The 71,698-nt window shown below is 42.5% G+C and overlaps 4 protein-coding genes and 1 long non-coding RNA gene across 11 annotated transcripts in view; 3 read left to right on the top strand and 2 right to left on the bottom strand.

The window, feature by feature from the left end:
- Window positions 1-15,215, top strand: part of LOC106587908 (ADP-ribosylation factor GTPase-activating protein 2) — a 24,050-nt gene extending 8,835 nt beyond the window's left edge. Inside the window, exons 5-16 of one of the 4 annotated variants that reach the window (XM_045689603.1) lie at window positions 863-946; window positions 1,087-1,195; window positions 1,366-1,428; window positions 1,778-1,822; window positions 3,821-3,873; window positions 4,193-4,329; window positions 4,747-4,878; window positions 5,659-5,787; window positions 9,052-9,328; window positions 13,982-14,072; window positions 14,327-14,448; window positions 14,843-15,215. In XM_045689603.1, coding sequence (XP_045545559.1) covers window positions 863-946; window positions 1,087-1,195; window positions 1,366-1,428; window positions 1,778-1,822; window positions 3,821-3,873; window positions 4,193-4,329; window positions 4,747-4,878; window positions 5,659-5,787; window positions 9,052-9,328; window positions 13,982-14,072; window positions 14,327-14,448; window positions 14,843-14,863 — 1,263 coding nt within the window. In that variant the 3' untranslated portion in view covers window positions 14,864-15,215. Of the gene's footprint in view, window positions 1-862; window positions 947-1,086; window positions 1,196-1,365; window positions 1,429-1,777; window positions 1,823-3,820; window positions 3,874-4,192; window positions 4,330-4,746; window positions 4,879-5,658; window positions 5,788-9,051; window positions 9,329-13,981; window positions 14,073-14,192; window positions 14,264-14,326; window positions 14,449-14,842 lie in introns of those variants that run through there. The other 3 variants (XM_045689604.1, XM_045689605.1, XM_045689606.1) reach the window with 3 other exon arrangements.
- Window positions 15,216-19,278: 4,063 nt separating this feature from the next.
- LOC106593118 (peroxisomal membrane protein PEX16) lies at window positions 19,279-26,127 on the bottom strand. The gene is made up of 11 exons (XM_045689602.1): window positions 25,895-26,127; window positions 25,196-25,231; window positions 24,997-25,073; window positions 24,196-24,329; window positions 23,681-23,778; window positions 23,277-23,357; window positions 23,032-23,178; window positions 22,594-22,666; window positions 22,248-22,367; window positions 21,772-21,836; window positions 19,279-21,576 (listed from the first exon to the last, which is right to left on the bottom strand). Exons 1-11 carry the CDS (start codon window positions 26,019-26,021, stop codon window positions 21,518-21,520), a joined length of 1,017 nt encoding a protein of 338 aa, XP_045545558.1. The 5' UTR covers window positions 26,022-26,127; the 3' UTR covers window positions 19,279-21,517.
- Window positions 26,128-32,877: 6,750 nt separating this feature from the next.
- Window positions 32,878-42,064, top strand: s22ai (Solute carrier family 22 member 18). 2 transcript variants are annotated; one of them, NM_001173968.1, is given in 11 exon segments: window positions 32,878-32,931; window positions 33,032-33,241; window positions 35,117-35,214; window positions 35,504-35,649; window positions 37,704-37,836; window positions 37,956-38,068; window positions 38,267-38,377; window positions 38,881-38,981; window positions 39,874-39,975; window positions 40,178-40,298; window positions 40,516-42,046. In NM_001173968.1, coding segments are annotated over 10 exon segments (1,254 nt in total). In that variant the 5' UTR covers window positions 32,878-32,931; window positions 33,032-33,100; the 3' UTR covers window positions 40,704-42,046.
- Window positions 42,065-42,242: 178 nt separating this feature from the next.
- sycc (Cysteinyl-tRNA synthetase, cytoplasmic) lies at window positions 42,243-59,398 on the bottom strand. 3 transcript variants are annotated; one of them, XM_045688804.1, is made up of 21 exons: window positions 59,251-59,380; window positions 56,688-56,918; window positions 53,960-54,051; window positions 53,480-53,568; window positions 51,143-51,239; window positions 50,961-51,059; window positions 50,560-50,709; window positions 49,951-50,091; window positions 49,388-49,476; window positions 49,169-49,290; window positions 48,837-49,078; window positions 48,474-48,603; window positions 48,256-48,359; window positions 47,229-47,326; window positions 46,479-46,668; window positions 45,956-46,024; window positions 45,482-45,563; window positions 45,287-45,367; window positions 45,048-45,175; window positions 44,123-44,206; window positions 42,243-44,021 (listed from the first exon to the last, which is right to left on the bottom strand). In XM_045688804.1, exons 1-21 carry the CDS (start codon window positions 59,270-59,272, stop codon window positions 43,893-43,895), a joined length of 2,469 nt encoding a protein of 822 aa, XP_045544760.1. In that variant the 5' UTR covers window positions 59,273-59,380; the 3' UTR covers window positions 42,243-43,892.
- A 7,355-nt stretch (window positions 59,399-66,753) lies between these two features.
- LOC106593470 (uncharacterized) lies at window positions 66,754-70,515 on the top strand. Its single transcript, XR_001325890.2, has 3 exons — window positions 66,754-67,123; window positions 68,456-68,685; window positions 69,642-70,515. It is a non-coding gene; the product is annotated as an uncharacterized lncRNA (long non-coding RNA).
- The last annotated feature ends 1,183 nt before the right edge of the window (window positions 70,516-71,698 follow it).

Here is a 71,698-nt window from a genome sequence, read left to right as displayed (position 1 = left end):
TCTCGTCCCTCTCACAGCTACCCATATCAGCTACACATTGGCCTGTTGAGTCACCAGCGAGTGGGCAAACTCCACGTGTGATGTCACCAGCAACATTAATTAATGTCTTGTGGATAGACCACACGATACATAATTACCCACAAACACCATATCTGTTCTTATTGGTGCAGCTGCATGCTGCACTTCCAGGTCCTCACAAGGCTTTTGCAGATACCAATTCAGATTTGAATGTGCTGTGAGTGTGTAGAGGTGTTTCATATTTTAACTCACTAGTTTCAAATCATCAACTATGGTCTTCAGTTTGGGCCAAACTGTTTAAGCAGGTGTTATAGAGCTGAGCTATATTTAAAATGGGAAATCAAAACGTCCCCTATGACCAGCATATTCCTTTCCCAAAACTAGTGGGTATAGACTTATGATGTTTATATCTATAGAGGCCAGGGGTTGATTTGGCTCTGGGCCATCTAAATCAAATGTATTTATAAAGCCCTTCTTACATCATCAGATGTCACAAAGTGCTATACAGAAACCCAGCCTAAAACCCCAAACAGCAAGCAATGCAGATGTAGAAGCACGGTGGCTAGGAAAAACTCCCTAGAAAGGCAGCAACCTAGGAAGAAACCTAGAGAGGAACCAGGCTCTGGTGGCCAGTCCTCTTCTGGCTGTGCCGGGTGGAGGTTATAAGAGTACATGGCCATTAAGGCCAAATTGTTCTTCAAGATGTTAAAACGTTCATATTTGACCAGCAGGGTCAAATAATAATCACAGTGGTTGTAGAGGGTGCAGCAGGTCAGTACCTCAGGAGTAAATGTCAGTTGGCTGTGTGAATGGCGTCCGTTAACCCTTCCTCTTTCTCTCTCAGCTGTGGATTGACCCATCCAGTGTGAGTAGCCAGCCTGCAGCCCCAGAGAAGAGACAGACAGACTTCTTTGCTGAGCATACTCAGGTAGGCCTGAGGTCTACTGTTCAAATCACACCAATCACACAAGTGTTTTGTGCTTCTGTGTTCATTCTGTGTGTGCAGTAGTGTTGGTTCTGTGTGTATGTGTTGTGTTATTTAATGTGACTGAATTTGTATGTTTGCAGCCTTCAATCAGCTGGGACGTGACGGCTACTTCCCTGACAGAACACAATGGAACCCTCACTCCTCAACTATTGGAGGACACACCTAAAGTCCCCCACACCGCCAGCACTCGTGAGTCTCACACTCACACACACACACACACACACACACACACACACACACACACACACACACACACACACACACAGTCCCCCCTCTCCTATCCTTTGGTCTGGAGCTTTCCCATATGTTTCTGAGGTTGAATTATACAGTTGATCTGTGATTGTATTTGACATTCTCAGAGCTGGAGGAAGGGCCAAGCATTGAGGGACTGAGCACTGAGCAATCTCCCAAAGTCACTATAGGTAAGTCATCAGCCAACATCCTGTTCCTCCTCTGCCTCCTTTCACATGACAACGGCTCCTCCCCTCACCTCTCAATGATCTTTGCTGACCTTAAAAACAAGGAATAGGTGATGGTCACAGCCATTTACAGACCTCAACATCCACAGTAACCCCCCCCGATATTCTGGCAAGCATGCCCTAATTGGCTCTTCCCAGAATTGGAGACCCCTCCCCCTTATTTAGACGTTTGGACCAGGAACCAAATTGTCCCTACCCCTCCCATACACAGCCCACCATGTAATACAGTCACTGGAGGTTTTCCATATGACCATGGAGTCCTCAGTAACACCTGTGTCTGCTTTGTCCGTAGAGGACTCCATGCGTTTGTCATCAGATCAACCACAGCTACCCAAAGGTGATTGGAACACCTTTTTAAAAGCTGCCGTCAGCCCATTGGCTGGCCAGATTTTCAGGAAGCATGGTTGGTTCTGTGCTTGACTGATACCTCACCTGATTGTGACACGCAAGCTTAAGCCCCTCCCTCCCAGCTCTAAGTAAAATGTGTGACTGCAAAGGCTTTTTTCCTTCTTCCAGTCTCCTAACATTAATACAACAGTCAGACAACCCCTATTCAACATGTAGCCTCGGTCACAGACCTAGCAGGCTTCCAGTGCCTTTCATTCAACACGTAGCCTCGGTCACAGACCTAGCAGGCTTCCAGTGCCTTTCATTCAACACGTAGCCTCGGTCACAGACCTAGCAGGCTTCCAGGGCCTTTCATTCAACACGTAGCCTCGGTCACAGACCTAGCAGGCTTCCAGGGCCTTTCATTCAACACGTAGCCTCGGTCACAGACCTAGCAGGCTTACAGGGCCTTTCATTCAACACGTAGCCTCGGTCACAGACCTAGCAGGCTTACAGGGCCTTTCATTCAACACGTAGCCTCGGTCACAGACCTAGCAGGCTTCCAGTGCCTTTCATTCAACACGTAGCCTCGGTCACAGACCTAGCAGGCTTACAGGGCTTTTCATTCAACACGTAGCCTCGGTCACAGACCTAGCCGACTCAGTGTCATAAGTTTTCACTCCCATTGGACTTCTTCATGTTGTATTGTGTTATAAAATAAAAAATATTACATTTAAATACATCACTGATCTACACAAAATAGTCTCATGTCAAAGTGAGGGATAAATTCTGTACAGACTTCCTTCGACTGTCATTTAGATCAGTATTGTGGAGTGTTGTTGAGCCATCCTTAGTAGAGTAGATCAGTATTGTGGAGTGATTACAATGTGGTTGAGCCATCCTTAGTAAATCAGTATTGTGGAGTGACTACAATGTGGTTGAGCCATCCTTAGTTTTGTCCCATCACAGCCGTTAAACCCTGTAGCTGTTTTAAAGTCACAGTAGGACTCATGATGACATCACTGCACGGTTCCCTTCCCGTCCAGCAGCTCAGTTAGAAAGGCAGTCTGTATCTTTGTTGTGTCTGGGTGGTTTGATAAACCAGCCAAAGCTTAATTAATAACCTGATCATGCTTAAAGGGATATTCAGTGCCTGCCATTTTTTTTTACCCATCTACCAATCGCTGCCCTTCTTTATGAGGCATTTGAAAAGCTCCCGTTGGTTGAATCTCTGCTTGAGATGCAGTACTTCAACCTAGTCAGTGGTACAACTGAATGTATTCGACTTAAATGTGTCTGACCTTACAGAGGTTGTATGTTTGGGGTACCAAGAAAGGGTCATTCAAATCATGTTGACCCCTATTATTTCACACACTGATGCCATGCAACTTATTGTGTGATTTGCTAGACAAATGTTTTCTGCTCAACAATCAATATATTTTAGTTATTAATTTTTCTTAATTTGTGAACATTTTATATAATTTTATTTTCAGTTTGACATGGAGTATTTGGTATGGATCAATGATTTGGTGCGTATCATTTCACTTCTGCTTCGTATCAAAATGTGAAAGTCCAATGGGGTGAATCCTTATTGTAGTATCTGTATGTCCCATAACTTTAGAATAACGTAAACAAATGAAACTATTTCTGTCAGGTGTATGACAATGGTGCTGTCCTTCAGCTGCAGTGATATAACACTGCTGATTGTAGCACATTGCTTGTCTTGAAACTGCTCTGACTGGATAAAAGGACTGTTGGAATGCTATTTCTCACCTGAGTGTGTTGACATGTTCTTTGTGTAGCGTCTGCTAAGGGTACTGAATGTTTGCACCTTTTAACAGAGGGGAAACGTACAACGGTTTGTGCATTCACATGTATGGGGGCACGGCTATGCATTGGTGTGTGCGACTTGCAATTCTTTTTCAAAGTTATGCAGAGCGATTACAACTCGTGAGTCCATGGCCTGTCGCTGTCCACCAGTGTTCTAATGATGATCTTTGTGTTACAGATGTGAAGCAATCCATCATTGGGAAAAAGAAGCCCAGCACTACTAAGAAAGGGGTAGGTTACAACCCCTTCAGCATTCAGACAGGGGGCTCCGCATGAGGAGCAGGGTTTAGGCTGGTCACGTGATCTGACTAGGAAACACGTGGAGCCCTAGATCTGGCATGTAGTTAGGGCTCGGTGTTGTTCCTGGATAAGTCACGTTGACCAGAAAAACAAATGTCCCAAATCAGAACCACCAAACCTGGCTAATGAATCAAGTGCGTTGATCAAACCATGAATGTAATACTACCACTTGTCCACTGGGGGGGCAGTCATTTCCTCTATCTGTCCCCAGCTGTGTGTAACCATCTCCTCTGTGCTCCTCTCCCTCCAGCTGGGTGCTAAGAAGGGCCTGGGGGCCCAGAAGGTGAGCAGTAAGAGCTTCTCGGAGGTGGAGAAACAGGCCCAGGTAGCTGAGAAGCTGAGAGAGGAGCAAGCAGCGGATGCTAAGAAACAGGCAGAGGAGTCTATGTGAGTGAACCAAAGTTTGACAGTCAGAGAGCATGGAAACACCTCCGCCCCACATTCTGCTGTTTAGTGTTTACACTATATTAATATTTGCTGTCTTCTCATGGTCAGACTGTTCAGAGGTTGGTTAAATCAGGCTGCAAATAATGCAGCCTACTTCTGCGTACAGAAAGTGAAAAGAGGTGATCCTTGAGGACAGCAAGTAGTGACATCGGCTGGCGCAATAATTGTATTATCGTGTAACCGACAATTATGGACCATATAAAAATTGTCTTAATATATTTAACACACTGAGGGTAATGTTGGTAATCATTTTACGAGGAGAACGACATGGTCGGGAGGAGAATTTCCGAAAAATTCCAAGTGGGCAAAATTGTTGCAAATTAATGTAGAACAATTGACAAATGTCTCTTTTTGCAGTGTGGCCTCCATGCGCCTGGCCTACAAGGAGCTGGAGATTGACAGGAAGATGGACAACAAGAAGATGCAGAACATGGAGGGTAAGAAGAGAGAGCAGGCTGAGAGACTGGGCATGGGCTTCGGCAACCGCAGGTAATCAAGTTATCAGTGTTCAAACCATGTTTTCAAAGAACAGTAATGTTTCTCTCATGGAATAAGCGTTCCTTGAGCACTACAAATAGCAAATGAGTGCTGCCTGTTTGCATGTGCTACTGTAGGCTATAGTATTCCTGCTTAAACGATACTTCAGGATGTTGGCAATGAGGCCCTTTATCTACTTCCCCAGAGTCAGATGGACTCGTGGATACCATTTTTATAGTCCGTGTCAAATTTGAAGGACGTTAGAGAGAGTTTTGTGAGCCAATGCTAACTAGCGTTAGCGCAATGACTGGAAGATACCATTGACTTCCAATCATTATGCTAATGCTAGTAAGAAATTGCGCAAGGGCTAGTTAGCAACTTCCTTCAAACTGCACGCAGAGACATAAAAATGATATCCAGGAGTTGATCTGACTCTGGGGAAGTAGATAAAGGAGTTGATCTGACTCTGGGGAAGTAGATAAAGGAGTTGATCTGACTCTGGGGAAGTAGATAAAGGAGTTGATCTGACTCTGGGGAAGTAGATAAAGGAGTTGATCTGACTCTGGGGAAGTAGATAAAGGTCTTAATTGCCAAAAATCCCAAAGTATTCCTTTTAATTATTTACGCTTTTGGTTGGTGTCCTACTCTTTGATGGGATGCCATGTTACAGAGTGTGGCTTTAACTTCAGTGGTGTTTGTGTGTTTACGGTGTCTGTGTGTGTGTAGATTGTGTTGCAGTACATTATTGTGTGTGGACATGACTTAAGTGTGTGTGTATTCTGCGTATTCCAGCACCATATCTCACTCAGTGATGTCAGAGATGCAGGTGATTGAGCAGGAGACGCCCTTGGGGGCCAAGTCCTCGCCTCGCTCCAAACTGGACATGTTGGATGAGCCGGGCTTCTCCTCCGGACCCCCTAAGTACGTCACACCCCAAACAGATCAGAATGTCTTCTCCTAAGGAGTAGTAGTTTTTTCCCAAGATGGCGTAGCAGTTCAGACGTCCTCTACCCTCCTCTTGTCGTGTCCCGTGTATATATATATTTACATATTATTATTATTTTTTTTTTCTTCACTTATCTTTTTTATATATATTTTTTTAATTCTAAAAACTCAACCTCAAAGCACTCTCCTGCAACCCGCCTCACCAATTTAAAAAAGAAAGTATTATTTACCTCATCTGAATTCCACAACAGAAGCTAGCAAGAGGTTAGCCATTTTCACTGGCTAACGTTGAAGTTCAGCTAGCCATGGTTAGCTGTCCTCAGCTATCCATTAGCTCGAAAAGCTATCGCCAGTTTTTGTACAGCGCGACTCAGACCAGAGCATACCGGACCTTACCAACGCATACCAACGCCTTTCTAAGGTCTTCGAAAGCCAAGTCAACAAACAGATTACCGACCATTTCGAATCCCACCGCACCCTCTCCGCTTATGCAATCTGGTTTCAGAGCTGGTCATGGGTGCACCTCAGCCACACTCAAGGTCCTAAACGACATCGTAACCGCCATCGATAAGAAACAATACTGTGCTGCCGTATTCATTGACCTGGCCAAAGCTTTTGACTCTGTTAATCACCACATCCTCATCGGCAGACTCAGTAGCCTTGGTTTCTCAAACGATTGCGTCGCCTGGTTCACCAACTACTTATCTGACAGAGTTCAGTGTGTCAAATCGGAGGGCCTACTGTCTGGACCTCTGGCAGTCTCTATGGGGGTACCACAGGGTTCAATTCTTGGGCCAACTCTTTTCTCTGTATACATAAATGATGTCGCTCTTGCTGCTGGTGAATCTCTGATCCACCTCTACGCAGACGACACCATTCTGTACACTTCTGGCCCTTCTTTGGACACTGTGTTAACAACCCTCCAGACGAGCTTCAATGCCATTTAACTCTCCTTCCGTGGTCTCCAACTGCTCCTAAACACAAGTAAAACTAAATGCATGCTCTTCAACCGATCGCTGCCTGCACCTGCCCGCCTGTCCAGCATCACTTCTCTGGACGGTTCTAACTTAGAATTTGTGGACAACTACAATTACCTAGGTGTCTGGTTAGACTGTAAACTCTCCTTCCAGACTCACATCAATCATCTCCAATCCAAAGTGAAATCTCGAATTGGCTTCCTATTTCACAACAAAGCATCCTTCACTCATGCTGCCAAACATACCCTCGTAAAACTGACCATCCTACCAATCCTCGACTTCGGCGATGTCATTTACAAAATAGCTTCCATTACCCTACTCAACAAGCTGGATGCAGTCTATCACAGTGCCATCCGTTTTGTCACCAAAGCCCCATATACTACCCACCACTGCGACCTGTACGCTCTCGTTGGCTGGCCTTCGCTTCATAATCGTCGCCAAACACATTGGCTCCAGGTCATCTACAAGACCCTGCGAGGTAAAGTCCCCCCTTATCTCCGCTCACTGGTCACCATAGCAGCACCCACCTGTAGCACGCGCTCCAGCAGGTATATCTCTCTGGTCACCCCTAAAGCCAAACTCCTCCTTTGGTCGTCTCTCCTTCCAGTTCTCTGCTGCCAATGACTGGAACGAACTACAAAAATCTCTGAAACTGGAAACACTTATCTCCCTCACTAGCTTTAAGCACCAGCTGTCAGAGCAGCTCACAGATCACTGCACCTGTACATAGCCCATCTATAATTTAGCCCAAACAACTACCTCTTCCCCTACTGTATTTATTTATTTTATTTATTTTGCTCCTTTGCACCATATTATTTATATTTTATCTCTGAACTTTCTTCAAACTACAAATCTACCATTCCAGTGTTTTTCTTGCTATACTTTATTTACTTTGCCACCATGGCATTTTTTTTGCCTTTACCTCCCTTATCTCACATCATTTGCTCACATTGTATATAGTCTTATTTTTTTTTCTACTGCATCATTGATTGTATCTTGTTTTACTCCATGTGTAACTCTGTGTTTTTGTATGTTGTCGAACTGCTTTGCTTTATCTTGGCCAGGTCGCAATTGTAAATGAGAACTTGTTCTCAACTTGCCTACCTGGTTAAATAAAGGTGAAATAAAAAAAAAAAAAAAAAAGTAGTGGAAAAACGGGTTTCTGTCCGATTCCAAATGGACTTCCAACCCCAAGCTAGCTACCTCCCAGGCACTGGTGTTAGTGTATACAGCTGAAAGGATTGGATTGGTATTAACAATATGGTAATGGATCCAACTTGCCTTCAGATAGGCTTGATATACTTGTCTTCATCTTGCTAAGACACCTATCCAATCATTTCAGAATTATCTAAGAGCCTTGGGTCTATGGGTTAAGGGTAGAGCCTTGGGTCTATGGGTTAGGGGTAGAGCCTTGGGTCTATGGGTTAGGGGGTAGAGCCTTGGGTCTATGGGTTAGGGGTAGAGCCTTGGGTCTATGGGTTAGGGGGTAGAGCCTTGGGTCTATGGGTTAGGGGGTAGAGCCTTGGGTCTATGGGTTAGGGGTAGAGCCTTGGGTCTATGGGTTAGGGGGTAGAGCCTTGGGTCTATGGGTTAGGGGTAGAGACTTGGGTCTATGGGTTAGGGGTAGAGCCTTGGGTCTATGGGTTAGGGGTAGAGCCTTGGGTCTATGGGTTAGGGGTAGAGCCTTGGGTCTATGGGTTAGGGGGTAGAGACTTGGGTCTATGGGTTAGGGGGTAGAGCCTTGGGTCTATGGGTTAGGGGGTAGAGCCTTGGGTCTATGGGTTAGGGGGTAGAGCCTTGGGTCTATGGGTTAGGGGTAGAGCCTTGGGTCTGTGGGTTAGGGGTAGAGCCTTGGGTCTGTGGGTTAGGGGTAGAGCCTTGGGTCTGTGGGTTAGGGGTAGAGCCTTGGGTCTGTGGGTTAGGGGGTAGAGCCTTGGGTCTATGGGTTAGGGGTAGAGCCTTGGGTCTATGGGTTAGGGGGTAGAGCCTTGGGTCTATGGGTTAGGGGGTAGAGCCTTGGGTCTATGGGTTAGGGGTAGAGCCTTGGGTCTATGGGTTAGGGGGTAGAGCCTTGGGTCTATGGGTTAGGGGTAGAGCCTTGGGTCTATGGGTTAGAGACTTGGGTCTATGGGTTAGGGGGTAGAGACTTCATCAACCTCTGTTTCCTCAGATCTAATCCATTATGAATGTGTCCTTGTGTATCCCTACCTGACCAACATTGGATCTATCCCTGCCTCTGTGTGTGTGTGTTTTGTTGGGACAGGTACAAGGACAACCCGTTCACGGCGGGCGACGGCTTCGGCTCGCGGTGGGACTCTGATGGGGGCGTGGCCTCCTTCACCTCCTCCTGGGCCCTGGAGAAGGAGGAGCCTAAAGAGGAAGTGACCATCTCCAGCATCCAGCCTATCGGAGAACGGCCCAGTCGGCGGAAGGCAGAGGAGGCGGCGCCCGTGTCCGAGTCGAGCGAGGCCCGGCAGAAGTTTGCCAACGCCAAGGCCATCTCTTCCGACATGTTCTTCGGCCGCGAGAGCTATGCCGAGGTAAAGTTACACCGCTGTATTACCAACAAATACCAGCCACCTGTCAACTGAATGGAAACCTGTAGAGCAAGGCAGGCCGCATTTAATAACACAACCGCTGCTCTGGTCTAGTATGGTGTTGTTTAATATTGTGTTGACTAGTATGGTGTTGTTTAATATTGTGTTGACCAGTATGGTGTTGTTTAATATTGTGTTGACTAGTATGGTGGTGTTTAATATTGTGTTGACTAGTATGGTGGTGTTTAATATTGTGTTGACTAGTATGATGTTGACTAGTATGGTGTTGTTTAATATTGTGTTAACCAGTATGGTGTTGTTTAATATTGTGTTGACTAGTATGGTGTTGTTTAATATTGTGTTGACTAGTATGGTGTTGACTAGTATGGTGTTGTTTAATATTGTGTTGACTAGTATGGTGTTGTTTAATATTGTGTTGACTAGTATGGTGGTGTTTAATATTGTGTTGACTAGTATGGTGGTGTTTAATATTGTGTTGACTAGTATGGTGGTGTTTAATATTGTGTTGACTAGTATGATGTTGACCAGTATGGTGTTGTTTAATATTGTGTTGACTAGTATGGTGTTGTTTAATATTGTGTTGACCAGTATGGTGTTGTTTAATATTGTGTTGACTAGTATGGTGTTGTTTAATATTGTGTTGACTAGTATGGTGGTGTTTAATATTGTGTTGACTAGTATGATGTTGACTAGTATGGTGTTGTTTAATATTGTGTTGACCAGTATGGTGTTGTTTAATATTGTGTTGACTAGTATGGTGGTGTTTAATATTGTGTTGACTAGTATGGTGTTGTTTAATATTGTGTTGACTAGTATGGTGGTGTTTAATATTGTGTTGACTAGTATGGTGGTGTTTAATATTGTGTTGACTAGTATGGTGTTGTTTAATATTGTGTTGACTAGTATGGTGGTGTTTAATATTGTGTTGACTAGTATGGTGGTGTTTAATATTGTGTTGACTAGTATGGTGGTGTTTAATATTGTGTTGACTAGTATGGTGGTGTTTAATATTGTGTTGACTAGTATGATGTTGACTAGTATGGTGTTGTTTAATATTGTGTTGACCAGTATGGTGTTGTTTAATATTGTGTTGACTAGTATGGTGGTGTTTAATATTGTGTTGACTAGTATGGTGGTGTTTAATATTGTGTTGACTAGTATGGTGGTGTTTAATATTGTGTTGACTAGTATGATGTTGACCAGTATGGTGTTGTTTAATGATTGTGTTGACTAGTATGGTGGTGTTTAAGATTGTGTTGACTAGTATGGTGTTGTTTAATATTGTGTTGACTAGTATGGTGGTGTTTAATATTGTGTTGACTAGTATGGTGGTGTTTAATATTGTGTTGACTAGTATGGTGGTGTTTAATATTGTGTTGACTAGTATGGTGTTGTTTAATATTGTGTTGACTAGTATGGTGTTGTTTAATATTGTGTTGACTAGTATGGTGTTGTTTAAGATGGTGTTGACTAGTCATGGTGTTGACTAGTTAATGGTGTTGACTAGTGGATGGTGTTGACTAGTCTAGTGAGATGGTGTTGTCTAGTATGGTGTTTAGTAGGAGATGGTGTTGACTAGTCTAGTGAGATGGTGTTGACTAGTCTAGTATGGTGTTGACTAGTCTAGTAGATGGTGTTGACTAGTCTAGTGGATGGTGTTGTTTAATATTGTGTTGACCAGTGAGATGGTGTTGACTAGTCTAGTATGGTGTTTAATATTGTGTTGACTAGTCTAGTGAGATGGTGTTGACTAGTCTAGTGAGATGGTGTTGACTAGTCTAGTGAGATGGTGTTGACTAGTCTAATGAGATGGTGTTGACTAGTCTAGTGAGATGGTGTTGACTAGTCTAGTGAGATGGTGTTGACTAGTCTAGTGAGATGGTGTTGACTAGTCTAGTGAGATGGTGTTGACTAGTCTAGTGAGATGGTGTTGACTAGTCTAGTGAGATGGTGTTGACTAGTCTAGTGAGATGGTGTTGACTAAGTCTAGTGAGATGGTGTTGACTAGTCTAGTGAGATGGTGTTGACTAGTCTAGTGAGATGGTGTTGACTAGTCTAATGAGATGGTGTTGACTAGTCTAGTGAGATGGTGTTGTCTAGTGAGATGGTGTTGACTAGTGAGATGGTGTTGACTAGTCTAGTGAGATGGTGTTGACTAGTGAGATGGTGTTGACTAGTCTAGTGAGATGGTGTTGACTAGTCTAGTGAGATGGTGTTGTTGGTGTTGACTAGTCTAGTGAGATGGTGTTGTCTAGTGAGATGGTGTTGACTAGTCTAGTGAGATGGTGTTGACTAGTCTAGTGAGATGGTGTTGACTAGTCTAGTGAGATGGTGTTGACTAGTCTAGTGAGATGGTGTTGACTAGTCTAGTGAGATGGTGTTGACTAGTCTAGTGAGATGGTGTTGACTAGTCTAGTGAGATGGTGTTGACTAGTCTAGTGAGATGGTGTTGACTAGTCTAGTGAGATGGTGTTGACTAGTCTAGTGAGATGGTGTTGACTAGTCTAGTGAGATGGTGTTGACTAGTCTAGTGAGATGGTGTTGACTAGTCTAGTGAGATGGTGTTGACTAGTCTAGTGAGATGGTGTTGTCTAGTGAGATGGTGTTGACTAGTCTAGTGAGATGGTGTTGACTAGTCTAGTGAGATGGTGTTGACTAGTCTAGTGAGATGGTGTTGACTAGTCTAATGAGATGCTGTTGACTAGTCTAGTGAGATGGTGTTGACTAGTGAGATGGTGTTGACTAGTCTAGTGAGATGGTGTTGACTAGTCTAGTGAGATGGTGGTGTTGGTGTTGACTAGTCTAGTGAGATGGTGTTGACTAGTCTAGTGAGATGGTGTTGTTGGTGTTGACTAGTCTAGTGAGATGGTGTTGACTAGTCTAGTGAGATGGTGTTGACTAGTCTAGTGAGATGGTGTTGTCTAGTCTAGTGAGATGGTGTTGTCTAGTGAGATGGTGGTGTTGGTGTTGACTAGTCTAGCTAATGTAGGGCTGTCCCCGTAAAATAAATACAAATATTGGTCGACCGAGAGTCGTCTGTTCTTTCTACCAGAAGATACTTTTTTTTTTAAGTAGAGGAGTGGATCAGGAAACCAGTCAGTATCTGGTGTGACCACCATTTGCCTCATGCAGCACCACACATCTCCTTCACATAGAGTTGATCAGGCTGTTGATTGTGGTCTGTGGGAAGTTTCTGGATATTGGCGGGAACTGGAACACGCTGTCGTACACGTCGATCCATAGCATCCCAAACATGCTCAATGGGCAACATGGAAGAAGTGGGAAAATATCAGCTTCCAGGAATTGTGTGCAGATCCTTGCAACATGGGGCCGTGCATTATCATGCTGAAACATGAGGTGATGGCAGCGGATGAATGGCACGACATTGGGCCACAGGGTCTCGTCACGGTGTCTCTGTGCATTCAAATTGCCATTGATAAAATGAAATTGTGTTCGTTGTCCGTAGCTTATGCCTGCCCATACCATCCCCCCACTACATGTGTGGGGCACTCAGTTCTCAACATTGACATCAGTAAACCGCTCGCCCACAAGACGCCACACACGTGGTCTTCGGTTGTGAGGCAGGTTGGACGTACTGCCAAATTCTCTAAAACGACGTTGGAGGCGGCTTATGGTAGAGAAATGAACATTCAATTCTCTGGCAACAGCTCTGGTGGACATTCCTGCAGTCAGCATGCCAATCGCACGCTCCCTCAACTTGAGACCTCTGTGGCATTGTGTTGAGTGACAAAACTGCACATTTTAGAGTGGCCTTTTATTATCCCTAGTACAAGGTGCACCTGTGTAATGATCATGCTGTTTAATCAGCTTCTTGATATGCCACACCTGTCATGTGGATGGATTATCTTGGCAAATGAGAAAGGCTCACTAACAGGGATGTCTACAGATTTGTGCACAAAATTTGAGAGACATTTCTGGGACCTTTCTTGTTTTGTCCAGTGTAATACCAGAGGCTCTTCTAATGAAACTGATTCTAAATCCTTTATTAAAGCATAGCAAAGTTTTATTTTTTTAATTTTTTATTGCCTAATTTGTACAATTGCTGTATCCGACATTTTGTGATTAGACAATTAAGGCAAGGGCTGTTTCCTCGTCTCCTCACTCCACTGCTGTCTCCGCCGCATTGTTCTCAACACCACTATGCTGGTTAACTCTGCTATTATCCACATAGCAACATGGTTTAGGAAAAGGCGCCAATTCAACAGCGCACTGATGTTTCAGAACCGCGGACAGCGACCGCTATCCAAGCACATTATTTATAAAATAATATTTTTATTAGTGTTGCACCATTGTTCTTATGTAACCATATAGAATTTCAGTAGCACATGTCTTAGAAATGGACTGTTCCATCCCCACGGCCTCTACAATGGATCAGTCCAATCAGACAGGCGCCAATCAGACAGGTGTCTTGTGCACCATTTCATTTTTTAAATAATATTGTGACTGACTGCTCAACTAAAGAAATATCGGTCGACCAACAGCATATCGACCAAACAATGGAGCAGTCTAAATGGGTTCAACCCTAAACTAATGAGATTGTGTCGTTGGTGTTGACTAGTCAAGCGAATGCGATGGTGTTGTCTAATGAGATGGTGTTGTTCTGTCATTCCCCAGTATGAGGCCAAGACACGTCTGGAGGGCCTGTCTGGCAACACGTCCATCAGCTCTGCTGACCTGTTTGGGGACGGGAGTGACCGTGACACAGGTAAGGGTTCATGTTGTGTGTTTGAGTATTTGTTAGTGTGTGTGTGTTTGATCTCTCTCTCTCTCTCTCTCTCTCTGTCTCTCTCTGTCTCTCTCTGTCTGTCTCTCTCTGTCTCTGTAGGGGCAGCAGGTTATGAGAGTGTGTTTGAGTATTTGTTAATGTGTGTGTGTTTGTGATCTCTCTGTAGGGGCAGCAGGTTATGAGAGTGTGTTTGAGTATTTGTTAATGTGTGTGTGTTTGTGATCTCTCTGTAGGGGCAGCAGGTTATGAGAGTGTGCTGCCGACGGGGCCAGACATTGCTCAGTTCAAACAGGGGGTGAAGACTGTGGCGGGCAAGATGGCCGTGCTGGCCAACGGCGTCATGAACACCATACAGGTGACAGGACCAGACACCTCAACACAATACAATTACACATACAGAGAAACTCTATTGTCCTGTCTACTGTCTAGTAGGACACACAACTGAAAACATAAATTGAGCATTTGTATTGAACAAGTCCAGGTGGTCTCTCCCTGTTTGTCAGTTTTCTTCAGTTTGGTTCCTAATGATCACCACTCTGTTCTCTAGTATTGGTAGGAAAACATACCGCTCTGTTCTCTAGTATTGGTAGGAAAACATACCGCTCTGTTCTCTAGTATTGGTAGGAAAACATACCGCTCTGTTCTCTAGTATTGGTAGGAAAACATACCGCTCTGTTCTCTAGTATTGGTAGGAAAACATTACTAGATGGATGTTAATGTGCTGACCCAGCTTGTTGTGTTTGTGTTAGGATCGCTATGGAGCTTACTGAAGAGACCAGGACGACCAACACACAGCTGCAGGGGAGAGGGAGCCATGACGTCATACTGACAGAGAGCGGAGGAGGGGGGGCAGAGAAAATCACTACTGACTGGTATCTGTAGTGAGAGAAGGGAAGAGAGATTGCATGAATGGAGGGGGACCCAAACCCCCCCCTAACCCCGTTTCTGTCCATCCACTTTTTAGAGTGAGACAAAGTTTTATTTTCAGCAAAGAAAGCTCTGAAAGGTGTAAAGTATTTTTTGTTCTGTTCTAACTAGTCTTGTTTTCTATAATGTTTTGGTCTCTGATTTCAACAAATATTAATGATATAAAGTATTCTCTAAGAATGATATGATAACCAATCCTCTCTGTTGATCTATGCTTTTTGACATTGTTTTTACTGTGTGTTTTCAACCGTCTCTCACTATTTTAACAGACAGAGCCGCATATGTTTAACCATTCAGCATTAACATCATCAAAGGGAAGCAGTAGTCCAGTACAGTTGATTTATCCGTTACCATGACAATGGACCACAACATTCTCTGGTCGAATGGAGTGGAGTTAATCACACCAAGTTAAATTGTAAGAATGTTTTAACTGAACTCCACACAGTCGGAATCAAACACAACACCTCCACTCTGAGTGATGCCATCTACCAAGGTCAGGAGATGGACGGGGAACAGAGGAGGTGTACTTTAGGAACATAATGACCTAGTCCATCTACCAAGGTCAGGAGATGGATGGGGAACAGAGGGGGCATACTTTAGGAACATAATGACCTAGCCCATCTACCAAGGTCAGGAGATGGATGGGGAACAGAGGGAGGGTATACTTTAGGAACATAATGACCTAGCCCATCTTGCAGTGCAATATGAGTTCTTCACCAGGGTCTGAAAGGTTTTCAGTCGGGTCAGAAGGTTGGCTTTCAGCCTTTTTCAGCAGAAAGAGTTCAGTGTGTGTTTATTAGGAATGATCGGGTGCTTCGACTGAATGGCGATACTGGTAAGAATGTGGATGGTGGTCTCCTTCAGTCTATGCTTGTCCAGTCACTGGGTTTACACAATCACACCACACAAACTTTGGGAAGCCATATTAACCTCTGATGTTGAGAAACACACTTGTATAGAATTCATGAAGACCTGGATCTGAGTTCACACCTACGGTCTTTTGTTTCTACCCTAAGATAAGTTACTTAGACATGGGGGGAGAACGCAACTCAGCTGTGTTTCTGCATAATGCTCTTTTCTATTGAGTTTCTGTTCTAAATGGGACTTTGATCCCTCATTCTGTACTAAATGGGAGTTTGATCCCTCATTCTGTACTAAATGGGAGTTTGATCCCTCATTCTGTTCTAAATGGGACTTTGATCCCTCATTCTGTACTAAATGGGACTTTGATCCCTCATTCTGTACTAAATGGGACTTTGATCCCTCATTCTGTACTAAATGGGACTTTGATCCCTCATTCTGTACTAAATGGGACTTTGATCCCTCATTCTGTACTAAATGGGACTTTGATCCCTCATTCTGTTCTAAATGGGACTTTGATCCCTCATTCTGTACTAAATGGGACTTTGATCCCTCATTCTGTACTAAATGGGACTTTGATCCCTCATTCTGTACTAAATGGGACTTTGATCCCTCATTCTGTACTAAATGGGACTTTGATCCCTCATTCTGTACTAAATGGGACTTTGATCCCTCATTCTGTACTAAATGGGACTTTGATCCCTCATTCTGTACTAAATGGGACTTTGATCCCTCATTCTGTTCTAAATGGGACTTTGATCCCTCATTCTGTTCTAAATGGGACTTTGATCCCTCATTCTGTACTAAATGGGACTTTGATCCCTCATTCTGTACTAAATGGGACTTTGATCCCTCATTCTTTTCTAAATGGGACTTTGATCCCTCATTCTGTACCGTCTTGTTGAATGGCAGGAGTAATGACTAATGGAAGGCATGCTAATCAGATTGTTGTAAAACCTGTGACTGGACAGAGCCTGGCTGCCACTCAGTCCCTCGTCGTTTTATGTTCATTTCTGGTGACCTGCCTATCAAAACGAGAGAACGGGTAAGAGGAGCCTACCACCCTTGGTCAAATGGAACCCGGGGGGTAAATTCAGTGAAGTGTAACGTCTAGAACAGGGGTACCTCAGTACTATTTGAGACAGTCCGGTCACTAATGTCTTATGTGGCAAAGAAAATGTATGAATGGATGTAACAGGTAGAAATGCTATATAATACATATAGAGGTGACGTGATTACCTCTTGTTCCTGACTAGTGTATGTTCTACACAATACATTTCTATCTGATATCTCATCATGAACAGACAGGGTGTCTGGTATTAGAGCCTGGAAGGTGGAATTGCATTATACCAACGGTTGGTGTTCCAGGATGTCTGTTTTGCAGTTGCGCTGTGCATCTCAGAAGATTGATATATAGATTGAGATATATATATCTCAATCACTTGTTCTCCGACTACAAAAAAAAGATGACCTTGAATGTCTCCATTGGCAGGAGTAGCAGGGGTTGATCTAGCACCTTCCATAGCACTAGATATGCACTTGGTTCAAAGTCATTTCACGCAATTGTCTGTTTTGTATGGAGGTCCCCTTTCCATTTCATGGTTTCTGTCTATTTTATTGGTGCTTGCTGAGATTAAATACAGAGTTGAGGCTCTCATTCCTGGGATGCATCGCGGCAGCAGTAATAGACTGGAGAAGGTTACACCCTCCTGGACAGTCCCCTGATGGCAGCAGTAATAGACTGGAGAAGGTTACACCCTCCTGGACAGTCCCCTGATGGCAGCAGTAATAGACTGGAGAAGGTTACACCCTCCTGGACAGTCCCCTGATGGCAGCAGTAATAGACTGGAGAAGGTTACACCCTCCTGGACAGTCCCCTGATGGCAGTAGTAATGGACTGGAGAAGGTTACACCCTCCTGGACAGTCCCCTGATGGCAGCAGTAATAGACTGGAGAAGGTTACACCCTCCTGGACAGTCCCCTGATGGCAGTAGTAATGGACTGGAGAAGGTTACACCCTCCTGGACAGTCCCCTGATGGCAGTAGTAATGGACTGGAGAAGGTTACACCCTCCTGGACAGTCCCCTGATGGCAGCAGTAATAGACTGGAGAAGGTTACACCCTCCTGGACAGTCCCCTGATGGCAGCAGTAATAGACTGGAGAAGGTTACACCCTCCTGGACAGTCCCCTGATGGCAGCAGTAATGGACTGGAGAAGGTTACACCCTCCTGGACAGTCCCCTTAGTTTGATATACACCACAGGAGGTTGGTGGCACCTTAATCAGGGAGGACAGGCTCATGGTAATGACTGCAGCGGCATCAGTGGAATGGTATCAAATACATCAAACGCATGGTTTCCAGGTGGTTGAGGCCATTCCATTTGCTCCGATCATTATGAGCCGTCCTCCCTCGGCAGCCTCCACTGATGGACATGTTAGATGGTTGTCTATTGACATGGGAAGGACATTGAAAAGGCACCTGCTTCTCTAACAGGTTGTCATTAGTGCTCTGTAACAGCCGTGTGTTAGTTGGGGTCAGTGTTTACGGTATTTAACAGGTAGTTGGGGTAGTGTTTCGGTAGTAAGAGTGGGGTATAAGCTTGTAACAGCCGTTGGCAGAACCCGGAAGTCGGTAAGCTTCTCTCTAACAGGTTTCTAAAGCCTAGTTGGGGTCAGTGTTTTACGGTAAGCTCCAAACTTGATCCTGGGGCCCCGTTGTGGTTTTTGCCCTAACACTACACAGCTGTTTTAAAAAATATTCAAAGCTTAACAAGTTTTTTATTTTTATTTTAATCAGCTGTGTAGTGCTAGGGCAAAAACCAAAATGTGCACGGCGCAGCCCAGGACTGAGTTTGGGGGAAATCTCTGGACTATACCACCACTGACCTGTTGACATTTTGTCATTATTTTTAAGGCATGACTGTCACTATGGGTTTGAGTGTGTTCACCCATGACTGTCACCATGGGTATGGGTTTGAGTGTATTCACCCATGCCCTCATGTGGCCCGGTCTGTCCCCCTGGATGTCCCACTAGTGATGAATAAAGCCTGAAGAATGGCTATCCCAATGACCCATGAAAACAAAAGTTATTTATTGTAGGCTACAAAAAGAGTTAGATTTGTGTCAATAAAGATTTAAATCCATCAATATGGTTGCCCACTTAAGTTCATGGACTGAATCCTAATGCATGACAAGGGCTGTGTTTACACAAGCTGCCCAATTCTGATCTTTTTCCCACTAATTGGCCTATCACAGATCTTTTGCAGAGCTGATCTCATTGGTCCAAAAAAAATCTGATTTGTACTGTGTGTGTAAACGCAGCCGTAGTAGCACATTACATAACAGCAAATGAATGGTAGTTATGAAAACCTACCTAAAACAAACAATGACTGGGTGGTACCAGATTATTACTCTGATTTATTCAACACATTTATAGGATTCATAAATAAAAAAAACATTTGCACAATTTCAAATAAGTACATTAGACCTTTCCTTTTTCCTCTGGTAAGTCAACTTTTGAAAGGCACTCAGAGCCACAACATTCCACTTCCCCCAATCATCAACACTTTTTTTCACACAGGGAAAACCTGGTTTCAATGTATTTCCAGATGGTTGTTTTCAAGTAGTCTGGATAAACTACGAAAATCGATTCTTAATTCTCAACCCCAATTAAGTAACAATTAGATGGAACGGCAGGTAGCCTAGTGGTTGGAGCGTTGGGCCAGTAACCGAAAGGTTGCTGGATCTAATCCCTGAGCTGACGAGGTAAAAATCTGTCGTTCTGCCCCTGACCAAGGCAGTTAACCCACTGTTCCTAGGCTATCATTGTAAGTAAGAATTTGTTCTTAACTGACTTGCCTGGTTAAATAAAGTACCTCTACTAGAACAGCACAATTAGGTAGTTAATACCAATAATTGAGAATACAGCATATTTAATATACAAATGTTAGATTCCATATCATGGTCACATACATTGTTAATTTGTTTTTCTACCCAATCTGACAAACATAAGGGGTAGGTTATGGCCCAATTCTCTCCTTCCTCCAATTAACGTCCCTTCACAGATTTGAAAGGAATTGACTAGTATATGAAATATGGTGGAAACTCCCACTAACCCATGCCAATCTAGATTTGTGGGAAGGAGTGAACAAGTGCACACTTTGGGAGAAATTTGATATTGGGACAGCCCCATAGAGAGAACTTCAACCAGCCTCAAGTCATTTGATGTAATGCTGTAGGACCAACTGCACAGAACCCATCAGGGCTAGCTGTAGTGGGTTGTTTAACTGGAGACATTTAGGAGGGATTGTTCCCAGTGACAGACAGCAAAACTGACTGACAAGATGGTGATCTTCACCAGCGGTGCCAAAGAGATCTCATACCACTCGGTCAATAACACCACTGGGTAATGTATAGTTTACAAAAGGAGAACGAAATCACACAATCAGAATCAATTCATCATATACTGGTTCAAGATCAGTCTGATGGAAGATATGACAGAAATCACTCAGATTACAAAAATAAAGAACAAGGAGGGAATGCAAAAGGCAAGGATCCGTAAGATACTATGGCATGCCCTAGCAACAGACTGGAAGGATCCGTAAGGTACTCTGGCATGCCCTAGCAACAGAACGGAAGGATCCGTAAGGTACTCTTGAATGCCCTAGCAACAGAACGGAAGGATCCGTAAGATACTATGGCATGCCCTAGCAACAGAACGGAAGGATCCGTAAGATACTCTGGCATGCCCTAGCAACAGAACGGAAGGATCCGTAAGGTACTCTGGCATGCCCTAGCAACAGAACGGAAGGATCCGTAAGGTACTCTTGAATGCCCTAGCAACAGAACGGAAGGATCCGTAAGGTACTCTTGAATGCCCTAGCAACAGAACGGAAGGATCCGTAAGATACTATGGCATGCCCTAGCAACAGAACGGAAGGATCCGTAAGATACTATGGCATGCCCTAGCAACAGAACGGAAGGATCCGTAAGATACTCTGGCATGCCCTAGCAACAGAACGGAAGGATCCGTAAGATACTCTGGCATGCCCTAGCAACAGAACGGAAGGATCCGTAAGATACTCTGGCATGCCCTAGCAACAGAACGGAAGGATCCGTAAGGTACTCTGGCATGCCCTAGCAACAGAACGGAAGGATCCGTAAGATACTATGGCATGCCCTAGCAATAGAACGGAAGGATCCGTAAGGTACTCTGGCATGCCCTAGCAATAGAACGGAAGGATCCGTAAGGTACTCTGGCATGCCCTAGCAATAGAACGGAAGGATCCGTAAGGTACTCTGGCATGCCCTAGCAATAGAACGGAAGGATCCGTAAGGTACTCTGGCATGCCCTAGCAATAGAACGGAAGGATCCGTAAGGTACTCTGGCATGCCCTAGCAACAGAACGGAAGGGTCCGTAAGGTACTCTTGAATGCCCTAGCAACATAACTGCATGTTGGATCTTATTTGAGGGTCCCAGTTGAAATAGAGCAGATTAACCAGCACAGGTTTTCCAGTGAGTCTGTGGGGGACTAGAGTCCCGGTGTGTCTCTGGCTCTGTATTTTACTGAGGGTCTCCCTCTTTAGTGTCGATCCCTATCCAGCTGGCCAGGTGACCTTCAACCACCTCTTGCCCTCAGCCCCAGTTATAGAAGTAGATCTTCTGCCAGACAGGTAGGTAATCCATTAGAGGGCCTGGAAGGACAAGTGGAGGATAAGGTTAAGCCAATCAGGACAATGAACACATTAACTGACAAGATGCAGACTGGCAGAACTTGGAAGCCACAATGCATGTCAGCAGACAGTGGACCACCAAAAAGGTAAACAACGGAACAAATGCATCCCATGCCATTTTCAGATACTTGGTTTCTATAAAAAGTAAACACTTACGAGCAACCAACCCGACGCCGGGAACGTTGTCTGCCAGAAATCGGAGTAGGAACAGGATCTTTGTCCTACGTGAAACAAAATGGAAAGGTTTAAAAAGCAGCACACATGATAGAAAACATGCCATGTTCCAATGGTCATTATGGTAAAGAACTTCTCTAACGCAGAGAATCTGTTGTAGTTCTGATTCTACTAACACAGAGAATCTGTTGTAGTTCTGATTCTACTAACACAGAGAATCTGTTGTAGTTCTGATTCTACTAACACAGAGAATCTGTTGTAGTTCTGATTCTACTAACACAGAGAATCTGTTGTAGTTCTGATTCTACTAACACAGAGAATCTGTGTATTTAACAGAGAATCTGTTGTAGTTCTGATTCTACTAACACAGAGAATCTGTTGTGTTCTGATACAGAGAATCTGTTGTAGTTCTGATTCTACTAACACAGAGAATCTGTTGTAGTTCTGATTCTACTTACTCAGAGAATCTGTTGTAGAAAGGGGAGCGGAGCAGGTAGTACAGAAGCAGAAAGGCTCTCCTCCTCACCTCCGCCCTCTCCCGCCGGTTCAGAGATTTAGTGTCACTCATCAAACCAAAACTGTGGAGAGAACAGACCAGGGGATACTTCTTTATCCCACTCATGTTTCAGTGCCTCCTTCATGACACTGCTTTTAAATGGCCTGTATAGAAGAGTATGTCTATGGCTATTTTGATTTAATAGTGGAACACATATCATGCATATATCATGTGCCCAGTCAGTGTGTGCATTTATTTTGTGATTACTCTTAGCACATGTCAGTGTAAAGAGAAGAGATCATGGTTACCTGGTCATTTCCATGGCTCCAGATACGAGCCACGGTTTCCAGGAGCCTCTCCCACACATTCCCAGGCAGAGCACTGCGTTTGGGAGCAGCGTTGAGGAAAACATACATACCCTCTGAAGTAACACATTCCAAAGTATAGACTGACTGGAGTTAGAATGAGAAATCCTTGGTTTCATTTACCACTGATTAGGTCAAATACTAGTATACTGTATATACAGTGCAGTGATGTATTCCACTAGTAAGGGATGTGCTGTTAAGATGAACAGAATGCTTCCAGACCATACAGAGCTATGATATGGAATCATGCAACCATTTCAGCCAATGTACTTTATAGCTGCTGTACCGGACCAGAATCTATAGAGGCAGTAATCATGTGATGACATTGTGCACGTTTAATTCTCTAGTGTCTCTGGCAGAGTCCCAGAGTAGGAAGGATACAGTGTACCAGCGGGCGTCCGATGTACATGGACTCTGCTATGGTCTCCTGGACCCCCAGGGCAGTGGGACTAGAGGTCAGATCCTCCTCCACAGCACACCTCTTCTCCCTACTGGGGGCTGCCCACAGACGGGCCTGCAGAGAGGGAGCTGAGAGAGAGAGAGGGGTAAGGGATAGTCCATCCCTGATAAATAGTATTGGCACAGTCCTGAATACAAACATTGCACTGGAACATGTGTAGTCTTACCATTGCCCAACGGCCTCATCACCCTCCCTGACCGCTGGCCCACGAAGGAGCTGTCATCCTGGTGGTCATCATGGTCCTCATCTGTAAGGAGGGAGAGGTACAGAAATATATTTATGTCCAGGTAGTAGTTCCAGGTTGTCTAGATTGTAAACTCTGCAGTATATGGTCCGGTCCTGGTGCAACCCAGGACATTGGCACATTGGTTATAGCCAATGAGATAGCAGAACAAGAAGAGGACACAAAACTGCCCCAAAGTTGTTTTGAATCAAATTAACAAAGAGTGTCATGTTTAAGTAATATTGTTTGGATACAGCGGTATCTGCCAGACACCCTGCATTATAAAAAATAAAAAAAAGAGTTCAACATAAAATATGTCCGACGTGCAAACTGTTGACTTCTGTTACCGTTGCCGAGCTGTGCCTCCCTGTCCAGTGGGGTAATAGGAGGGGAAGTCTGCATGCCAGATCTGTACCAGAAGAGCAGTAGGAAGCGCAAGACGGCTCTGGAGAAATGTTGGACAGAGAGAAAAAGAACAGAGAGGGAAGTGAGGTGGAAGGAGAGAAATGGAATGGAACACCATGCAACATAACATCCCAGTAACCATGACGTTTTCCAACAATCAGAGACAATCTAAAGAAAAGCACAGTTTATAATATTAGACCTACAGGCTGACATTGTCTTTACTAATCCACGTATCACTGAATATCTCATTGTCTTTACTAATCCATGTATCACTGAATATCTCATTGTCTTTACTAATCCACGTATCACTGAATATCTCATTGTCTTTACTAATCCACGTATCACTGCATATTTGTTTTACTTTGCACACTATACAGCATGTTGTAGATCGATGAAAAGGGATCCAGTTAAAGCGTTGGTTAGATATTGCTCCACGAGGGGCTCCTTCATTCCTTACTTAGTGATCTGGATGAGCACTATGACCAGCCAGCGACCTCCCTCCCCCCACAGCTTGGTGGCCCCCATCTCCAGGAACACCTCCAAGTACTCCACCACTGACAGCCAGGTGAGAAGCCTCTGCTGAGAGAGAGACTGAACAAACACAACCGCGCGCGCGCACGCACACACACACACACACACACACACACACACACACACACACACACACACACACACACACACACACACACACACACAGTTCTGATAGCACTTCCCTGTTTCAGAGTGTTTTCTTCCATTTTGTGCCCAATGAACACAACCCTGCACATATTTAGACTATTGTGGTTGACCTGGTGGAGGTGGACCTCACCATGGGTAAGGTTAGACTATTGTAATTGACCTGGTGGAGGTGGACCTCACCATGGGTAAGGTTAGACTATTGTAATTGACCTGGTGGAGGTGGACCTCACCATGGGTAAGGTTAGACTATTGTGGTTGACCTGGTGGAGGTGGACCTCACCATGGGTAAGGTTAGACTATTGTGATTGACCTGGTGGAGGTGGACCTCACCATGGGTAAGGTTAGACTATTGTGATTGACCTGGTGGAGGTGGACCTCACCATGGGTAAGGTTAGACTATTGTGATTGACCTGGTGGAGGTGGACCTCACCATGGGTAAGGTTAGACTATTGTGATTGACCTGGTGGAGGTGGATCTCACCATGGGTAAGGTTAGACTATTGTGATTGACCTGGTGGAGGTGGACCTCACCATGGGTAAGGTTAGACTATTGTGATTGACCTGGTGGAGGTGGACCTCACCATGGGTAGGGTTCGACACAGCCCTTTGCGCAGAATGCCATCATTAAGCAGCACCAGCAGGTTGGAGGCAGAGTACACTGCAAAAACACACACAACAACAAACTGATCCACCAGTTGAAGTTCCTGAATGCTTCTGGTTTATGGTTATACTGCAGTCAATAAAACTTTAACTGTGAAATAAAGTGGGGTCCTAACCTACCCAATTCAGAGATTTCGTGGGAGTCAGTGAAACGCCCTGTGAAATAGACACAAAAACACTTGAGGACTGATGGTATGTCAAACTAATATAATGCTGTTTCAACAGAGAACCAATCAAAGAACTTGGCTAAATATTTCAGATAATAACTACATTTCATAAAGGTAGAGTTATGCCTGCCATGGGCCATGCCAGACTCTACACAGGACTACTGACAACACGATGTAACAAAGATGTATATTTAACGATTGAATCATGCACCAGACGCATGGCTGTGACTGTTTTTCATATGCTGAATTAGAGAATAACATTCCTTTGTTTTCATGATCAAATACGAGATTATAGTGTTGAGAGGAACATCAGGCGATACATGGTCAATGTTTTGGGAAGAGGTGTAGGCAATTAGCTTGGCAACTTGGATACATTTTAGAGGATGCTGCGTTCAAAATAAATGGGAACTCAAATCTCCCACTTCGACTTCAGTGCGTTCAAAACAAATGGGACCTCGGAAAAAAATCGAGTTCCGACTTGGAAAAACTTTTTTGAACGGTCATCCAACACGGGAATTCGTGCCTCTTTCTGCAGCTCTGACTTTCCGACCAAAATATCACTGACGTCATGATTTGACCTCGTATTTTTCCGAGTTCCCAGTTGTTTTTGAACGCAGCAAGCCATCCGCTTGGCTTTCACTTTTAAACTCACCTGAAATGAGGTACGACAGCGTTCTTACGGTGCTCTCCAGTTGTCCAGTCGCTGCAGGGTTCTTCGTAACGTACTCCCGATACCGCTCGTAGAGCCGGGTCAGTTTCTCTGTGTACAGTTTAGACATTGCACTAAACTGCTAAATCAAAACATATACTGAAACGATCACCTACACATTATACTTCCGCAACTGAAGTATGCTTCCTGTGACGATAAAACACCGGAAGTAACTTTTTTTTAACGTTAGAATAAACGTAGCAGGTTATGAGACTATGGTTAATGTTTGGAAAAGGGTTAGGGCACATATCTGTATAAGATTGTTATATCTGTGGTTAGGGTTGGCGAAAACACTCTAATAACCCGCTACGATAATCACTTCCGGTCGAAGCTTTATCGAAGGGGCGTGAAAATATTATGTCCCTTCTTTTGACAGGGAGAAAACTGACTGCAGAGGGCGCCGAAAGCAAAGGTTTTGAGTGTGTTCGAGCAGTAAGCCAGGCGAAGCCGACTGTAGACAAGTCGGCGAGTGGAGTCAGGGAGGTGCGTCTCCGACAAGCAACAGTCTGACAACATAGCTGCTATTGTTTATAAACGTTTTTCTGCATACATGTCAAAATAAACTTTTGTATACCTCCATATCACACACTACAATGAATTGGTTAGAGAGATGTCTCAAATATAACTTTATTTTGTATCCCCCGTAGCTTTAGAAAGCAGTAAGGTTGTTTCCTGTTTCTTTCAAGTCTTTGGCAACATTCGCGTGGATCAAACAAAACACAAAATGATTGGTTTGCACATAGTGCCTCCCACAATGCAGGTGGCTGCATGGTGCAGTTGGTGAGAAGCAACTTCATAAATAAAAACGGCATGACCTTTGATCATATTATTTTTGTAAAGTTCATGCAGTCCACATGTAGGTGCAATTTGGTAATATTTGTATACACATAATGCAACACACTGAAAGTTGGTCATCAACATAGGTCAACATCTTGACAAAGGTGATCTACTCATGTGCTGAAGATATGTTTTAAAGAGACAGGCACAGGGGTATATTAAAGACAGGCTGTGGTCTCATGGAATTTAAAATTGAATGATGGGAAGTTATTTTCAGAAGTCTGACATTTTGGCTTATGCTACAATTCCCATGTCTATTTGGAGCCCTAGAAACGTTCCTCCCAGGCAGTCTTGGAAAAAGTACCCAATTGTCATACTTGAGTAAAAGTATAGATACGTTAATAGGAAGTTACTCAAGTAAAGGTGAAAGTCACCCAGTAAAATAGTACTTGAGTAAAAGTCTAAAAGTATTTGGTTTTAAATATACTTAAGTATCAAAAGTACATGTAATTGCTCAAATATACTTAAGTATCAAAAGTACATGTAATTGCTAAAATATACTTAAGTATCAAAAGTAGAAGTAAAAGTATAAATAATTTCAAATTCCTTATATTAAGCAAAGCAGATGGCACCATTTTATTGTTTTTAAAATGTACGGATAGCTGGGGGCACACTCCAACACTCAGACATTATTTATAAGTGATGCATTTGTGTTTAGTGAGTCCGCCAGACCATAGGCAGTAGGGATGGCCACCTGTTATTTTGATAAGTGTGTGAATTTCACAATTTTCCTGTCCTGCTAAACATTAAAAATGTAACACGGACTTTGGGTTGTCAGGGAAAATGTAGGCAGTAGAAAGTTTAATATTTTCTTTAGTAATGTAGTGAAGTAAAAGTAAAAGTTGTCAAGAATATAAATAGTAAGTTACAGATACCCCAAAAAACTACTTAAGTAGTACTTTAAAGTATTTTTACTTAAGTACTTTACACCACTGCTCCCAGGTGGGCTTCAAGTCATTAAGAGAGTGTGGAAGTAACATGTCGTATATATGTTAGCCTTATGGCTTAATTCTAATAAAGCTGATAAAATAGGTTATGTTTTGGTGTATCAACATATCAACTGATTTAAATGGTCGGTATTTAGTGAGGCCCCCAAAAGGCTCTGACTGCATGTGTGGGTATGGATTTGGGTATACAGCCCCGCGAGACATTGCGCTCCTCATGATGAGTTCAGATTTTTTTGTGACCCCCATCCCTGGTCTAGCTCGTCCCCACACACATCCTGACAGACCAGCAGGCCTTTACACCCGGCCCAGAACCCCGGTAATAATTCATTGTAACAATTCACAGAAGTAAATGAATGTTCCCTTTTAAAGCAGAGCATGTTTTGTTGTGACAGAATACATTTAGAAAATCTTTACTGACTGAGGTTGTATATCCTGAGAGGTATTTGTTAGATTGTCAGAGTAACCATGTTTGGGAAGAAGCAATATCGTTAACTTAGCCTACAATATGAACAGTGGCGATTTTAGCATGTACATCTTGGTGTGGCAAAAAAAAAGTGTGATGCATACCTGCAAAGCCACTACACAACACAACACTAAACAATACATTAATTGCACTATAACGGTGGCAAACGGTGCCCACAAACTGTTAGGGCCTACATAAATCTGTCCCAACAGCAGAGTCCCAACAGCAGTCCCAACACCTTACCACTGCTACAACTGGCTATCAGCGGAGCCTTGTCTGGCAGCGAAACTGTTCATTCAGCCTCATTTACTGCCTTTAAAAAAACATAGCTGATATGGCTGACTTGTTTAAACAAATGTGGTTTCTACTGACAATTGAGATGTACAACTATGTCATAAAGAAACGACAAGCAGATAAGAGGCAATCCGTAATTTCGATGAAGACATTAATGAGCGAGCTAGGACGGACGTAGTCAATATAACAATTTGTTCAGTACTTTTGAAATGTACAGCAACAGAATTCAGAACATGGGCCATTCTTACAGTGTTCTCTCTGTACACCAAGTCAGAATCGTAGGATAAATAAAGGGGGCATATAAGCAGACAATGAAAGCTCTTACAATATTCAATGATAACAGTTCTCAAAAACAGGTTATACAGTAGGCTACATGTGCACCACCAAGTCAGAACAGTAGGAGAAATTAAGAGGTGAAAATAGACTAAATTATTAGGGTGAGGCACATAGGCTACTAACAGCTTACTACACAACATACACTTAGAAATACTTTCTTAGCTACAGTTGAAGTCGGAAGTTTACATACACCTTAGCCAAATACATTTTAACTCCGTTTTTCACAATTCTTGTCATTGAATCCTAGTAAAAATTCCCTGTCTTAGGTCAGTTGGGATCACCACTTTATTTTAAGAATGTGAAATGTCAGAATAATAGTAGAGAGAATGATTTATTTCATATTTTATTTCTTTCATCACATTCCCAATGGGTCAGAAGTTTACATACACTCAATTAGTATTTGGTAGCATTGCCTTTAAATTGTTTAACTTGGGTCAAACATTTCGGGTAGCCATCCACAAGCTTCCCAAGTTGGGTGAATTGGGTGAATTTTGGGTAAGTTGGGTGAATTTTGGCCCATTCCTCCTGACAGAGCTGGTGTAACTGAGTCAGGTTTGTAGGCCTCCTTGCTCGCACACGCTTTCTCAGTTCTGTCCACAAATGTTCTATAGGATTGAGATCAGGGCTTTGTGATGGCCACTCCAAAACCTTGACTTTGTTGTACTTAAGTCATTTTGCCACAACTTTGGAAGTATGCTTGGAGTCATTGTCCATTTGGAAGACCCATTTGCGACCAAGCTTTAACTTCCTGACTGATGTCTTGAGATGTTGCTTCAATATATCCTCAGAATTTTCCTTTCTCATCTATTTTGTGAAGTGCACCAGTCCCTCCTGCAGCAAAGCACACCCACAACATGATGCTGCCACCCCAGTGCTTCACGGTCAGGATGGTGTTCTTCAGCTTGCAAGCTTCCCCCTTTTTACCTCCAAACATAACGATGGTCATTATGGCCAAACAGTTCTATTTTTGTTTCATCAGACCAGAGGACATTTCTCCAAAAAGTACAATCTTTGTCCCCATGTGCAGTTGCAAACCGTAGTCTGGCTTTTTTATGGCAGTTTTGGAGCAGTGGCTTCTTCCTTTCTGAGCAGCCTTTCAGGTTATGTCGATATAGGACTCTGTGGATATAGATACTTTTGTACCTGTTTCCTCCAGCATCTTCAGAAGGTCCTTTGCTGTTGTTCTGGGACTGATTTGCACTTTTCGCACCAAAGTACGCTCGCTCATCTCTAGGAGACAGAACGCGTCTCGTTCCTGAGCGGTATGACTGCTGCGTGGTCCCATGGTGTTTATACTTGAGTACTATTGTTTGTACAGATGAACATGGTACCTTCAGGCATTTGGAAATTGCTCCCAAGGATGAATCAGACTTGTGGAGGTCTACAATTTTTTTCTGAGGTCTTGGCTGATTTCTTTTGATTTTCCCATGATGTCAAGCAAAGAGGCACTGAGTTTGAAGGTAGGCCTTGAAATACATCCACAGGTACACCTCCAATTGACTCAAATGATGTCAATTAGCCTATCAGAAGCTTCTAAAGCCATGACATGATTTTCTGGAATTTTCCAAGCTGTTTAAAGGCACAGTCAACTTAGTGTATGTAAACATCTGACCCACTGGAATTGTGATACAGTGAATTATGCGTGAAATAATAATTTTGGGAAAAATGACTTGTGTCATGCACACAGTAGATGTCCTAACCGACTTGCCAAAACAATAGTTTGTTAACAAGAAATTTGTGGAGTGGTTAAAAAACAAGTTTTAATGACTCCAACCTAAGTATATGTAAACTTCCGACTTCAATTGTATCTCCCTGGCACTTGAACAGGAAGATGGCACGGCTGTCCTCCGAGGGCACATTTTGTCTTTAAACTTTGTCAGCAAAGTCTGGCATTCTCTGGATTTATGGTGCTTTCAAAACAACTGGAAACTCAAGAAATGATCAGTGATCTTCTGGTCGTAGCTCTAGAAAGAGGCCCGAGTTCCCGATTTACAAGTTGTATGAAAGTTCTAAACGTATTTTCCCAGTCGTAGCTCGTTTATCCGAGGTCCCAGTTGTCTTGAACTCACTAAAGTCAGATTTTGCAGTTCTGAGTTAACAGTTGTTTTGAGCACGGCACAAATCATGCTTCATTGACAGCATGGCCAATGTGGAATGTTTATAATTTGAAACTAGGAAAATAGACCCTTAATCTTAGACTTGGGACCACACAGCCACTCTACTGAATAGTAGGCTAATGATTGCTTTGCAATGCTTGCAGTTAGCCACACTGATTCCTTCCAAACAACTCATTGTTGAATTTGCGATTTCCAACTTGTTGTGTAATGTTTATGTCCAATGGCCGATGAGCACCGATATGTTTTATCTATCATTTCTCTTCATTATTTCTCTTCATATGACAAGGGTTAAAAAGGATTTGCCAGTAGATTGTCAACTTGATTCATGATGTCATCATCTAGCTAAGATTTTGACATTATGATGTTGACATGATCAATCGAATCAAAGCTACTGTTGATATGTCATTTGACATTTTATCTGTGGCCAATGACCTTGAGGCTTCTTGGATGGGCACTTCTAATGTAACTCTATGGCAGCACCCAAGGGGCTTGAATTTCTGAGCTCTAACCTTAGACTTGGCGGTGACATAGTGTCCCCATGAGTGACAGAGCACTGATACAATCACGGTGCAACACCAGCTATTTTCTGCTGGCTTGCCCCACCACCACAGAAAGCACTGAGCTAGGCAGTAACACCTGCATTTTGGAGCTCCCTTACTCAAGAAAACTAAAAAGAGACTATGTTTGTATGCGGCTTTATTAACTCAATTATATATATATTTTTTTACATTGTTAGTAAACTGATATGTGCCACGTATTAATGCCAAAATAACATAACAATAACAATATATATTTTTTGCTAAAAATGTGGGGCTCAAAACAGGTGAGGCTCTGCCCCACCTGTCCTGAATGACGAGTCGCCATTGAATATGAACATAGTCATTCTCAACAATGATGAACTTTAACCAACTCAACACTTGTCACATGTAAGCCTACCGGTATATGACGACCTAATAGGAAACTGAGATTTAGTAGTCACGCCACTTGCGGTTGTGTAAAGTGGGAGGACTCTCATGTGAAGAGTTAGCTGTGTTTCACCAATGGGTGGGTTAGCTGGGTTTCACCAATGGGTGGGTTAGCTGGGTTTCACCAATGGGTGGGTTAGCTGTGTTTCACCAATGGGTGGGTTAGCTGGGTTTCACCAATGGGTGGGTTAGCTGTGTTTCACCAATGGGTGGGTTAGCTGTGTTTCACCAATGGGTGGATTAGCTGGGTTTCACCAATGGGTGGGTTAGCTGGGTTTCACCAATGGGTGGGTTAGCTGGGTTTCACCAATGCACTTCTGGTTGAGAAGTCAGAATAAAAGTCCACTACTGAAACTAGAGGAAAATCAACAAATTAATAAAAAATACAGAGCCAGGTCACCTACTGAAAAAATTGGTTATTTGAAGAATTTAATATATTTGAACAATATGGCAATTAATTAAATTTCAATGAGTTCATCATGAATAAGAAGGTCTATTATCTATGGTCTTTATCCTATATCCCACCACACACACACACACACACACACACACACACACACACACACACACACACACACACACACACACACACACACACACACACACACACACACACACACACACACACAGGGAGTTTGGAGGAATAGCACAGGGTCAGCGCCCCTGGAGCATTTAAAAGGTTAAGTGCCTTGCTCAAGGGCACAACAGCATGAGTTCACGAGAGCTTTTATTTTGAAGCCTGACAACAGGAAGTTCCGTTTTTGTGCTGCCGGCAAACATATAACATCCTCTAAAGATCAAAGTACAAGAACATAGGAAAATATTATGCGTGAGAAATCATTCCTAAAGTTAATCCTTAGGAATTGCTTTATTGAATGAACGATGGAGTTTGAGCGTCACCTTTCTTTTCCGGTGGGGCGCTCATAGTGTGAAATCAACATCTGCATTGGTAGTAACGGCAGGAACACTTTTGACGGATCTATTATGTATGTATAAGAACTTCGTCTTCAGATAAACAAAGGTAAGTGTATTTAATCTCAATACTTGACAGCCACAGTGTCGGCATTATATTGTCTTATGCCGTTGTTTGTTATTTCATCATTTATTTATCCTTGTTCCAGGTTTTCCAGGAGGCTATTCTATGCAAGAGGGTGGACCGAATTGGGTTTAGGTTTAACGTTACAGTAAGAATGTCACGAGTTAAATCAGACTCACCCACCGCCGTTAAAGATGTACATACAGGCTCAAAGATGCAGAGAGTAATTTACGTTACTTACCTCATAGCTGTCCTGGATATCACATGGATGTTTTTACAGTTTTCCATCACTCCTGTAAGTATTTGTGTTTTAATGTCTATTCTATTCTAGTACCCACGTTACAAAAGTGGTTGTTTTTGTTGTTATATGATTAGCCTATATTGATAGAGAGGAGAAAGAAAACAATGCAGTTTATTTCAATACTTTCGATATCAGAATGGCTACAAAAAGTATACTACGTGTGCTATGCATTCATTTGCTGTTATTCAAATGTATTGTAAATATTTGCCATTTGCTAATAGGTTTGAACAGTTATAAATGGCCTTGGGATTGTTGACATATTTGACATAGGCCTACACCTAAAACTATATAGACAATGGCCTTACCTGGGCCTTCTTTGAAGTCACCATCGTTTTTGATAGAGGATTGTGACTATGCGCTTTGAAAGCAGTTTAACTATGACAATCTACTATTAATTAATTATAGTGGCGATTTTATCATGTAAATCTTGGTGGGGACAAAAAAAAAGAATGTTGGATGCATGCCAGCAAAGCCACTACACAACACTAAACAATACATTAATTGCACTATAACGGTGACAAACGATGCCCACAAACTGTTAGGGCCTACATAAAGCTGTTCCAACAGCAGAGACCCAACAGCAGTCCCAACACCTTACCACCGCTACACCTGGCTATCAGCGGAGCCTTGTCTGGCAGCGAAACAGTTAGCTGATGTCTCCCTGGAAAATCCAGGCTGACTTGCTTAAACAAATGTGGTTTCTACTGACAATTGAGATGTACAAACTATGTCATAAGGGGACGACCAGCGGATAAGAGGCAATCCGTAATTTCGATGAAGACATTAATGAGCGAGCTAGGACGGACTTAGTCAATATAACTATTTGTTCAGCACTTTTGAAATGTACAATGACAGAATTCAGAACATGGCCTGCTTACAATGTTCTCCCTATACAGCAAGTCAGAACCGTAGGATAAATAAAGGGGGCACATAAGCAGACAATGAAAGCTCTTACAGTGTTCGATGATTACATTTCTCAAAAACAGGTTGTAGGCTACATGTGCACCACCAAGTCAGAACAGTAGGTGGAATTAAGAGGTGAAAATAGACCAAATAATTAGGGTGAGGCACATGGGCTACTAACAGCTTACTACACAACATACACGTCATATTATTTTCTTAGCTACAGTATAGATATCTCACTGGCATATTACATCATTTATGCAGCAGCATACAAGACATTTTTGGAATCACCTTGTTGTGCTGTGCTCACTTGAACAGGAAGGTGGCGCGGCGGTCCTTCATGGGAAAATTTTGTCATCAAACTTTGGCATTTTCTGGATTTATGGTGCTTTCAAGACAATTGGGAACTCAAGAAAAAAAAGTTTGAATCATGATTGAATCAATCATTTTAAACTAGGAAAAGAGACCCTTAATCTTAAACTTGGGACCACACAGCCACTGCACTGAATAGCAGGCTAATGATTGCTTTGCAATGCTTGCAGTTAGCCACTGATTCCTTCCAAACAACTCATTGTTGAATTTGCAGCAATCACGGCTCAACGCTCCGTATTTTCCGCTGGCTGCCCCACCACCACAGAAAGCACTGAGCTAGGCTGAAACACCTGCATTTTGGAGCTGCCTCACTCAAGAAAACAAAAAGAGACTATGTTTGTATGCGGCTTTATTAACTCAATAATGTATATATATTTTTTCACATTGTTTGCAAACTGATATGTTCCACGTATTAATGCCAAAATAACATGCAAAACAGGCAATATATATATATAAATATATATATTTTTTTATTATTATATTTTGCAAAAAATATGGGGCTCAAAACAGCCCTGAATGACGGGTTACCACTGATTAATTATTATAATAATAAAAATATGTATATGAATTTAAGTTTGACCTCTCACCATTCAGTATTTGGCGAAGAAGCTGGGATTTGACACCCTATGGATTGGCTATTTGCAAACCATGGTTGGTGTCGTCCAATTGTTGGGAGGCCCGATATTTGGCAGGTGAGCAAAACTCTGTTGAATGAAATACATAATCTGTTACATAACCACAGTCTGTATCTTTATTCTCCAACCCTGGTCAAAGACGCACAATCTGCTGCTGGCAAATTGAGCTTTAAAGTGCTGTCACTTAAATCTAATTGAGTTATGGTTCAATGACTTAGGGCAACGAACCATACATAGAGGGCTTATCAGACCTGAATCCAGACACAAGATCGCAGCTGTTATGTGTTGGTGGCCATATGTAGGCAAATGTCAATATAGATCACTGTTATTTTTCTGTTGTCGGTAGGTTTGCAGACCTTTTCGGGGCCAGGGCAGCAATGTGTCTATCCTGCGCTGCCTCTGTAGTCTACTATGGGTTACTAGCGATAGCTGACAGTCCTCTCATGCTCTTCATCCACAAACTCCCCGCTGTCTTGATGCATAGCTTGCCTGGTAAGTGCTACTCTGCCTGTTGTTTATTTAACCTTTATTTTAGCAGGGAGTCCCATTGAGACCAAGGTCTCTTTTTCAAGGGAGCCCTGCATGACATGATCAGCAGCAATTACACAATCACAGTTAGAGACAAATATACTAACTGTTGTTCCCGTCATACTCAAACTCCCAGATAAGTCCCAAGCATATGTACCTTGCCTAGGACGTACTATACTAGACAGCTCTCTAACAGATCCTATAGGATCTACTGTACTAGACAGCTCTCTAACAGATCCTATAGGATCTACTGTACTAGACAGCCCTCTAACAGATCCTATAGGACCTACTGTACTAGACAGCTCTCTAACAGATCCTATAGGACCCACTGTACTAGACAGCTCTCTAACAGATCCTATAGGACCCACTGTACTAGACAGCTCTCTAACAGATCCTATAGGACCTACTGTACTAGACAGCTCTAACAGATCCTATAGGACCTACTGTACTAGACAGCTCTCTAACAGATCCTATAGGACCTACTGTACTAGACAGCTCTCTAACAGATCCTATAGGACCTACTGTACTAGACAGCCCTCTAACAGATCCTATATGACCTACTGTACTAGACAGCTCTCTAACAGATCCTATAGGACCTACTGTACTACACAGCCCTCTAACAGATCCTATAGGACCTACTGTACTAGACAGCCCTCTAACAGATCCTATAGGACCTACTGTACTAGACAGCTCTCTAACAGATCCTATAGGACCTACTGTACTAGACAGCCCTCTAACAGATCCTATAGGACCTACTGTACTAGACAGCTCTCTAACAGATCCTATAGGACCTACTGTACTAGACAGCTCTCTAACAGATCCTATAGGACCTACTGTACTAGACAGCCCTCTAACAGATCCTATAGGACCTACTGTACTAGACAGCTCTAACAGATCCTATAGGACCTACTGTACTAGACAGCTCTAACAGATCCTATAGGACCTACTGTACTAGACAGCTCTCTAACAGATCCTATAGGACCTACTGTACTAGACAGCTCTCTAACAGATCCTATAGGACCTACTGTACTAGACAGCTCTAACAGATCCTATAGGACCTACTGTACTAGACAGCTCTCTAACAGATCCTATATGACCTACTGTACTAGACAGCTCTCTAACAGATCCTATAGGACCTAATGTACTAGACAGCTCTCTAACAGATCCTATAGGACCTACTGTACTACACAGCTCTCTAACAGATCCTATAGGACCTACTGTACTAAACAGCTCTAACAGATCCTATAGGATCTACTGTACTAGACAGCCCTCTAACAGATCCTATAGGACCTACTGTACTAGACAGCTCTCTAACAGATCCTATAGGACCTACTGTACTAGACAGCCCTCTAACAGATCCTATATGACCTACTGTACTAGACAGCTCTCTAACAGATCCTATAGGACCTACTGTACTAGACAGCTCTCTAACAGATCCTATAGGACCTACTGTACTAGACAGCTCTAACAGATCCTATAGGACCTAATGTACTAGACAGCTCTCTAACAGATCCTATAGGACCTACTGTACTACACAGCTCTCTAACAGATCCTATAGGACCTACTGTACTAAACAGCTCTAACAGATCCTATAGGATCTACTGTACTAGACAGCCCTCTAACAGATCCTATAGGACCTAATGTACTAGACAGCCCTCTAACAGATCCTATAGGACCTACTGTACTAGACAGCTCTCTAACAGATCCTATAGGACCTACTGTAATAGACAGCCCTCTAACAGATCCTATAGGACCTAATGTACTAGACAGCTCTCTAACAGATCCTATAGGACCTACTGTAATAGACAGCCCTCTAACAGATCCTATAGGACCTACTGTACTAGACAGCTCTCTAACAGATCCTATAGGACCTACTGTACTAGACAGCTCTCTAACAGATCCTATAGGACCTCCTCTACTAGGATCTATGTGTATAAGTCTGACTTGTTGTGCTCCTCTCTCCTCCTCTCCCCAGGATAAGTCTGACTTGTTGTGCTCCTCTCTCTGCCTCTCACCAGGAGCCCAGATGGTAGTGACTGACCTGACAGAACCTGACAAGCGGGCAGATGCCCTTGGCAAGCTGGGCCTATGTTTTGGCATTGGCATGGTTGCCGGCTCCACCTTGGGTGGTACTCTCAGCACACGCTATGGGTGAGTGAAGCACCTCAATGCTCACCGATTCTAGTCCAATCCAAGAGCTGGAATCCAATTCTAGTCCAATCCGAGAGCTGGAATTCAGCCGTGTGACATCCCTGCTCTGGCTTTTCCAGGGAGACATTTGCTGCTTGTGTAGCTGCTGGAGGGAGCTTTATCAGCTTCCTGTTGGTTTGGACGTTTATCCCTAAACACACTAAGATACAAGCTCCACAGGACAACACAGACAGTAAGACTCTACACCTACCTCACAACACACTATTCACTCTCTAAAGGGTTTGTGTGTGCGTGTGGTGCAAAAAATAACATTTGTGTTTTATCTGACACTTACTGTGGCCTGTGTGAAGTGGGGACATCCATGATGTGTGGTATTTGACACGTGACTTCATATGTGAGTTGCTTGTGACATATTTTCCTGGTCCTGCAGAGAAGAGCAATGCCAAGTCAGTCTTTGACCTGGGTGAGATCACCAGACTGATGAAGTTCCCTGGTGTGGCCAAAACCTTCACGGTCAAGATCATCTCAGGTCTGCCATCAGGTGGGTGTCTTCCACTGTTACCTATAAGAGTTGTTTATTCTCCACCTGTGAGGATGTCTTAGTTTAGACTCATCTGAGGGAGAACTAATCACTTAGCAGGAATGTGTTGCTGTAGAAGTGGAATTAGTGATGTAGTGAAAGGGTAAAAGCACGTAACACAGTTTACCTACAGATTTTATTTGGAGAATAGCATTTATGCACACTTAACGCAAACCAATGTTCAGCGTTTAACAATCTTAATAAAAACTACAACACCCCATCTCAACCAATGTTCAGCGTTTAACAATCTTAATAAAAACTACAACACCCATCTCAACCAATGTTCAGCGTTTAACAATCTTAATAAAAACTACAACACCCATCTCAACCAATGTTCAGTGTTTAATGACCTTTTTATTTGTATATATAATCTATATTTGTTTTTACAGGTTATTGTGTTTTTAGTGTGTCTGTCTGTGTTTGCATGGAGTCCTTTTTAACAACCTCAAGGGATTCTGTGTCAGGTATCTTTCAGGTCATGTTTTCTGTTATCGCCATGAACTTCTTCCAGCTGGCGCCAGAGCAGAATGGCTACCTTATGGCCTACTTTGGGATCGTGTCAATGGTATGGAGCAAGGATGCTCACGACATATACATTTAGTCATTTAGCAGACACTCTTATCCAGAGACACATTATATTTAGTCATTTAGCAGACACTCTTATCCAGAGACACATTATATTTAGTCATTTAGAAGACGCTCTTATCCAGAGACACATTATATTTAGTCATTTAACAGACACTCTTATCAGGGACACTTCCATTATATTTAGTCATTTAGCAGACACTCTTATCCAGAGACACTTCCATTATATTTAGTAATTTAACAGACACTCTTATCCAGAGACACTTCCATTATATTTAGTCATTTAACAGACACTCTTATCCAGAGACACTTCCATTTAGTCATTTAACAGACACTCTTATCAGGGACACTTCCATTATATTTAGTCATTTAGCAGACACTCCTATCCAGAGACACTTCCATTTAGTCATTTAGCAGACACTCTTATCCAGAGTGACTTACAGTTAGTGCAGTCATCTTAATATATATGTGGTTGTCCCACCTAGCTCAGTCATAGTAAGTACATTTTTCCTTAGTAAAGTAGTTCATCAGCTGTTAGTGTTAGTAGGAAAAGACAAGTATGAGTGTTAGTTTGTTTCTTTTATACGCTCATTGTGGCCCTAGCCTCTTTTTATTTTGTGGTATTTTGCACCTGTGATGCTAAATTAGCGATGACGTTGTTTGCGCGTCAGCTCGACTGGCAATCAGTGTTCACCATGTTATTTGACCACTACATTCCTGGTTAGGACAACACAATGTATTTACAGTAATTAAAAGTTTAGATGGCTAAATTCTCCTGAAATCTCCAGGATATCAAATCCCCACCCTCGTGGGAACAGGATTTAATAGAGCAACTTGGTGAGAAATGAACTTTTTTGGTCCAATCTTTCCAGGTAATCCAAGGGGGAGTGATTGGCCGGCTGACCTCAAAGTACTCTGAGAACTCACTGCTTCTCCTCTCCATCGGCATGTCAAGTCTGGTGGGCCTGGCTCAGGTACAGAGGATTCATTTCATCTTGTGATAAATGCAGGGTTGTATAAATTCACCGTAGCAAAATGTTCAGCAAAAAAAAGCACTTGGACAGTTTCAATCCCTCCTCGTTTCAGTGGTTTTATTCCCGTTTGGTGCCTAATGAATATGACCCTTTTGTAAAACCTTTGATCTTAAAGGTTAACGTTTCGTTCTCTCCTTGGCAGGTCTTCATGGCTAACGTGTTCCAGTTCTGCTTCATCGTTCTCCCCATGATGTTCTCTCTCAGCGTGTTCAACGTCATCACTGACAGCATGCTGACAAAGACTGTGCCTTCCTCCGATACCGGTGAGACAATTAAGCGTTTCAAACACTTATGTTGAGAAATGTGAAGGGGGGCATCAGTTAAACAGTAAATCATTGGCTAACCTAACAAAACAAAAAAACTTCAGAGAAAGAATCACACTTGGTGTCGTAACATTCTGAAAGAAACAGTTTACCATTGAAGTGCAACTTCTGTCTGTTCTGGACATTTTTCTGATTGGTTCTCTTCACTCTTCTGCAGGCACGATGCTGGGGCTGTGTGCCTCTGTGCAGTCTCTACTCCGCACCATCGGCCCCACGATTGGAGGCTTCTTGTATCACAACTACGGAGTGGCCTCTTTTGGGTTCATCCAGTTTGTCGTGAACATGGTCGTGTTTGTGTTTATGCTTAGAAACATGGTCAACAGCAAAGATGAGCACAGAGAATGACATTCCACAGACTTAAATACATAGGGCATTTTAAAAGTGACCTAAATATAATTTTATATTATCAGATAATTTAATTATATTTCTATAATGGACAAAAATATAAAATGCAACATGCAACAATTTCCTAGATTTTACTTAGTTAGTTCATATAAGGAAATCAGTTGATTGAAATATATTCATTAGGCACTAATCAATGGATTTCACATGACTAGGAATACAGATATGCATCTCTTGGTCAAAGATGCCTTAGCCTTAAAAAAAAAGGTAGTGACGTGGATCAGAAAACCAGTCAGTATCTGGTGTGACCACTATTTGCCTCATGCTGATTGTGGTCTGTGGAATTTTGTCCCACACCTCATCAATGGCTGTGTGAAGTTTCTGGATATTGGCTGGAAACTGGAACACTGTCGTACACGTCGATCCAGAGCATCCCAAATATGCTCAATGGGTGACATGTCTGGTGAGTATGCAGGCCATGGAAGAACTGGGACAATTTCAGCTTCCAGGAATTGTGTACAGATCCTTGCAACATGCATTATCATGCTGAAACATGAGGTGATGGCGGTGAATGAATGGCATGACAATGGGCCTCAGGATCTCATTACAGGTATCTTTGTGCATTCAAATTACCATCGATAAAATGCAATTGTGTTCATTGTCCGTAACTTAAGCCTGCCCATACCATAGCACCACGGGGCACTCTGTTCACGTCAGCAGACCGCTCACACACACGCCGCCATACACGTGGTCTGCGGTTGTGAGGCCGGTTGGATGTACTGACAAATTCTCTAAAACGACATTGAGACGGTTTATGGTAGAGAAATGAACATTCAATTCTCTGACAACAGCTCTGGTGGACATTCCTGTAGTCACATGCCAATTGCACACTTCCTCAAAACTTGAGACATCTGTGGTATTTTGTAATGTAAAAAAACCCTGCACATTTGAGTGGCCTTTTATTGCCCCCAGCACAAGGTACACCTTTGTAATGATCATGCCATTTAATCAGCTTCATGATGTCACACCTGTCAGGTGTATGGATTATCTTGGCAAAGGAGAAATGCTCATTAACAGGGACATAAACAAATTTGTGCACAACATTTGAGAAATAAGCTTTTTGTGCGTATGGAACATCTCTGGGATCTTTCATTTTAGCTCATGAAACATGAGAGCATCACTTAGTGTTGTGTTTATTTTTTGTTCAGTGTATATTGCCGACAGCTTAGTCTTAAAAAAATTGAAATATACAGTATATCTGAATATTGTACTTGTGATTTGATATTCAATAAACAGGAATGTTCAAAAGAACAGTGGTTTACTGGAGATGCCACTTACATATAAAATCCTTTGTTGATTTTGCAGATGTGATTTTTGTGTTTCTGTCAAACAGAAGGTGTGTGTGTGTGTGTGTGTGTGGGGCAATAAACCCAATCTATTAGTAACTAGTAGACGGTCACTGCTGTAGTTGTGTTAGCTCTACAGAATCTCAATTTAATATTTGCTCAACCATTTCAAAAACTGAAGATACAAAATAAATGGTTGGTTTAAAATCTTTTTTTTTTAAATGTTTATTTCAAGGTCTCACACATTCCATATTCCTACAAAAGATTTCTCATCCCTCTGCTATCGTTGCAACATGCCTAACACCTGCTCAAAGCATGTTATTTTGTCATGTAAAAGACCAAAACCCCCAAGCCTCTGTAACACATGTTTCTGTAATCATCTCTGCATTGCAATCGTGCATTAATTCAACTTCACTGTCCTCTGTCATAATAAAAAAAGGAATGATATGCAGTCATGATGGAGAGAGGGAAATGAAACCTCAATGGACGGCTGTCTGACACGCTGCCAACCAATAACAGCACTGAATAGCACTGCAGTGGAGAGCTAAAACTATCATTGTGTGACTAGTCAATCTACAGCACATGGAAGCCTGGGCCAACAAAGGCTTTCAGAGGACTCATTTTCCCTTTCAATAGACAAACTGTTGCCTACAGGGATAGTTCACCTGAATGTCATCATTTTTTCAGCTTGCAAGTTGTTGTCGGGCCAGGGAGTGTCTACAACTACAGATAGTAGGTTATTATTACTTTGCTAAAGCAACCACAGACACTTTAGCATCGCTATCGATCACCCCCAGGCGTGGTTTTACGCAGAGTTCATTTTGGCACGCAATTTAGTTAAAGCTAAAACAAGTGAAACAGGTTATCAATACCAATCTTAGCAGGTTGTTGCTGTAGGAAAGTAACTGAATCCGAACCGTAGTTGCAGTCAATCACAAAAACAAACAAAATGTATCAAATACTGATTTTGATTGAACCAACCCTTTAAAGTGACCCCATGGAGTGCAGTGCAAAGGAGCCCAGGTTTTGTCCCAAGGTCTTAAAAACACTGGGAGAGTGGCTGCACCTCAATAGTCTAATGTGGTTTCATCTCCTCACCATTCACCTGCTCTAATGTGAAAGAGGTGGAGAGGAGAAAGAAGATAACCCTTCACCGTCCTGACTTATCAACTCAGGATAAGAGGAGGCTAACATAAAGACGAGGAGATCATTCCTTAGACTATTGAAACACACCCAGGGTCTCTCTGGCCTCAGCATCACCAATAGTCAGGCCCTCCAGGAATTCACAGTGATTTCTTTTGTGGAATTTGCTGAGAGAAAAAAAATAAAAAATGTTTGCTTTATTTTGCTGCTGCAATTCTGCCATTCTGCATGAGGGAAAAGTTTTGTCATGTGGCTTGAATGAACTATATTATGCGGTAAATGTGAGATGATTGGTTGAAATTGCAAGCGCTCTTTTTGTACTGCGGTGATGGGTACATTTTATGCGATAATATTGCGATGATTTGACTGCTTTATTCGGAAATAGTGCAGTGATTGGTCAAATTTGCACACCCTCACATAATATGCAGGGAATTGTTGATTTAGCAAAAACATTATTGGAGGAACTGAATAACGACAAATGAGGACAGAACTATCCCTATGGGCGGAGCGCAGGAGGGGCAGAGCAGCGTCCTCCAGGGGGCGCGTTCAGCAGGACGTTTCGGAACATTCAGATAGAAATATGCTATGTAGAACAAACATGCTTCTCTGATATGTAGATTAAGGAATTCATGTTGGCTCCAATAGTGGCGTAACTATCTGCAACATTCGAGAACGTTTGGCAACTGAACGTGGCCCAGGACTCTCAGCAGCCATTCTGATTGGTCTGGAGATACTCTTGGTGCAGTTTCTCCTGGGCCTCGTAGAGTTTCCGCAGCTTCTTGGTCTGTCCCTTACTGAGATCCTTCCCCTCCACATCATGTGTGGGGAAACCCTGTTGGAGGAGCAGAACGTGGCTGTTAAAACACTTGATATTCAATAAAGCCTTGTAGCCACTCAAGATATCAAGGAGGTATACAAATGTTGTATATTTACCGTTTCATCAAAGCCGGAATACTTGTCGGTTTCAGAGCGGAACATATCGCACGGGGAGATTTTCATCTTCGCAAGTTTGGCCAACTGTGATGAAACAACCATGAACAGAGACATCAATATACCTACATGTAGACATGAGGCTAATAACATCAGTATCACTGCTCTCAGATCAGTTAGCAGAGGGGACACATCAATATACCTACATGTAGACATGAGGCTAATAACATCAGTATCACTGCTCTCAGATCAGTTAGCAGAGGGGACACATCAATATACCTACATGTAGACATGAGGCTGATAACATCAGTATCACTGCTCTCAGATCAGTTAGCAGAGGGGACACATCAATATACCTACATGTAGACATGAGGCTAATAACATCAGTTAGCAGAGGGGACACATCAATATACCTACATGTAGACATGAGGCTGATAACATCAGTGTTACTGCTCTCAGATCAGTTAGACATGAGGCTAATAACATCAGTATCACTGCTCTCAGATCAGTTAGCAGAGGGGACACATCAATATACCTACATGTAGACATGAGGCTGATAACATCAGTATCACTGCTCTCAGATCAGTTAGCAGAGGGGACACATCAATATACCTACATGTAGACATGAGGCTAATAACATCAGTTAGCAGAGGGGACACATCAATATACCTACATGTAGACATGAGGCTAATAACATCAGTGTTACTGCTCTCAGATCAGTTAGACATGAGGCTGATAACATCAGTATTACTGCTCTCAGATCAGTTAGCAGAGGGGACACATCAATATACCTACATGTAGACATGAGGCTGATAACATCAGTATCACTGCTCTCAGATCAGTTAGTGGAGGACTCGGAAGACAGTGCCATTGAGGGAATTCCACCAAAGATGAGTCCTCCTCTATCCATCTCTATGGTTCTACTAACCTCCTGCTCCTGCTTCTTCTTGGCAGCCTCCTCTTTCTTGTTCTTCTTCTCGTCCTCCATCTTCTTTTTCTCATTCCTCTCCCTCAGCAGGGTCTCTTTATCCACCAGCTTCACCACAGTGGGAAGGCCTAACAATGACAAGACAACACAGCCAGTCATCACTGTGGCCACTACTAGTTCTCGCTGATCTATAGAGTGTGTGTGTGTGTGTGTGTACATATTGTGGTCAGTGCATGTACCTTCATGGTCTTCTAGACGCACCCCCAGCTCAGGTAAGGTGTCATTACGGACCACGTCACACAGCTGTAGCACCTCTGTCACTGAGAACACAGAGTCAGTCACCACGTCTACAAGCCTCACATTTCTAGCAGCAGGCAACTGTGTTCAATTATTAGTATCTTTGTTGAATAACTTGGGAGGGAGGAAGTATTTACCATTCTGTTCTCTGGCAATTTTGCGAACAGATTCTCTGAAGTCTGACAGCACCTTCAGATAGGGCATCACTGTGGTCTCCATCTGCAAGCAGCCTCAGTTAGCTTGACTAGAAACTTCCACAGAATCACAACGTCTACGAGAACATGGACATAATAATAATATGATTCATTTTAAAATACAAAGTGACACAGACAGACAGACAGACAGACAGACAGACAGACAGACAGACAGACAGACAGACAGACAGACAGACAGACAGACAGACAGACAGACAGACAGACAGACAGACAGACAGACGATCCCGGGAATCAAACCCTCTATCCTGGCGTTGCAAACGACATACACAACCAACTGAGCGACAGAAGACCACTACAAACTGAGGAGAAATAGTGGTGGCCAATCCCAACAGTATATCATGTTGAAAGCACCTCGACTGCCAAGAAGCAGCCTGGTATCTCCAGGACAATACTTACATCCACATGGTGACCATCTCCTCCCACTGGGAATCCAATAGGCTCGGACCCTTCAATGGCCCCAAAGGTCTACAACACAGACAGGGTTAGAATTTCATCAGAACAAAGGATGTGGTCTCCTGATAAGTAAAAGGACTGAATAGGTTACTATCATACCGCTTAGCAATAGTGGTGTAAATATCATGTGACCCGGTTTCACTTTCTACATCGCGTCTCATTTTTAATACTGAATGTATTCACGAGATTTATGTGATGGCACCGTTGTTTTGTCATGCCATTCAAAATGGGTTTATCTGGCACAGCCCACTTCAGCTCTGGTCTTGTGAGTGTAATACTGGGGTGTATTCACTAGGAACCAAATGGAACCAAACAAAAGCAAACGTAACGAAACAGGGAGGAACTGAATTTGTCCAATAGAAACTCATTTAGGTGGTAAAACATTTTTGCTATGGTGCAAAACATTTTGCAACGGTGTGCAATGAATGAATACACCCACTGGTATGCTGCACAAGCTCTCCCTCACCTTGAGCATGTCAGTCAGGTAGAGAGCGATGCTCTTCATCAGCATGCGGTTGGGCTGCAGCTTGGAGCTCTTCCTACTGGCTATGTAGGTGTTGCTCTGGGTCACCAGCGCCCTCATCTCCTCCATGGTGCTGCGCGTGTCCACGTTATCACACAGCGCCTCGTGGACGACTGCCTTCCTCTCATAGAAACTACAGACAGGGACAATAGAGGAGTGGGCGGGGTTTACTCTCAGAGAAACTACAGACAGGGACAATAGAGGAGTGGGCGGGGTTTACTCTCATAGAAACTACAGACAGGGACAATAGAGGAGTGGGCACTGTTTACTCTCAGAGAAACTAGACAGACAAGCCCAATGTGAGTGGGGTTTCCGCTCTAGTCTACACAGGGAGCTGCCACCAGGGGGTAATCATTCACAACAGATGATCAAGTGGTACATTGTTTGAGTACTCCCTCACACCTGCAACACAGAGTTGTCATAAAACGTGACATGGAATGACAAATGACTAATAAGGTCATATCAGCACTCTTTACCAAAATCCTGTTAGGAAGCTTGAAACACTAAAACCTTATTGAAGCTTTCAGATGTTTAGATGTGTGTGCCATGCCTCATAAGAGAGGTTTCAAAAAAAGGTCATTCCAGGTAACAAGCTCCAAGGGACTTTAACAACCCCATAATGAAGGCATTATTACCAAACCTTCAAAACGAAGTTGATTATTAACACCAGGCTTGTGACGTTTCTCCTCTCACCTCTCGTTGAGCTCCATCTCTGCTGCCTCCCACTTCTCAAACTGTCCGGTGACGTCACAGGGAGCTCGGAGAATGTCTTTCACGTTGAGGAAAAACTCCTGTTGAGGAGAGGAAGACTAAATGAAAAAGAAAGTCCCCTTGTGGTCAGCGGACTCCGACAGGTGCACTTTGAGTCCTCCGAGCCGGAGAGTAGAAGAAGAAAAACTAAAATAATTTCATGAAAATAAACACTCCTACACCAACATGCTAGCTGCTGCTGTAAACTTGCAGTCATTGCACTAACGCTAGTCGGCGATGGAATTCGGCGCCAGAATTAATCAGTTGGACAGGCATTTGACTTCCACAATTGACAGAGACGAGCGCCAACAAGCAGCCGAGCGAGCGAAACAGCGCCCCTCTGTCTCAGTATGTGTAGCCCATGTATCTGATGCCATCTGGCCAAAAACAGTATGGCATGTCATCATTTTTTAAATGGGTTTTATAGTAAAGAAATGTAATTTAACTAAAAACATGCATTACCTTTCAATGTGGCATGAACACAACCAGTCATGTTTTCATCCGATTGTTAAACAAATCACTTTAAAAAAGTAGATTACCTTTGTGCATTCGTCCCAAAAAATTACAGCATCCGAACAGTGCACCGGGCAACTTTCCTTTAATTCATAAGTGTCTGAAACTATCTCACCGGAGAAAGCATTATATGTAGCCCAGGTATCTGATGCAGTCTGGCCCAAAAAATGATAACATGGGCCACACATACTGAGACAGAGGGGCGCTGTGTCGCTCGCTCAGATGCTTGTCAGCGTCCGTCACTCAAATAAATATTCAATATTGAAATATTTTATTTAGAGATGGGCAAGGAGGTACGATAGTGTGGGCCAAGCCCCCTAAGACCTGCCCATAACGCAGGCCCTGGGCTCCAGAAACTACCTTCAAACTGCAGAGACATAAAAGGACTTGATGCCAAAATGTGGACCTACCCGTTTAAGACTACAGAGAAGCTCCTCTGGGCTATATTATCACTTACATTCAGGAATTTCTCGTAGTGGACAGCTGACTCCATGGTGTTGGAGGAGTAATCCAGGGTGTCCTTCCAGGAATGCATCAGGAAGGCTAGACGGAGCTGCCGAGCTGAGGGGAACACACAGAACAGCTGTTAGCTTGCACGCAGACGCCACACACACACACTCCTGACACCCATAACATAATGCTATTGTTTTAATGGCTACTGAGAAGTTGCTTCACCTGTGTTCTTCGCCAGGGCATCCTTGATGGTGATGAAGTTCTTGAGAGATTTGGACATCTTGCAGCCTGCGATGGTCAGGTGACCAGTGTGCAGGAAGTAGCGAACCCAGTGGTCGTTCTCAAAGTAAGCCTGCGTGGACAAGTATCCTGCTTGTTATCAACTTGAATACTACGGTTGCATTCCAATTCCCTATCTTTCTCCCCGAAGTGTACACTCATTCACTTGCCCTTGTGGACTTTGCTGCTACTATAGGCCAATGCTTTCAAATCCTAGAGGGGGAGTGAACAAGTGCACACTTGGGAGTACACAAACGGACCACCGTCCCTGTCATAGAAACAGATCACTTGAGAATAAACCCTTACCTCGGACTGAGCCAACTCATTATCGTGATGGGGGAATCGGAGGTCAAACCCTCCTCCGTGGATGTCCATAGACTCTCCCAAGATGGAACCAGCCATAGCGGAACATTCGATATGCCAGCCAGGCCGTCCCTTTCCCCAGGGTGAGTCCCAGGACGGCTCCCCCGGCTTAGAGGCCTTCCACAGGGCAAAGTCATTCTGCGACCTCTTCTCACTGAGCTGGTCTGCTGAGACACTCAGATCTCCTGCAGGACACAGCAGACAACCAATAACTCACATACATTGTAGCACTTTGGGTTTTTTAAAAGCGCTTTATAAATTATTCATATTATTACCCTCTCCCTCCTGCAGAGCTTTCATGTCACCGACCGCTTCAGGTACCAGCTTGCCGTACGCATGCTTCTGGCTGGTGTCAAACTTGGCTGTGTCAAAATAAACTGAACCGTTGGACTCGTACCTGCCGACGGGAAAATAAAAAGAACCCGACAGAGATAGAGGGATGAACAAAGAGCTGTTTTAAAACTAATTAGAGGAGAGGGGCCTGAATCCCTTACCCGAAGCCATTGTCTAGGATCTTCTTCACAAAGTCCACGATCTCTGGGCAGTACTCGCTGACGCGGGTGAGTACATCTGGGGGAAGGACCTGGGGGTTGCACACAGAATAGGTGGGGGAATCAGTCATTCTAACAATCATCAGATTGGCACTAGAGATGTAGTACATTTTAATAGTAAAATATGATTAACAATTAGAAATATTAATGTTATATTACTGCTAAAATACTGTATGGTTTATGTGATAGGGCCCCGTGTTTTTGCATTATCGTGTGACATAAGATTTGATCCTGTGTTTTAACTCTTATCCAGAAATGATCTGAGGATGGTGCTGGACCATCTGACATGAAAAGAAAAGAGGACAGTTTGATGAAAACACTTCAAATAAAAAAGGTTCAAATTCAGGTCATGTGACATAATAGTTATGTGTGCTTCCACCTACATTCCAGATTACTCATCTGATAATGAGCACTGACACTAGAAAAGGTCATAGTAAAATACAATTCATTCTAAATATAAATGTTATATGAATGATAAAATCTGGGTTGTTTGTGCTTCCACCTACATTCAAGGCGTCCATGTCGTTGTGGTACTCCCCTTCCCAGAACTTTGGAAGAAGAGAGAAGATGGAGTTCTCGGTCACTTGACTGCCAAATTGAGCATCCAACCAATCAGACAGCAGGTCTTTGGCCTTCTCCAGTAACACCTTCAAAAAGAACAAAAGAACACATTTGACTTCTGTTGTCTCTGGTTTTCTTTTTCTTAAAGTGCGTCGCACAGGAGTTTGGTGGCACCTTAATTGGGGAGGACGGGCTCGTGGTAATGACTGGAGCAGAATCAGTGGAATGGTATCAAATACATCAAACACACATGGTTTCCAGGTGTTTGATGCCATTCCATTCCGTTCCGTGCTTCTACACCTGCATTACTTGCTGTTTGGGGTCTTAGGCTGGGTTTCTGTACAGCACTTTGAGGTATCAGCTGATGTAAGAAGGGCTATATAAATACATTTGATTTGATTTATGAGCCGTTCTCCCCTCAGCAGCCTCCACTGGACTGTGTTGAGACAATCAAATGTGACTTGACTAGGTAGCTCAGTCCAAACCTCTGGAAGTGTATTAGACTTGTCAGGAAGCGTAGAGATCCATGTTGTACAGCAGAGAGGAGATGTTACCTGAGCCAGGTGTTGAATGTCAGCCTCCCCAGCCTTGCTCTCCACTGCCCCCTGCAGGGGTCCCAGGGCAGCAGCGACGGCAGAGTCCAGCCTCTCCAGCATCTGTTTCTTGTCTGGGTCTGTGGTCTCGGCCAGCTTGGCCTGGAAGGGCTGCAAATGATATGGAGTGAATGGGATGTTAGATGTGGTAATGTGACATCCAGAGCCAAAGCTCACCACTCTCTCTATATATGGGCCGGTTCATTCTCACCCCCCACACAGGGGTGAACTTTAGAACCTGAGAGTATGCCCAGGACATGCCACTGTTCCACAGATGACCAATCACACAGCCACACCTGTAAATAATGACTGATTCATTTGTCATTAACTTTGTAGACACTATAAAACGTTTGATGTCTTACCCCTCTGGCACTAAGGACATCCTGCAGTATCTGGGCAGCCGCTGGCTTCTTCTCCCTGTACTGTTCCAGGAGGTAGTTCTGTCTGGCCCGCCTGATGATCTGACAGACAGACAAATGATCACTAACCATTCAGCCAACTGTTCACTTTTCACAACATGTTGTTTTGTACCACTGCTGGTTACCTTGTCATCTATGTCCGTAATGTTCATGCAGTAGAACACGTCATATTTGAAATAGTTCATCAGAATCCTTCGGAGGATATCAAAAGATATGTAAGATCTGAAAAACAATAAGGAATCAATCATTTGATTTGGACACATCTTAACATTCAAATTGAAACTGATTTAAAGGTTCTACAGCAGGAAATAGTCTTAGTTCTAGACTATTCTTTTCCAGAACAGTTATTAGTCAGGAAAGTATGACCCTTGTTCCATCAAAATGTAATCATTAAAGATGCACTATGCAGAAATCACTCCCCCATTTACTGGTTGCTAAAATTCGAATAGTTTGCCTAATTTCAGTTTATGTGACAAAACAAACAAGTGTAGTGTAGAGACTCATTGTACCATCTAAACCACTGAAATATATTTCCCATAACCACAAACGGTTGTATTTTCAGCTGTTTGAAGCTGGTGTACAAAACCGAAAGTAAAAGATGCAAAAACAAAACTTAAGAACGGGCAGCATAGAAATATCACACATAGAAAAATTGTCTAAGAAGCGGTAGATCTGTTCTATGTGAATTTGGTTGGGTCGGTCAGGTACATACTGCACCTTTAAAATAATTTAAATGCCAGTTAGGTGAGCCCTTATTAGGTTTGCCACCTCACCTGCATTTTCATGACATATTTCTGGTTTCTTCTTCTATTTGTGACTACTGGACTAAACCTATTGGACAATACCTATTGGACTATAGACTAAACCTATTGGACTATACCTATTGGACTATAGACTACACCTATTGGACTATACCTATTGGACTATAGACTACACCTATTGGACTATAGACTACACCTATTGGACTATAGACTATACCTATTGGACTATACCTATAGACTACACCTATTGGACTATAGACTACACCTTTTGGACTATAGACTACACCTATTGGACTAAACCTATTGAACTAAACCTATACCTATTGGACTATACCTATTGGACTATAGACTATACCTATTGGACTAAACCTATTGAACTAAACCTATACCTATTGGACTAAACCTATTGAACTAAACCTATACCTATTGGACTATAGACTATACCTATTGGACTAAACCTATACCTATTGGACTAAACCTATTGGACTATAGACTATACCTATTGGACTAAACCTATACCTATTAGACTATGGCCAGAAGCCTGAATCTAATGTGACCAGCTAGTACCATTTATGGTTATACTACCGTATTACTGGAAAAGGTTGAATTGCGCTTTCGCTTTCACAATGAATGTCATCTTTCACTGTACCCACCCGGTGTATGGGACAATAAAACATCTATTATTATCCTCAGAACATGAGTCATGACAAGCGCTGGAGACAGTAGCTATGAGTATTCTGTGAAAATAGTAATGACCGTGGTGTACCGAGCATCACGAAACCAACAGTACAACGGTCAGGACTATTTTCTATTGGACAATATACTAAACCTATTGGACTATAGACTTTACCTATTGGACTAAACCTATTGGACAATAGACTATACCTATTGGACTAAACCTATTGGACTTTAGACTATACCTATTGGACTAAACCTATTGGACAATAGACTATACCTATTGGACAAAACCTATTGGACTATAGACTATACCTATTGGACAAAACCTATTGGACTATAGACTATACCTATTGGACAAAACCTATTGGATTATAGACTATACCTATTGGACAATATACTAAACCTATTGGACTATAGACTATACCTATTGGACTAAACCTATTGGACTATAGACTATACCTATTGGACTAAACCTATTGGACTATAGACTATGCCTATTGGACTAAACCTATTGGACTATAGACTATACCTATTGGACTAAACCTATTGGACTATAGACTATACCTATTGGACAATATACTAAACCCATTGGACTATAGACTATACCTATTGGACTATACCTATTGGACAATAGACTATACCTATTGGACTATAGACTATACCTATTGGACTATACCTATTGGACTATAGACTATACCTATTGGACTAAAACTATTGGACAATAGACTATACCTATTCGACAATGCCTATTGGACTATACTTATTGGACTATAGACTATACCTATTGGACTATACCTATTGGACTATAGACTATACCTATTGGACAAAACCTATTGGACTATAGACTATACCTATTGGACTATAGACTATACCTATTGGACTATACCTATTGGACTATAGACTATACCTATTGGACTATAGACTACACCTATTGGACTAAACCTATTGGAGTAAACAGCTCTTTGCGGCGCGGTGTGGCTGTCACAAACTGCTCGTCTTGTTACTTCCTGAAGTGAACTTTACCTGGCATGTCCCATGTGAGAGGCATCATAGACAGTGGGTCCGCAGCAGTACCACGACACCTTGTTTCCATTCTGGGGAACAAACAACTCCTGCAATAATAACAGTCTGGTATTAATAATAGTACATTTAGCAGACACTTTTATCCAATAATAACAGTCTGGTATTAATAATAGTACATTTAGCAGACACTTTTATCCAATAATAACAGTCTGGTATACATAATAGTACATTTAGCAGACACTTTTATCCAAAGCGACAGTCATGCATACATTCTATGTATGGGTGCCCTTTGGAATCGAACCCACTACCCTGGTGTCACATGTGCCATGCTCTACCAACTGAGCTACAGAGATGGGATCAAAATGTAAACCTTTATGCGTACATTGACATTCAGTGTCTTTCTTTCCTATTTGATCATAAGGATTCAGCCACCCAAAATGGCTCTCAAACGAGCAAAACAAAAGAAGGTCAACATGTCACCTTGGTGCGTGTGAGGCTGTTGTAGAGTCGCAGCTTTGGCAGGTTGGACCCGGCTGGGGCAGACCAGGGGGGCTGGACCCTCTTTCCTTTTACTAAAAAACAGAGGACACATTTAATAAGAACATTAGTCAAACGTTTCTCTGAAGAGGGCATGCTGTTAAATGGTGTCACATTTAAGGTCAGGCAAATTATCAAATTGAATTCCCTCAAATCTCTGGATTCACCAATTAAAACGAAGACATGTTAGTGATTTGAGTAGGCAACTGTCTGAGGCTATGCAAGCCACCACTCTATTCTGATGACAACCACCCCTGGTCTCCAGAGTACAGGAACACCATGCAGTCTGATGACAACCACCCCTGGTCTCCAGAGTACAGGAACACAATGCAGTCTGATGACAACCACCCCTGTTAGAGTCAGGAACACCATGCAGTCTGATGACAACCACCCCTGGTCTCCAGAGTACAGGAACACCATGCAGTCTGATGACAACCACCCCTGGTCTCCAGAGTACAGGAACACCATGCAGTCTGATGACAACCACCCCTGGTCTCCAGAGTACAGGAACACCATGCAGTCTGATGACAACCACCCCTGGTCTCCAGAGCACAGGAACACCATGCAGTCTGATGACAACCACCCCTGGTCTCCAGAGCACAAGAACACCATGCAGTCTGATGACAACCACCCCTGGTCTCCAGAGTACAGGAACACCATGCAGTCTGATGACAACCACCCCTGGTCTCCAGAGTACAGGAACACCATGCAGTCTGTGGGCCTTCATCAAAGATGCAGGCCTGCTACCAGTAGACTTAGTTTGAGTGGGGGGAGGGATGGAAAGCAACACACTAGCTAGCCCTCAAAGTGCGAGTGAAAAACAAACACAAAACCCACACAGGAAGGAACACAAGTGTGATGAAAAAAATAAAAAAAATAATAATAATAATAATAATAATAATTCAGGGATGGGAAATAGTCCAATGAAACAACCAAACGGTGGTCCTCCTGCCACCAGCCTTTAACACTGTTGACAAATGAATACAGGCCTGAAAAAAAGTTACAGACTTCGATGAGACCGAAATGCTAATCATGCAAATGTTATTATGGGTCCATATTGAACAGGGGCTTGGGCTATATCTGACACTATGGGTCCATACTGAACAGGGGCTTGGGCTATATCTGACACTATGAGTCCATATTGAACAGGGGCTTGGGCTATATCTGACACTATGAGTCCATATTGAACAGGGGCTTGGGCTATATCTGACACTATGGGTCCATATTGAACAGGGGCTTGATCTGACACTATGAGTCCATATTGAACAGGGGCTTGGGCTATATCTGACACTATGGGTCCATATTGAACAGGGGCTTGGGCTATATCTGACACTATGGGTCCATATTGAACAGGGGCTTGGGCTATATCTGACACTATGGGTCCATATTGAACAGGGGCTTGGGCTATATCTGACACTATGAGTCCATATTGAACAGGGGCTTGGGCTATATCTGACACTATGGGTCCATTTTGAACAGGGGCTTGGACTATATCTGACACTATGGGTCCATATTGAACAGGGGCTTGGGCTATATCTGACACTATGAGTCCATATTGAACAGGGGCTTGGGCTATATCTGACACTATGGGTCCATTTTGAACAGGGGCTTGGGCTATATCTGACACTATGGGTCCATATTGAACAGGGGCTTGGGCTATATCTGACACTATGAGTCCATATTGAACAGGGGCTTGGGCTATATCTGACACTATGGGTCCATATTGAACAGGGGCTTGGGCTATATCTGACACTATGAGTCCATACTGAACAGGGGCTTGGGCTATATCTGACACTATGGGTCCATATTGAACAGGGGCTTGGGCTATATCTGACACTATGAGTCCATATTGAACAGGGGCTTGGGAAATATCTGACACTATTAAGCTTCTATGAAGCTCTTGCCCAATGTATTGCTCCTGAAATAATGAAGGATAGGCCCACCAGCTTTAATGTAGCATCTCATTTTAGAGGGTCTGTCAGCAGAACACCAGGGTATAGCCAGAAGCCTGAATCTAATGTGACCAGCTAGTACCATTTATGGTTATACTACCGTATTACTGGAAAAGGTTGAATTGCGTTTCGCTTTCACAATGAATGTAATCTTTCACTGTACCCATCCGGTGTATGGGACAATAAAACAAAACAAAAAACAAGCGCTGGAGACAGTAGCGATGAGTATTCTGTGAAAATAGTTGTGACTGGTATACCGAGCATCACGAAGCCAACAGTACAACGGTCAGGACTACTCTCACAGAATACTCTTAGCTACGGCCACAGTCTCCAGGACTTGTCATAAGTCATTTTCTGGGAAAAAAAAAAAATGTTGTATTGTCACATACACCAGATAGGTGCAGTGAAAGATGACATTCATTGTGAAAGCGAAATTCAACCTTTACCCACAAACCACTCCAGCCCCTCATGAGGAGATCTGTTTTTGTGTGCCCCCCACCCCCTCAAAGGTGCCCATCCCTGATTTAAATATATTCGGGACGCCTGATCATAGGTAGAAGAATGCCATTAATTTAATTGACTATTTAACATTCCAAAGTGACCCTGCACTATCGGTCTAGTCTAGGGGGGGGGGGTGCCATGACTGCCCTTATGCAGTGGGCTACTCTAGTCTAAGGGGAGCATCCCTATCCTGTCCATGGGCCCTGGACTCTACTCACTGCTGCTATCTGGGCTGGGGGTGTCCCGCTGCAGGGCTGCTATGTGCCTGTACCAGCGCAGAGCGTGCACGTGCTGCGGGGCCGGGGGCCTGTGCAGGAGCTCAAAGACCTCCTGGTCCACCCGAGAGGGGCTGAACCCAGCCAGGTAGCTGCGGGAGCTCAGGTACTCATTCAGAGCCACGGTGGCTGTGGCCTCCTCACTTGTGTGCAGCAAGAAGCCATAATCAAAGGCTGTGGAAAACAAGACGGCACACATTCACCCACAGACAAGACACCATTGAAAAACCCAAACTAATTTGGGATTGGTTTCGTCTCTAGACAAGGCAAAGAATTGATGCCCAAGAACGTTGTGCTGCTGTATTTGTTAATCAACCCTCTTGCTGATCAATGCCATCTGAAAGTTGACAACTGGCTAAGAGCTTTGGCTATTTAATCTGATTTGGTGTATTAACTTAAAGGCCCAAGCTATCATTTCAACAACCTGACCCTGCCACTTTGTTTGGTGAACTGGGGGATGGAAGTCTAACCTGTCAAATTCATAAATGGAGTTACAGGATGCAATGAGATGTGCATTATATACAGTATATTCATTGTTTATTTACAAATACTCAAATGACAACATAAACAATGCTGTATTAACCTTAAATGTTGGTGTTTTGACCACATCATTGGTTATGTTATGACACAGCTGTACTAAGATCATAACAGTGCAGGAGGAAATCTTAACGTGTCCCTTTAACCCTCCTGTTGTGTTCGTTTCATCTTAATTCATTCTGTGTTCCCGGTCCAAAATGACCGCCCCATTATAGCTGATTATAAACCCATAATAATACATATATTATCACCTAATGTTGTGTTAGATCTTTTTATCAAGTTCTTTTGAACTTCTATTTGCTATTTATGGCCTGTAGGCCTCACAGACCTGAGCTCATACAACTCTGTTTTGAGTTTAAAAAAAAAGCATAATGTATGGATTATTTTGACTATAACAAATACTCAGATGAAACATATTGTGCTATTTATCACAGACTACTTAATGTCAAAGTTTAACAAGGACTCTCTCCTCCTCACCAGTGTCATGATCAAAGATATGATCATGAGCCTCACATACAGTATATCGTTTGGTCATTGTGCTGCTCACAATTCATTCTGTGGCAAGGCCTCAAAAAAGCTTTATATACCAGAGCTGCTAGAAAAGTTCTATACATTATTGAAACAATGTTGAGATTGTTTGTGAGAATGCCAACAGGTGTGGTTCCCGTGGGGGATTGATTCTATTGGGGAAAGGTTCCCGTGGGGGTTGCCATGGAAGCCAAGAAGGTGGGTGAGGTGTGTTTGTGTGCTCAAACACACTTCCATGTGGGGGTCTGGGAGATGGAAGTGTGTCCATCTGAGGAATTGACATGTGCCTGAACTAAATTGTATACACTAATTGTAGTCTCACCCATTAATGTCTAATGACCAGTCATTTTTGACTGGGAACCCCACAGGTGTACAAAAGTTAAATAAAACACCCAAAATGTAATGCAAATCATCAAAATGTATTCGGTGTGTTCAGATGCCCTGTGTGGACGAAGTCATGGAACCTTATGACAATCTGATTAAATGAATTACATTTTTCAGAGAGAAAACTTGTAAATCGGTCCAATTCGACCGGAATACAGCACAAGGGTTACCAATGGAGAGATCTCAATGTCGAGAGACTGTAGACGACTAGCTCGCAGTAGCAGCAGATATTTTCACAAGCCATCTAGCTAGCTTGTACATTGATTGCTATTCTACAGTATTCCTGGAAAAGGTTGAATTGAGCTTCCGCTTTCAAAATGAATATCCCTTTTCACTGTACCTATCCGGTGTATGTGACAATACAGAACATTTTCTTTCCAGCACACGTCCAATGTCAAGCGCTGGAGACAGTGACAGTAAGCTATGAGTATTCTACTAAAATAGTCGTGGCCGGTGTACGGAGCATCACGCAGCCACAAGTACACCGGTCAGAACTATTTTCACAGGATACTCATATCTAACGTCACTCTCCAGCACTTGTCATGACTCATGTTCTGGACATTCACTGTGAAAGCGAAAGCTTGATTCAGCCCTTTCCAGTAATACGGTAGTATAACCATTACTAGTACTACTAGCTGGACGGCACTTTGATTTAAATACATTCGTGCCGCTTGATCACACCGACAGTGTAACCAGAATGGCCGTTGCAGTGCATTCTGTGCGATGCACACCTCGGATTTATCGAATTTATGCATCAAACTGTATGCGTAGACGGCTTGACAGAAATGGTAGCAGAAGGTGAATGTTTAACTTTTGTTGCACACATCTCCAGATGATGCTGCGTACCATTTTGAACAATGACGCTATAGATGTGTAGAATGGCATTCATTTCATTGACTATTAAAATAGCTAGCCTTACCGTAGCCAAAATTCAGTATCCTGCAATAATGTATATTCTCAGAACGCGCAACAAATAATGAATAAACGCATTTGTGCCTTCAAGAGCATCTGCCGATATTTGGAAACATTAAAAGCATACATCGATTTCAATACTTACCTAACTCTCCCGAGCTTGACATGTCAACAGTCTGCAATTTCTGATGCAACAATAACGTGCCCGGACGTACACTCTGTAGTCTAGACCAATGACTGACTGTATTCTGTAGACATCCGCGTTGCCTCACGGCTTTTATGGTCATCACTAGTTACCCCAGCCACAGAGTCAGAAGGCTCAACCAATCAGATAAGGGAGTGTGATGACGCGTGTTCCGGTTAACGGGAACTGCCTCATTTTCGAAATGGAATATATTGTGTTCAAGTTTGAACCAAATTACTAAAAGACATTCGGCAACACGAATTGGCAATGCCACTAAAATGCATAACATTGAGAAAGGACAAAGGTTTTGGGCAAATGGGTTGGTAAGTTGCACAAAGATGAATGCCACCAGGGGAAAGACAAAAGCCAAAGAGAAGTATGCTGCTGAAATGGACAAGAAGGCAGTAAGTTCAAAGACAGAGCACTAATTTATACCATACACTTTTACAACATTCATTTCATTTTAATAACGTTGGAATACTACACTAACAATGGAATGTTCCTCAATAAAACTGAAGATGAGACTTTGAAACGGGTGTTCTAACTCTGTGGTCACTAAAGACCCCGTGGCCCTTATTGCAAGAGTTTGTCATGATGAGTATCATTTAATATGTAATGTGTAGATCAAACTGTATTCCTATCATGTAATACTGTCTATACAAGTACCATGTATGAATAATGTATTTGTAACAATATCTGCAAAAACAAACATTTCAAACAAAGTTACTTTTGTCCTCCGAAGAGGGGGGTGGATGGGCCAATAATTATATATATTTTTTAAATAGTATATAAGTGGGGTTAGGGTGTTGAGTTTCCCCTTACACTATAAAGAGCTTTGGGGGTCTATAAAAGTGCCATTTAAATCCAATCAATTATTAAATGTTTTGCCAACTTAATCATATGTTTGACATCTTAAATGATAGTGCCCCAGGTTATATGAAAAACCACATTGATATGGTCTATAACCACCACAGTTACAATACCAGAGCTAGTGTTATGTCTTGTAAAATACCAAGAGTAAACAGTACTGCGAGGAGCACGTTTTTCTATACAGGCATTTGTCTATGGAATAGCCTCTCCTTAGAGGTCAAGTAAAGAAAAAGTAGAACTGGCTTTAAAAAGCAGGCAAAGGTTTTCATTTGGAGAAGGCTGTCTAAGTAAGAGAAACCACTCCACTGCCCCTTGTGCCCCCTACTGCTGGTCAGGTGTATTCATTTGAATGATAGGTATGATGTGTAATTAATAGATTGTTTTAATGTGAAAATGAATATGGTTGATTTTTAAGGTTCGGAAAAAGTGCTGTGAATAGTGCCACTTTTTAGGATGTCAATATGAATGAATGTATTTATGGTTGTTTGCAATTTTGTCTTGCCTTTAAATCATTGCATGTGTTATTGTTTTTACCATCAAGGACCACTTTGGAAGCAAGCGTTTTAATTAATACTTTCAAGTGATATCCTCTGGGGCCACATTGTACATTTTGTTGTACATGTCTTTTACCCCAAATAAATTAAATGTAAAAACAAAATCTTCCTTTATATAGTTTGATTGGCAACAGCTAGTCTTACTGAGGTCCGACACATAACGAAAAAGACAGACAAAATACTTTACAATTTACATATATTTAAAAACATTAACTTGTGTGTGTGTGTACGCATCTATCAGTTACACATACAGTACCTGTCATAACATACGCACATCAAGTAGGCCACATGGAGGAGAAGCATTGTGCCGTGATGTGTTGCTTTATTTGTTTTTTGAAACCAGGTTTGCTGTTCACTTGCACTATAAGATGGAAGGGAGTTCCATGCACTCATGGCTCTGTATAATATTGGACGTTTCCTTTAATTTTTTCTGGACCTGGGGACTTTGAAAAGACCCCTGATGGCATGTCTGGTGGGGTAAGTGTGTGTGTCAGTGCTGTGTGTAAGTTGACTATGCAAACAATTTGGAATGTACAATGTTTCTTATAAAAACAAGAAGTGACATAGTCAGTCTTTCCACAACCCAAGAGAGACTGGCATGCATAGAATTTATATTAGCCCTTTGATTACAATGAAGAGCAAGACTGTAGTTGCTAATGCTTATATGGTTGAATTATCAGCATACATGGACACATGCTTTGTTAAATGCCAGTGGCAGGTCATTGGTAAAAATAGAAAAGACTAGAAGGCCTAGAGAGCTGCCCTGTGGTACACCACACTTTACATGTTTGACCTTAGAGAAGCTTCCATTAAATAAAACCCTCTGAGTTCTATTAGAGAGATAGCTCTAAATCCACGATATGGCAGATGTTGAAACGCCATAACACATACGTTTTCTCAACAACAGGTTATGGTGGGGGCGGCAGGTAGCCTAGTGGTTAGAGCATTGGGACAGTAACCGAAAGGTTGCTAGATTGAATCCCCGAGCTGACAAGGTAAAAATCTGTCGTTCTGCCCCTGAACGAGGCAGTTAACCCACTGTTCCTAGGCCGTCATTGTAAATAAGAATTTGTTCTTAACTGACTTGCCTAGTTAAATAAAGGTTTTAAAAAAAACTGTACAGCTCCCACAATATTCTTATTATAAATTTCATTCAACCAATCATCAGTCATTTGTGTCAGTGCAGTACATGTTGAGTGCCCTTCTCTATAAGCATGCTGAAAGTCTGTTGTTAATTTGTTTACAGAGAAATAGCATTGTATTTGGTCAAATACATTTTTTCCCCAACAGTTTGCAAAGAGCTGGCAGCAAGAAAGGTACACGTTAGAACCAGTAAAGGCTGCTTTACCACACTGATGGAAACTGGTCCAAAATATCAAAAAGGCGGACTGCACGGCTATGTTGACTTAAATAAATGTTAAATAAAGTAACAGGGTTGAAGTTTATCTTAAATCAGCCAATCAATAAAACTGACATTTCTGTGAAACTGTGTTTTATTTGTGGATTTTGAAAATAAAGTCACAAAATAAAGGTGTCAATTTGTTTGTCTACATGTCATTTTAAAAACAATGATGATATTGGACTAAACCTACAAATATGAGTAAAGGCAAACATCATGATAAGCTTGCAAGCTGAGTTTTAATAAGACATCCGATTACCACTTTGCATTAAGAACGGTTGGTTTTATTATAGCTAATAAATAACCAAATCATTGATGGTTCAATAGATAAAACAAATGCATGTCGCTCATCTGCCCCTGCAGCATACGCGTGCGTCATCACACTCCCTCATCTGATTGGTTGTTTCCCACTAACTGTAAACCGGCATACACGTAATCACACTCCCTCATCTGATTGGTTGTTTCCCACTAACTGTAAACCGGCATACACGTAATCACACTCCCTCATCTGATTGGTTGTTTCTCACTCACTGTAAACCGGCACACGTGACATCACACTCCCTCATCTGATTGGTCGAGTAGGTGGGACTTCTGCCTTTGGCTGTGGTAACCAAAGACTATGCATATACTGACAAGAAACATGTCTCTCCGCCATAACAATGGGAGTCTTTTTTTTTTTTGTATAATTTATTTAATTTAAATTTTTTATTTTTTTAAGTTTGCACAAATCTTTATTTAACTTGCTGTAAATAACAGTAACACAATGGGAGTCATTGTCCTCAAAGCGGCATCTGCGGACTGTCTAGCTCCCACCTATCCTTTCTTCGGATTGGTGGATACATCTCTTTATTGTAATCCTTTTTGAATATTCGATGAGGGTTGATGACATCAACCGCCTATATTCAATGGAGAGAGATGCTATTTTACTAGCCTCATTCCATATGCATAGCCATCTCGAGACAACTTTGACATAAAGTGTTTTTTCAAAGTTGCCAGGATTTCACGTGTCCTACTTATATCAGAACACTCATAACAACTTAAGCATTACGAAACTTCTATTAGATCAAATAAACCTCACCGAGCAAATAAACCATTCATTTTTCTGTTGACCAAATTCGACACTTTCATTGACCTCCATTCAAAAACTCCTTGCTTGGTGGGCGAAACAATACACCGCCACCTGCTGGAGGGAGACAGATTTTCCGCCGAGTTGGAGTTCTCTCTTCCTCTTCGATGGTAAATAGTGAAGACTTTTTATATCTCAATGGTTGCCTCAAACAATTTTCAAATAGGGCTCCGACAAAGATGATCTATTATATTGACAAGACGGTTGAGTGACCGCTATAACAAAGGAAATACATGTCCTCAAAGATGGAAGGCAGGGAGAGGAGGCGAGATCAGGTGGGACCATTCTAGCCAATGAGAGGGCAGATGCGTGTATGAACAAGAGGCGCAACTCCGATATATAGTTGCTTTTTTCAAAGTTGCCAAAATGCCACGTGTGTCCACTTCTATCAGTGCCTCCTTAACAACCTAAACATTACAAAACATATATTCAATCAAATAAGGCTGACATAGCAAATTAGCAATTCAATTTTTTGTTGACCAAATTCACAATCTCTCATTGACCTCCATACAAAAATTCCTCACTTTGTGGTCTTATTTTCGTGGACACAGTTTGGGCTGAGTAATCCCTCTCGCTTCTTCTCTGGCTCTGACGAGAGGTTCCGGAAATGGATTCTCAATCCTTGTAAATGCAGTGGTGGTCGGTGCCGTTTAGGATGAGGGAGGACGATTATTGTTTTCATAAGCATGGCCTTATTTCTATTACACCATATTGGATGACTGTCATTCATATTCCATTCACCCAGCGCAATGTAACATCGATACATCGATCGTTTAGGCTACTACATGATACTCAAAATTTCCCTATACCCATCATGAGGTTGCTACAACCTAGCCTTTAAATTAACGTTTACAATGTAGGTGCACAGGTCGAGAGAAAAATGTGAGTAATCAAGGTGACAGACAGTGACACATTCAATACCACCTTGCACACTCTTGCCTGCATCTAGCTGATAGAGGGTGTAATCATTTGTCCAACAGTTGCAAACAAGAGTTTCTATTGGACAAATTCAGGTATGTTTATCCCCGTTTCGTTCCGTTTAAGAAACATTTCAACAGAATCGGCAGAATAAATACACCCCTGATTACACGCAAATACAGTTCACTTTCATAGCAGCCACACACAAACAGCATGAACATTTAGCTTTTTGCATAATTCCTTTTCACATCTACATGCTTTCCTCCTCTCACCTTTTCAGTTTGCTTGTGGACTTCAGTGCACAACACATCAGCTGTCTGTGACCAGGTGAAAAAAACTTCCAAACCTTCATATCATAACCGCTAACAGCTACACACAGCCTACATCGTTGTCACCATATTAGCTAATAACGTCATAGTCAACATAGCTACTAGAACTAACACGTTAGTTAACCCTTTACAATCATGCAGTAACGGTGTACAGTTGGCAAGCAGTTACACTGGCGGCCCCGGTGGCAATAAATTAATAAAACCAAAAGCTTACCTTGACTTGGAAGAGTTCCAGTGTTGGATAGCCATAGCCAGCTAGCTAACATAGCATCCCTCTCTGTTTGAGCCGGGTGTTGGAGTAGGCTAAACTAGCTAGCTGCATTCGCTAGCTTAGTGAAAGTGAAAAGAATACAACTAAATATAGCTAGCTCTCTTTCTCTCACTCTCTCTCGCTTCTACTTAATTTGTAAATAAATAAATGAGTTCAAAACTGTTCAACTATTGTCTTTCTCTCTCTTAGAGTCAACTATTCACCACATTTTATGCATTGTAGTGCTAGCTAGCTGTAGCTTATGCTTTCAGTACTAGATTCTCTGATCCTTTGATAGCGTGGACAACATGTCAGTTCATGCAGTAAGAGCTGTGATAGGTTGGACGACATCCTCCGGAAGTTGTCATAATTACTGTGTAAGTCTATGGAAGGGGGTGAAAACCATGAGCATCCTAGGTTTTGTATTGAAGTCAATGTAGCCAGAGGAGGACGGAAACTAGCTGTCCTCCGGCTACACCCCGGTAATACCCTACAGAGTGCTGTTTAGGCTACTGTAGATCTTCATTCCAAAACAATGTGTATTAATCAATTATTTAGTGACGTGAATATATTTAGTATAGTTTTATGTAAAAAGGATAACTTTTTTAATGTTTCACTATTTCAAAAAAAAAATGAAATTCACTGAGGAGGATGGCCGTCTGAGGAGCCTCCACTGAACCCGTGGTGATATAAAATATTAGCAATAGCGATATTACTGTGCAATGTACACATTCTATTTTCTGGATAGGTATTTTAAGTATCAGCCAACCACATCGTGTTGTCAAGAGTAGTACGCTAATGCCCAGTTTTCTGGGACATTTTAGTGACAGAGGGCATGGGTAGGAAGGCCCCACTTGCATACAACCACACACACACACACACACTCATGAAGAAGTTTCACATTCACTTACACACAGAGCACAATGAAGAATGAACATTGAGAGGGAATTGACATCGATTAAAGAAAAGAAGAAGAAACTAATTGGGACTAGAATTTTGTAAAATAATAATGTAAAGGTTAAATATGTTAAATGTTAAAGGTTGAAAACATGGGGAAATATAAGGTGGGAGATATTAAAGGGTGATTAGGAAATATACAGTAGGAGATATTAAAGGGTGATTAGGAAATATACAGTAGGAGATATTAAAGGGTGATTAGGAAATATACAGTAGGAGATATTAAAGGGTGATTAGGAAATATACAGTAGGAGATATTAAAGGGTGATTAGGAAATATACAGTAGGAGATATTAAAGGGTGATTAGGAAATATACAGTAGGAGATATTAAAGGGTGATTAGGAAATATACAGTAGGAGATATTAAAGGGTGATTAGGAAATATACAGTGGGAGTGTCATGACTTCTGCTGAAGTAGATGCCCCTCCTTGCTTGTGTGGTGCTCGGCGGTCGACGTCACCGGTCTTCTAGCCATCATTGATCAGTTTTTCATTTTCCATTGGTTTTGTCTAGTCTTCCTACACACCTGGTTCCAATCCCATTAATTACATGTTGTGTATTAACCCTCTGTTTTCCCTCATGTCCTTGTCGGTGATTGTTTGTGATGTTATGTAAGTGTGTATTTTGTATCGGTGTGCGACGGGTTATTTTTACCCATGTTATTTTTGTACTTTGGTTTTGGAGTTTGTTGTTTGTTATTAAATTCTCCAGTTTAACCAATTTGGTTTCTCCTGCGCCTGACTTCGCTGCCACCGACATACAGGATTATGACAGGGAGATATTAAAGGGTGATTAAAGTAATTAAAGCAATGGGATGTTATAATGTTGAAATGTTTAAAATATTAGAAGTTTAGGATGTAAGGGGGGTTAGGAGTTAGGTAGGGGTTAATAAGTTAGGTTGGAGTGAGATTATTATTGAGTGGAGTAAGGAAGGTTGTTTAAAAATGTATGTTTTAAAAGTTAAAGTTAATGAAGTATATAAAAGGGTGCTAGTTTGATCCAGAAAGGTCAGAGCAGCCAGGAGGTTGAACCGTACGTCCTGCTTAGGTGAGAAAACGGCGGGTGTTAGGTGGTGCTGAAAAAACAACCTTTTGAGCAATGCCCGCTTTGGGTGTGACCCACTGAGTGTGTAATTTGAGCATGTGTTAGCCACAAAGAGTTAGCAGAAAGGAAGGAGGTTAGCAGGCATGCTAGAAGAACCGGTCACCTGCAGGAAGAAGATATTTGCTGTAGCTTTTTAGCTTAAATTATATCTAGATTTGTATTGTATTCATATTTTTATTGTACTTAAAGTAAAATTATAGGAGGAATTCTTAAGGTTACCTCATTGATAGAAGTGTGTTAAAGTAGTTGTTAGAGGTTTTTTTACAGCGTCTGAGGGACTGATCATCCTGAGGCGTGAGACAAAAAACTGTTTATGAAGTTGTAGAAGGTAAGAAAACGTTTTTCTTGTTATTGAATGTTGTGCTAAAATTGTAATAGACCACGAAAAAAATGGGGTTTAGTTAAGGGCACTGAAGGTGCCTATCAATTTAATTCACTGTTGATTTTCTGAACCCCTGTGTCGTCATAGTCTCACTAAACACTCACTAAACCCTAAACCTCAACTCAAATTTGTAATAAATAATGTGGAAATTGAGCAAGTTGAGATGACTAAACTGCTTGGAGTAACCCTAGATTGTAAACTGTCATGGTCAAAACATATTGATGCAGTAGTAGCTAGGATGTGGAGAAGTCTGTCTCTAATAAAGTGATGCTCTGCAGCACTATCTACAAGGCAGGTCCTACAGGCCCTGGTTTTGTCACACCTTGACTACTGTTCAGTCATGTGGTCATGTGCCACAAAAAAGGACTTAGGAAAATTGCAATTGGCTCAGAACAGGGCAGCACTGCTGGCCCTTGGATGTACACAGATAGTTAATATTAATAATATGCATGTCAATCTCTCCTGGCTGAAAGTGGAGGAGAGATTGACTTCATCACTACTTTTATTTATGAGAGGTATTGACATGTTGAATGTACCGAGCTGTCTGTCTAAACTACTGGCACACAGCTCGGAGACCCATGCATACCCCACAAGACACGCCACATCAAGTAACGGACGCAAGCAGTTATTTTAGATTTAAAAAACAGATGAAAAAAACAATGTTTGCGAAACACAAACATTGGCACACACACACACACACACACACACACACACACACACACACACACACACACACACACACACACACATGGATTTAGTACTGTAGATATGTAGTAGTGGTGGAGTAGGGGCCTAAGGGCACACAATGTGTTGTGAAATCTATGAATGTATTGTAATGTTTTTAAAATTGTATACACTGCCTTAATGTGGCTGGACCCCAGGAAGAGGAGCTGTTGCTTTGGCAGCAGCTAATGGGGATCCATAATAAATACAAATACAAGTGCATGGCATTTTACTCTAGGTTTCTGAAATAGACTTGATTAATTGAGGATTTTTAGCATCTGGTGAACTAGTCTATCGGGAACCCGAGTGGCTGGTATAAAGTAACCTAACCGGAGACCCAACTAGAGGTACTAAGTGGTAGGACTCATAGGGAGGGGTGTCTCAGGGCTAAAATGTGTAAAAACCTGTTTTTGCTTTGACATTATGGGGTATTGTGTGTAGATTGATAAGGGAAAAAAACTATTTAATCCATTTTAGAATAAGGCTGTAACGTAATAAAATGTTGAAAAAGTCAAGGGGTCTTAATACTTTCCAAATGCACTGTACTTTGCCAAGGTGTACGGCCTGTCGGACGACCTGGCCAATCAACTGTGGATAGTGCTGCAGCACGCCATGGGCAAGGCTGGAGGCCGCAGCGAAGCTGGTGCAGTGCTTCCCAACACATTACAACACCTTGATAGGTTTTCAAGCTCTACCACAATACTGTGTCCACTGGCTGCAGAGGACATGACGGCCAACAACATTGTGTCCCTTCTCACCTGGTTCCTCAATTAATACTTACAAAAGTAAGTCTATACTACCCTCTCTGTGACTCGTACAGACAATTGTAAATGGTTTAGATAAGATTTTACATGAATCAAAGGGCAGTACAGAATAAAGCCAATGTCAAAGCCAAATAAATGATTTTCTTAAAACTCCAGATCTAACTGGGTGATCAGTAAATCATGGGATTTATGTCTGTTACTAGGTCTTAGCAGGTGAATGATTTATTTTCAAATGATTATACTAGCTAGCTATGGCTCCATACAGAATTAAGCTAGCGTTTTGATAGCTTGCAAAATAACTTTACTTAATCGATTTTGGGAGCTAGTATCAGACTACAACGTTAGTTACAAACCCTTAATAACAATGACTTGGATAATAACTTGCCAAGTTAAATAAAGGTAAAAAAAAAAACATTTGCTTCCAAAATGTATTACAAAGAAGAAAAAAAGACTTGCTACCTAGCCATAAAAGAAAGGCATTTAAACGTACCCACTATGACAGCTAACAGCTAGGATTCATTGGTGGACATTGGACAATCAGTCTGTGGTAAACTGGTGATGCAAGTCGTGATTGACAGGTGGTTGCGCTAGACAACACGGCCCATGTGAGCTGTCACCAACCAACCAACCAGTGTAGAGTATGCTGGTCTATGAAAACCAAATCTAATTGGTTATAAGAAACAGGTCCCACCTCTCAGAGCTTCTGCTCCTCTCTCCTTACTTGCACATCTACAAATATTTTTGTCACAGTAGGGCGCTAAAGTACTGCCAAAAGTCTGAGTGTGCAAAATTGACATGCACAGGTGTAATTATTGTTTACAAATATGAACTTACAAGTTAGCGAATGCGATTACAACTACACTTTTTCCCCCCTTCATGTTCACAACTCATCAGTTACACACTTGAAAATTGTGTTTACAACTACAAATCTATTGTACATGCTCAAATCATTATGTCAATGATTTACATCCATACAGGTTTATCTGCCCAGCTTAGACCACTGAGGTATAATAACAACTGGAGACTGCGTCCAAGATGTCCAACCTTAGTTTTTCAAGGTAATCTACTAGCGTTCGTATACGCCGATACATGGACTGTCTATATCTGGGTTGTATCCAGGTTATAAGGAGCAACATCTCATGTGCACTAGCATCAAGTTCCGGTCATAGCAACTTTGATCAAGGGAGGAGGAAATGGCATCCCTTGAGAGGGCAAGAACGAGATGTATGTTAGGAGAAGTGCAATATTATCACAAGGAGATGTATACGTGGAATACCGAGGAATGGAAGGAAAGAGGTAGAGGATGAAGAGAGTGAGGGAGGCAGAGGGTGGGATTGAATCTGTTAAAGATGTTGGGAAAAAAGGTAGATGTTAGGTCGAAGGAAGGCTGGTGGCAAGTGCAAACAGAGTGAGCCGTACGCCGGATCCAGTTCCGGAGGCAAAATGGAAGCGAATGAGGGCGAATTACCAGAGGTGGCAGGTTTGGTGAGGTTCTTGGAGCCCGAGCCTTGCACCGATGGTCAGGATAAAGATGAGTCTGTGATGGTAGGAGTAACATTTTTGGAGAAAGTGGACCCCTGCCTTTAGGCTGATTCATATGTGGTTTCAGGGTGCGTGAAAATGGAGTTGGGTGCTGAGGAGTCGGTTGAAGGTAACCCGAAGTGGGCTTGTGATAATTGTTTGTGTTTCTGTTGGTCAGAGGGAGTCGGCACTCTCCGCCACACGAATAAGGACAAGAGCGGTGACTTTCTTTTCTGTCAAGAACAGGGCGCCATTGAAAGGAGTGATTACTGGGGTAGCAGGACATGTGAAGGTGAACCAGATGAAGGGGAAGATTCCCGGTGTTTGTGATGCTCGTCGTTTGGTGCGACGCAGACAGGGTGGCGTGAGTATTGAAACAGAAGAGTCATTGTCTGTTCTTTTGAGTTTTGATGTTGAGTCTTTGTCCGACAAAGTGATGTTAGGATATTTCAGTTATCCCGTACGAGATTTTGTGGCGAATACATTACGTTGTTACAGGTGTCAAGCTTACGGGCATGTGGCAGCAGTGTGTAGGAGGGTGGTTACCTAGGTGTGTAGAAGGGCATGAGACAAAGGAATGTGTAGTATATGTAGAGAAGCAGTATATGTTAATTGTAGGGGTGCTCATGGTGCAGGGAATCAGAAGTGTCCAGTGCGAGAGAGGCAGGTTGAGGTCACCAGGGTTAGAGTAGCGTCGTATGCTGAGGCAGTGAAGAAAGTAGAGGAAGATGGGTCAAGGGTTAGGGATCCTGAGAGGATTTGTGTGAGTAGCAGATCTGTGCTAACAGACGGCCAATGAGTGACATATGCTTAAGTAAGATTGGCTTCTTAGCATTTATAGTAATGATTATCAACTGTACCGCAGGGATGGAACGGAAGTAAAAGGTTGTAAAGAAAATAAAGGTTGTGGTTGCAGCTGCAGAGAAGTATTTGGGTGTAAGAAATTTGACTTTAAATTAGTAATGGGTGTGTTGAGAGGTGGTGTCCCGTCCTCCCAGGCCGTTGGCCTCACCGAAGAAGAAGTGCACTAGCACCAGAGGGGAAGAGAGAGGCCCAACTCGGCAGAAAGTCTGTCTCCCTCCAGCAGGTAGCAGTGTTTCGTTGTTTTGCCCACCAACTAAGGAGTTTTTGTATGGAGGTCAATGAAACATTTTCGATTTTGGTCAGCAAAAAAAATGTATGTCTTATTTGCTTGGTGAGGTTGAATAGACATTTCGTAATGCTCAAGTTGTTACGAGTTTACTGATATAAGTAGGACACGTGGTATCCCGGCAACTTTGAGAAAAAAGACTTTATATCAGAGTCTCAAGAGATGGTTATGCATATTTATAAACTGGGTGGTTCAAGCCCTGAATGCTGACTGGCTGACAGCCGTGGTATATCAGACCGAATACTACGGGTATGACAAAACATGTATTTTTACTGCTCTAATTACGTTGGTAACCAGTTTATAATAGCAATAAGGCACCTCTGGGGTTTGCGGTATATTGCCAATATACCACGGCTAAGGGCT

This window comes from Salmo salar, chromosome ssa11 (genome assembly GCF_905237065.1).
Source record: "Salmo salar chromosome ssa11, Ssal_v3.1, whole genome shotgun sequence".
Taxonomy (NCBI): Eukaryota; Metazoa; Chordata; class Actinopteri; order Salmoniformes; family Salmonidae; genus Salmo; species Salmo salar.
The sequence above is the reverse complement of the archived record's forward strand: the minus strand, read 5'-3'. Positions and strand labels throughout refer to the sequence as shown.

Excerpts from the sequence above, each read along its gene's own strand:
- LOC106593118 (XM_045689602.1), bottom strand. The coding sequence starts at position 26,021 with ATGTCTAAACTGTACACAGAGAAACTGACCCGGCTCTACGAGCGGTAT. Across the intron at positions 22,368-22,593 it reads GGAGCCATGGAAATGACCAG|TTTTGGTTTGATGAGTGACA; the intron begins GTAACCATGATC and ends TTCTCTCCACAG. Across the intron at positions 21,577-21,771 it reads CGGCGTCGGGTTGGTTGCTC|GCCCTCTAATGGATTACCTA; the intron begins GTAAGTGTTTAC and ends TTGTCCTTCCAG.
- s22ai (XM_045688856.1), top strand. Across the intron at positions 37,837-37,955 it reads ACTCTCAGCACACGCTATGG|GGAGACATTTGCTGCTTGTG; the intron begins GTGAGTGAAGCA and ends TGGCTTTTCCAG. Across the intron at positions 40,299-40,515 it reads TGTGCCTTCCTCCGATACCG|GCACGATGCTGGGGCTGTGT; the intron begins GTGAGACAATTA and ends ACTCTTCTGCAG.
- sycc (XM_045688804.1), bottom strand. The coding sequence starts at position 59,272 with ATGTCAAGCTCGGGAGAGTTAG. Across the intron at positions 45,368-45,481 it reads AATTGCCAGAGAACAGAATG|TGACAGAGGTGCTACAGCTG; the intron begins GTAAATACTTCC and ends CTGTGTTCTCAG. Across the intron at positions 44,022-44,122 it reads ATTCCGGCTTTGATGAAACG|GGTTTCCCCACACATGATGT; the intron begins GTAAATATACAA and ends CTCCTCCAACAG.